The 72,089-nt window shown below is 37.1% G+C and overlaps 4 protein-coding genes across 4 annotated transcripts in view; 1 reads left to right on the top strand and 3 right to left on the bottom strand.

Annotated features, from left to right (window-relative positions):
* The window catches only part of LOC145785740 (ileal sodium/bile acid cotransporter-like), an 18,797-nt gene extending 5,501 nt beyond the window's left edge, over positions 1-13,296 (bottom strand). The window contains exons 1-6 of the mRNA XM_082597441.1: positions 13,160-13,296; positions 10,441-10,531; positions 8,655-8,779; positions 6,857-6,992; positions 6,230-6,351; positions 4,073-4,161 (exon numbers count right to left, since the gene is read on the bottom strand). Coding sequence (XP_082453567.1) covers positions 4,073-4,161; positions 6,230-6,351; positions 6,857-6,992; positions 8,655-8,779; positions 10,441-10,531; positions 13,160-13,202 — 606 coding nt within the window. The 5' untranslated portion in view covers positions 13,203-13,296. The remainder of the gene's footprint in view (positions 1-4,072; positions 4,162-6,229; positions 6,352-6,856; positions 6,993-8,654; positions 8,780-10,440; positions 10,532-13,159) is intronic.
* A 5,054-nt stretch (positions 13,297-18,350) lies between these two features.
* On the bottom strand, positions 18,351-32,827 carry LOC145785850 (ileal sodium/bile acid cotransporter-like). Its single transcript, XM_082597561.1, has 9 exons — positions 32,738-32,827; positions 31,951-32,041; positions 31,210-31,334; positions 29,853-29,988; positions 29,204-29,325; positions 27,952-28,040; positions 27,507-27,611; positions 19,939-20,096; positions 18,351-18,902 (listed from the first exon to the last, which is right to left on the bottom strand). Exons 1-9 carry the CDS (start codon positions 32,778-32,780, stop codon positions 18,707-18,709), a joined length of 1,065 nt encoding a protein of 354 aa, XP_082453687.1. The 5' UTR covers positions 32,781-32,827; the 3' UTR covers positions 18,351-18,706.
* A 22,040-nt stretch (positions 32,828-54,867) lies between these two features.
* On the bottom strand, positions 54,868-58,554 carry LOC145785895 (uncharacterized). The gene has a single exon (XM_082597593.1). It carries the CDS (start codon positions 58,552-58,554, stop codon positions 54,868-54,870), a length of 3,687 nt encoding a protein of 1,228 aa, XP_082453719.1.
* A 6,544-nt stretch (positions 58,555-65,098) lies between these two features.
* Positions 65,099-72,089, top strand: part of LOC145785894 (sodium-dependent organic anion transporter-like) — an 8,044-nt gene continuing 1,053 nt past the window's right edge. Inside the window, exons 1-6 of the mRNA XM_082597592.1 lie at positions 65,099-65,106; positions 65,902-66,026; positions 67,071-67,206; positions 69,850-69,971; positions 70,409-70,497; positions 70,994-71,098. Of these exons, the coding sequence (XP_082453718.1) occupies positions 65,099-65,106; positions 65,902-66,026; positions 67,071-67,206; positions 69,850-69,971; positions 70,409-70,497; positions 70,994-71,098 (585 nt within the window). The remainder of the gene's footprint in view (positions 65,107-65,901; positions 66,027-67,070; positions 67,207-69,849; positions 69,972-70,408; positions 70,498-70,993; positions 71,099-72,089) is intronic.

Raw genomic sequence — 72,089 nt, 5'->3', positions numbered from 1 at the left:
TCCACCTCCAGTATCTAATGGTTTTGCACCCTCCGATGATGAAGAAACAGACTCTTGAGCTTTACCACGGTAGTATGGAATGCGAGTATACTAAGGAAGCAGATGCAGACTCAGAAGGCTCTAGTTCTAAAAACCATTCAGAAATTTAACCAGTCAGAACTAAATGACTTGGTACGAACTTGGACTTATCCAAGCAAGTTGCTGAGCTTTTAGCATCAAGGCTTAGTGAAAAGTACGTATTGGACCGTTCCACAAAGGTTTCGTTTTTCAGGAAACGAGATGAAATGTTTATGTCATTTTTTTTCAGAGGAAAAGCAGTTAATTTACTGCAATGATATTCCAGGCCTTCTCGTCCAACTAGGAGTTTCTTCATACGATTCAAGTGAATGGCGCTTATTTATAGACAGTTCCAGGCGAAGCTGTGACAGCTTTTGAAGTGTGTTTTTTTGCACAATGGTAATGCATCTGGAGGAGTTCCAATTGGTCAATCAACTGTCTTAAAAGAATCATATGATGATATTAAGCTAGTCATTGACTTGCTGAAATAACATCAGCACAATTGGATATTATGTGTTAACCTGAAAATGGTTGGTTTCTTACAAAAGGGATACACAAAGTTTCCATGTTATCTTTGCATGTGGGACAGCAAAGCTAATGACAAGCATTGGACCCAAAAGGATTGGCCCATACGTGAAACACTTGAAGCCGGCATGCCAAACATGTTAACGACCCGATTGTAAGAAGAGACAAAATTGTTTTCCCCCTTCTTCACATCAAGTCAGGGTTGATGAAACAGTTTGTGAAAGCTTGAAGCTCTGATAGCGACTGCTTCCAATATATTGTTCACACATTTCCCTCCATTTCATACGAAAAGATTAAAGCTGGTGCCTTCAATGGACCACAAATTCGAAGCCTTGTGCGAGACCAACAGTTCACCGATAAGATGAAAACCAAAGAGAGAGCAGCATGGTTGTCCTTTGTGGATGTCACTAAAAACTTTCTTAGAAACAAAAAGGCTCACAATTACAAAGTTCTTGTGAGCAAAATGCTCTATGCTTTCCGCGACATGGAATCGATGGCCGATGGAATCGACACATGATGGCAGATTACTGCTGGAGCATTAAACAAGACTGCCCCCAAAAAGCTTACAAACGCAAGAGCCTCAAACGCCAATTTTTGCCCAGCATGTAGTGTGGATTTCGCTTTCTATTTTCAGCCAGTGAACTTTTCTCACAACATCAAACTTTTAAAAGAGCTTATTTATGCTTGTAATTGCAATAGGTCTGCATGCAGTGCTATGGTAACTACTGTAGTTGTGAAAATGATTCGTTTGTTATGTATATAGCCTTTATAGTTTTTAAAATTTTGTTTACGACGCTTTTCGAATAATTTTGTAATGTTTTTTCCAATATTTCGGTGCATTTCTATCAGTAAGTATAAATCTAAGCTCCAGTGGTTCCCAACTTGGGGGTAAATTACCCCCGGGGAGTAATTTGCCTGTTTTCAGGGGGTAACGAGACCCGATTTAAAAACAGCGAAGCAAGTAAAGGTTGTGATCTTTATAAAAGCGAAAGAATTAAACAACCGTTTTTTCAAGAAACTGTGCAAGAAGATGGGAGAAAGATACGAAGCATTACTGTACCACACAGAAGTACGATGGCTGTCTCGTGGCAAAGTGATAACCCGCCTGGTCGAACTTCGTGAGGCTGTCCATGTTTTTCGGATAGAAAAGAAGTCCGACTTGGCTGAATACTTCTCTAACTAACAGTGGATTTCCCAGCTGTGCTACCTGGCTGATATCTTTGGTGAATTGAACAAAGGAAATCTTTTAATTCAAGGCAAGAATATAAGTGTGATCGACACCAAAGTTGTTGTAGCAGCATTTATCGTAAAGGTTAAATTGTGGAACAAGCGAGTTGGAAGAGGCACAGTGGCGCAGTTTCAAACGCTTGACATGTACTTCGAAGGCAGTGGACATGAGTTGACAGCGGCGTTGAAGGAGGACATAGCTGACCACTTAGGCCAGCTAGCTAAAAGATGGACAACTACTTTCAGAATTTGAAAACGGCTAGTCTCCAATGGAGCACTAAGCCCTTCACATGTGATGACAGTCAGGTGGATGATGACGACTTTCGACCAAAAAAGAATTTATCACTCTCCGAATGAACGAAGTGTTGAAACTTGATTTCAAGGGGAAAGGTAGGAACCCTTCTGGTTTTGCAGACACCAGGACGCACCAACATTAATTAGCAACACGTGCATTAAATATCCTGACATCTTTTTTAACCACGCATTGCTGTGAACAAGGATTTTCAACTGTCTTAGGAATAAGACAAAGAAGCACAATCACCTGGATGTTAAAAGCGACGCAAGAATCGCCCTCAGTACCACAAAGCTCAGGATCACAAAGCTGGCGGCTGAAATCCAGGCCCAACCTTCGCATTGAATGTTTACCGTGCATTGTTATCTTGTATCCAATATTGTATTACATTTTGATAGTCATAGTTAGCCCTTTGAAATACATAGCAATAAACACTTTTGTTTTTGAAAATTGATCGTGGGGGTAATTCGCTCACTTCAGGGTGGAGATTAGGGTAACAGCCAAAAAAAGGTTAGGAACCACTGCTATAGACAAAACAGTTAAGCAGTTATTTCAGTCGTAAAAGATGTTTTTTTCCTATTCATCAAAATATAATTTTTTTGAAAAATATTCAGTTTTTACTAAAAAAAAGGAAAAAAAATCAAAATTTGCAAAAATCTAGAGCTTCTAGACCAGTGGTTCCTAACCTTTTTTTGGTTGTTACCCTAATCTCCACCCTGAAGTGAGGCAATTACCCCACGATCAATTTTCAAAAACAAAAGTGTTTATTGTTATGTATTTCACTGAATACAACATAACAATGCGCGGTAAACATTCAATGCGAAGATTGGGCCTGGACTTCAGCCGCCAGCTTTGTGATCCTGGGCTTTGTGGTAGGCTACTGAGGGCGATTCTTGCGTCGATTTTAACATCCAGGCGATTGCGCTTCTTTGTCTTCATTTCCAAGACAGTTGAAAATCCTTGTTCACAGCGATACGTTGTTGAAAAAGATGGCAGGATATTTAATACCCGTGTCGCTAATGTTAGTGCATCCTGGAGTCTGCCAATCCAGAAGAGTTCTAAGCATTTCCCCTTGAAATCAAGTTTCAACGCTTCGTTCTTTCGGAGAGTGATAAATTCTTCTTTGGGCGGAAAGTCGTCATCATCCACCTGGCTGTCATCACATGTGAAGGGCTCTATGCACCAAATGGAGACTAGCCGTGTGCATGTCCAAATTCAGAAATTATAGTTGTCCATCTTCTTGGCTAGCTGGCCTAGCTAAGTGGTGAGCTATGTCCTCCTTCGACGCCCCTGTCAACTCAAGTCCATTGCCTTCGAGGTACATGTCGATTGTCGAGCGTCTGAAACTGCGCCACTGTGCCTCTTCCGACTCGCTTGCAACTTAACCTTTGCGATAATTGCTGCTACGGCTACTTTGGTGTCGATCACAGTTACATTCTTGCCTTGAATTGCCTATTGTCGATTCACCAAACCAAAGATATCAGCCAGATAGCACAGCTGGGAAATCCACTGTTGGTTAATGAAGTATTCAGCCAAGTCGGGCTTTTCTATCAGAAAAACATGGACAGCCTCACGAAGTTCTACCAGGTGGATTATCACTTTGCCACGAAACAGCCATTATACTTCTGTGTGGTACAGTAATGCTTCAGATCTTTCTCCCATCTCCTTGCACAGTTCCTTGAAAAGACGACTGGTCAATTCTTTCGCTTTTATAAAATTCACAACCTTCACTTGCTTCCAAATCTGGTCTCGTTACCCCCCGAAAATAGGCAAATTACCCCCCGGGGGTAATTTATCCCCAGGTTGGGAACCACTGTTCTAGACCAAAAATAACGTCATATTCGGATTCAGCACCCCAAAATTACCCAAAACCAAGTGAATTTGAAAATGCAACAAATTTTTTGTTGACCAGTGTTACTCACTGATTATACGTCATGACAATTATAATCCTGTACCTTGTTATAATCTTACCTTTGTGAGAATGTCTCCCACTTTGGGAAACTTGTATTTGACCAGCAGGCCAACAAACGTTGGAGCGATGATGGCAAGAAGAGAGTATCCTTCAATAGAATATTTTATGGAACATTTATCATAACAACGCAATCAAAACTTGTGTGTGGTTTCAAGCATCTGTTTGGTGTTTGCCGTTTTATTTTTCTGCCGATGATAATTACAAATGAAGACAAAAGAAACAGCTAAACTCGGTAAAATAACAACACCACTAAGAACAAATTCTAAAACTCCAACAAATAGATATTTCAAATATCCAAGAAAAACAGCAAAAGTAAAGGTGTATTAGTTAATAGTTTTAGCGTGTCTATGCTGCACGTGTCGTAGCCTACATAATTGTTTCAAGTCTTTGAAAGAGAAAATTACCCTTTCTATAGGTTTGCTTTAGCGGCCAGTCTCGTGTATTGTCTTTATTTAAAAAAAAAATCATATACCTAGATTCCTAGAAGATGCTATCATTAGTTCATATTTTATTATTAATTATTATTTACTGTATTTGTTACGATATTTTTAATATAGCTTGTTGAAATCGTTTTACCACTCAGCCATCAAGACCAACGCGATGATACAGGTTGCATAGGTAGATCCATCATAACTATAAGCCTAGCAATATACTGTACATGAGTTGGTTTGAATAAAGAGCTTCCTCTTCAACTGGTCGTTTAAACTGCAATCGCTGCGTTTTGTTTATGTACGCAATTGCTTTTCATTAATTAAAACAGAACATAATTGTTATGTTAGTTGCTGTTTTAGTTCTATCAACTTGCATTTAAGTAATCTGAAGATGCTATTCTTATAGCGAATTCGACTCTTTCGTCGTCGTCGTCTGAGCTTCTGGGGCCGAGGGCCCATCCTTTTACCACCCCAGATTCACGATGTTCCCGGACTACACTGGAAGGCTGCTAGAGAGCAGCCAGTCTTTAGTTTCATCATCCATGACGCGCAGACCTTCCACTCCGTTAGGTGGCTTGAAGATGGTACAGTCATTGATGATGTGGTCTGCGGTCTGTTAATCGGCACCACATTCACAGGAGGAGGAAGAAGCCATTCCCCATTGGTGCGTGGTTGAGCGAAAAAGCCCGACGCCCGTACGGAGACGGTTGAGGCGCACCCATGCCTGTCTCTGTAGTGTCAGGCCGATGGGGCGTGTGTCGGCGTCGGGGATGAATGAATGGAGTCTGGTGGTGCTTGACCTCCATTCAGAATTCCATTTATTTCGACTCTTTAATACAGTGGTTCCCAACCTTTTTTGTTGCGTTCCTCCCTTTGCCTATTTTGGAACTATTCATTCCTCCCCATATTACTAAAAACAAAAAAGGGAGTCTTAAATTTTAGAAACCCTAGAATTTTAACTAAAATGGTTTCTCTAGAATTCCCCCAGATTGTAATAGACACCATTATGTTAGGGTTCTAAGACTCTTTCCTCATTCCGATCGGAAGTAAAAACGGGATCAGGGACCGCACAGCCGGCGGTCTATAAAAATTACCAGATATGCCAGTTTTTGGTTTGGCTTATCAAAACCATCGTGTCGATCATCCTCATTCTGCGCAAGCGGAACCCAAGGTATGTGAAGGTTTTTTAGTGGCGTGTTGGCCAGTGGCGTAGCCAGAAATGTTTTTTTGGGGGGGCCAAATATTTGATGGATCGAAGAGAACAACAAAGTGTTTGATTAAAGACATCGCTACCTCATGTGCAGTGGCGTACCCTGGTCGGTTGAGCAAGGGAAGCAATAAAACTGGTGAGAGGTTAGAGCGTGCCGAAGGCACGCGTATTCTAGGGGCGCCCGGGGGCATGCTCCCCCGGAAAATATTTGCAAAATTACACTAAAATAATGGATTATAGCGCTTTCTGGAAACACTTTTAGGGTAATATTTGTATGAAATTTATTAGCAAATAAACAGCTATTAACTTATTAAATGTAGCTCTTGCACACGAACGGCAAAAACTGAAATTCCTCCCCTGAACTCATGAAATTCCTCCCTAGGGAGGAATTCCTCCCCGGTTGGGAACCACTGCTTTAATAGATTATAATAAGAGAGTAGATTGTTGTGCAATGCCAACAGTCAATGAATGCAAATTAGCAGAAGCCTACAATCTTCATTCAGCTGTTTGCTCACCTAACTCTTCGTACGGAAGTTTGAGGCATTCGTCGGTCACATCGATGATCCGGGGAAGAACGTATAGCCACAATGGCATTGTTCCTAGCGCCAGTAGTGTTGACAAACAAGTCAACACAAGGCTAGAAAATAATTAATCTAAATTAATAACCATTCTATGTCATTGCATTCTATTGGTTTTTGTGTTATTTTCCAAGCAGAGCGACATAAATAACCAGGCCAGAGGTAAAACACCAGAATTGCTGTTTCCAGTTGCTTTTCCTCACATCTGCAGCACAAGAAAAGCAAATGTGACTTGATTATTGAATGCTGATCTGAAGGTAGACAGACTTAAAAAATATCAATGCTTCATGGCCACAGCCCGCCTGAGGCCTGGGTGGTCAGCCCCTTTCTCAAGTGGTCCTCCTCTTCAGTAGATAATTCTAACCCATGTAAGCAAGCTGTGGGATTACTAAGACTTCATCTTTGCATTCATTAATTGATATCCTCAGTTTATTGTAAAGAATGAATATAAAGTTGAATATGGGTTGTTGAAGGTACCAAACAATCTGTCGTAACTAAGATTCACATTTGCAAGGTTCACATTCAATTCACTAAGATTCATATTCAATTTTGCAAGGTTCTTACCTGAGATTCATATCACCATCTAGCCAATAGCATGCGACATTGCTGTAAGCACCCCCAGGGCACACAGCAGCTATGATGGTTCCCATGGCCTGTGCGTTCGTGAATTGAAACATTTGGGTGAGCGCTAGTCCACAAACTGAAACAAGACAATGGTTGTGTCAACAGCACAGATTTCAATTGTTAAAAATGTATTACCAGTGCAAAGTTTTTATGAATGCATCACATGCTTATTTGTCGAAGAAATAAAGCCGCTTGTGGTAGTAACAATATTGTATTTTATGACACAGGAGTGCAGTTTCTGGAAGTAGATGAGAACGCATTAGATGAAAACGTTTTCTTTACTTTGCAGAGAGCAAACGACGCGTAGAGACAACAAATACAGCAATGCAATAGATGGACTTTCGCTTTTAGCAGCATGATCGTAGCCGACTTCACAATGCAGATATTAACGACATATTTTAACCTGATGCTGCGAGTTCGCTGTGGTAATGGAGGATTGCACCAGCTTTCGGAACACAGTTCTCTGGTCATGTATTATGACGAATGGTGTTGAAGTCAGTGGATCGTTGTTTTATGAGGGTCTTTTGTTTGGCTTGAGGCTACTGTCTGTTGAGTTTATGTGTTATTGCTGTAAAATTTTATTGAATTACTAGATCAGGTGACGTATTGTCCCCTTTCCGCAAGGTTGTTAATTTTTGGATTAGGTCTACTTATGAAAAATGGTCTCTTTGAAGCGTAATAGCACTGCGTCCTTCTTTTTGGCAATGATTGTAAATTTAAAGTCGACGAGGCACTGTTGTTCATGATTAAGTTGACATAGCCCAAAGATCAATAACCGTGCCGAAGAGAAGAACTACTTCACCTAATCTATTAATCAACTGATTCAACAAAATTTTACAGCAATTACAGCAACAACGTCCGCCCTGATAGCTCAATTGGTTAGCGCCTGGCTTCGTGAACGAAGAAACTGCAAAATCAAGCGGCGGTGGTTCGACTCTTGGGGTGTGCTCTTGAGCAACCCATTGAAGGACTGCTCTCCATTCAGCGGCGCCTAATGGATGGAATAATTCGCCGACAACAACAACAATCAGAAACTTCACTCTGTAAATCTCAGTTATCGGCCCTGCGTTAAAAGCTTCTACAAGTATGCAAAACTACCAGGAATAACCTATCAAAGCTTTGTCAGTCCGAGGATAAAGATTCAAAAACTAAACCTAAACCAACCAACACATAAACTCAACAGACATCATTCAAGACAGCAGTCAGCAGCCAGCAGCCTCAAGCCAAACAAAAGAACCGCATAAAACAGCGACACACTGACTTCAACACCATTCGTCATAGCACGTGACTATTGACTAGGGAACTGTGTTCCCAAAGCCAGCGCAAATGGCTATTAGCCCACCACAGCGAACTCGCAGCATGAAGCTAAAACACGTCGTAAATATCTACATTGTGATATAAAGCAATGACAGACCCTTAACCTGGGTGCCAACAGCGGCATAATGTTTTCACACAATGGACATACCTAATACGTCAAGTAAAAATAAATGAACGATTGAAATTATAAAGATATTGCAATGCAACTGAAGTTTTGCCGACCAGGCTTATTGTTTAAAGTAGCATCTTATTGAATATCACAAGCATAGATTCTCGTTCAAGTGCAGCTCAATGATCCAACCACGACAGCTCACACTGCTTGAATACTAAAAAGGTTTGGACGTTAGCGAAGTAATGTTTCACATCAAGTATTTTGTTTCTATTTGTATCCATCAACTTGTCAAATGCATATGTGACCTACAGGGATTGAAGAGTAGCTGAAGAAGAAGAGCGGTGACTACTTGTTTAGGTTGTTTCATGTATTTCCACATGGCAACCGCATCAGTCGTGCATCCCAGTCCAAACATCAAGATAGCGATGATAATTCTGAAAACAAAACATTTTTTTCACTCTTTTCAAAAAAATAAAATTGTCTTGGAGTGAAGTATGCATGAAAAGTATTTGCTTCAAGCCTCAATATCAAATAAAAACGTATCCACTCGGAGAAAGAGCTGTCTGTCTACAACAATAACGGCATCGCTTGGAAAGACATTTAAAACAGTGTTTTTTGGTTTGACATAAAATTGTTTTAAAAAAAAAAACTTTTTAAACAGCTCACACCAAAACAAACACTCGCCGTTTCCTTTGGGGCCGAGGGTTGCCCTATATCTTGTCACTATTTCATAAATAGATGATGTTTCCCAATAGTGCACCCAGCGGTGAAGGCCATTTAAAAGATAATTATAAATTAACATCCAACAAAATATTTTAAAAGTTTTAAGTATTTTAAAAAGAAGTGATACACGAATATTTAATAGCAACTCAGTCGATTGAGCTCGAACGTGTTAAAATATTATTTGCCACACAAATATTTTTAAAGATTGCTTCGACAATGAGATTGTCAGACGTCGGAATAAAGGTTGCAAGACGTGAACAATGTTACTGTCAGCCGACTACAAATGTTCGCTTTGTGAAGAAATTTTCTGACAAAGGCGATAAAATATGTGATGGCTTTTCCATCATTAATCTTTTAGTCTGATTAGATTGAACACTTAAAGGAGCATAGTCTAACTACCACGGCAGAGTGCAGATGTAGCATGCACAGTTCTCCGTTTGGTTGCTTTTGTGAATCAAAATTTTGGTGAGTCGAATTATTACAAAGACCAAGAGAACAGGATGGGAACAAATTCTCTCATTTTATGATGATTATTTAAATTTTTGACAAACGCGGTTTCTGGAGTTTTTGCATTATGACATTTTTGAGATTTTCGTTTTGAAATCATAAAGAAACAAAATTGGCAAAATTTTGAAATTATATTTGTTTAAGCAAGAAACTTACTTCAAAACCAATAGAAACGACATAAAGTTGTCTCGAAAGTAAACTTTTTCAAATATTTGTTCCCATCATCCGTATTACCGTATAACTATTCAGCCTAAATACTTCGCACTAAGCTAACAAAACCCTAAACTTGCACATTTTCCCTCCAAATGTTATTTTCATGACATGCCACTGATATAACCCAACTTACAAGCATCTTCGTATTGATGCGCTGGACTTCTGTCTTCTGTTTCAGACTCATTTTGTACAACTTTAAAAGCTTTTGTAAAGTAGGAAGCGTTCTTTCTGGCTATCAGCACAAGGCTTAGTACTTTTGATTGTTTTTTGTTTTTTTTTGCTTGATATGTTTTGATTATGAGATGAAAACGACATTTTAATGAAACTATTTCTTTCATAAAGCGTTAAATTTGAAACTAACAGATTCTGCATCAAAAAAAATGTCTTGAGATGTTTGGTTGATAGCCTGACCTACTGTTGTGTTGCACACTTGTGGTATAATTCCACATGATTGAAAGATTTACATTAAGACATTTACGTTAACGAAAAAGAAAATATTTCCAAAGTTTGCGACATCTTTGGTTTGAACAACCTTGTATCAATAGAAAATCTAAAAATTATTCAAATAAGTTTATTGTACATAATTATAAACTAAGCAAGTAACTTAATGTATTACGAACTATTGAACTTATTAGCAAAAGTTCTCACTTACTGTGTAAAAATCTGTGTTAGTTGTGTCGCATTGGCTGAGGCTCCGTCTATGCATCCAGACCTATCGACGCCTGGGGGCATTGTTGTGATGTCTGCGATTCAATAGTTGGAAGGTTTTAAACTCCACAATGGTCTGGTGGCATCTTTACTAAAGTTAAAACTTCAAGTCATTGTTGCCACTGTAAAGTCTATGTTGTTGATAAATTGTGTTGAAACAACACAATTATTATTTTACCAGATAGTTGCATTTAAAACAAAAACGATTATTGATATGCAGTTTGTCCGCCCCGTTATCTCAGTGTTTACGCGCTTGGCTCATGATCACACGGCGCAAGTTCGACTCTCGGCGTGAGCGCTTGAGCAACGCATTTCAAGGACTGCTCTCCATTCAGCGGCACCTAGTGAATGGAATAATTCCCCGGCAACAACACTTCAACAATCGGAAAACTTCACTCTGTCAATCTCAGTAACCGGCCCTGCGTCAAGAGCCTCTACAAGTATACGAAACTACCAGGAATAACCTATCAAGGCTTTGTCAGTCCGGGGATAAAGATTCAAAACCAACCAACCAGTCCTACGCACTGGTGTTTGCTTGACAAAAAGAGATTTTTTGCATTTCTGTGATTTCCAAAGTAGACTATTGCGATTACAATTACAATAATTTCATAATCAATATTACATTATATGTATCCTATCATCATTTAATACTGAAAAGTTTAGGTGTTCATCAGGACAATTATCGTTTCTAGCACTAGTTATTATTCGCTCTGAGGATGCGCATTGTCATGGTGCGCGAAACGTCAGTGAAGCAATAAACCAACCTGTTTATTGTTGCTTTTACTTTCATCAGATGAACGTTGCAACTAGTGCTAGAAATGGTATCATCATTTATTGATGATGATAATATGATAACCATTACATTATCTGTGCTATAACAATTACCGTATTATCATTGTTATCAGAATAATAATGATCATAATTCTAATAATCATCACAACAATTTTTTTTTGCATCAGAAGAGAGGCTGCCAGCAGAGCACAAAGCTTGAAGCAACAACATGGTGAGAAACATCCATTTCATAAATGAATTTTGAATCAACAAAAGAATAATCAAGGCTGAAACAATAAAAAAAGAACTCTTGAATGACTCCTAATGACCCAAATTTCTGAAAGACCACAAACCTACAACAACGGAGTCGTTTCTTCAGGATCAAACACCCCATAAGACATGTCATATCATATGGTTAGCGTGACTTTGTAAACGAAAAAGCTGCGAGATTAAGCGGCGGTGGTTCGACTCTCGGGGTGTGCGCTTGAGCAACGCATTTCAATGGACTGCTTTCCATTCAGCGGCACCTAGTAGATCGAATAATTTCTCGGCAACAAAACTTCAACAATCGGAAATTTCACTCTTTCAATTTCGGTAACCGGCGCCCTGCGTCAAACGCCTCTATACGTATGCGAAATTATCAGAAATACCTTATCAAGGCTTTGTCAGTCCGAGAATACAAATTCATAACCCAAACCAAATCATATCCGTGGAAAATATTAAACCGATTCTGAATCGATGTCGGCTGACTCTAGTCTGGATCTCTTATCCAGGCTTATGCTCGTAGGTTGAAAATTTAGACGAACGGGAAGATCAACATTAAAACTTCTGATGCGTAAAACCGCTGACGCAGGGTCGTCACTAAAGTTGATAGTGTGAAGTGTTTTGCTTGTAAACTGATTTGCAAGTGCCTTTAAATGTAAAGTTTTGGTTGGTTTAGTTATTATGGATGAAAGCTGTGCTCAAACATCACATCAGCAAAGTTATTAGTGTTGTAATTGTTATGGTCTAATAAATTGTAATTAAAATTTCCCATTATGTAACATTGGGCATTGGTTTGTGAGATTATTTTCAGCGTAGAAAGGACCGTCTGTAGAAACAAAAAGTCGGCAATGGAATGTAAGTGAGAAAATCTACTGTGTATATATTGCCACAAGTTATCTTTTTATTGTTTACAAATATGTCAATAAAAAGAGATGCCGGTTGTTGAACCGTCATTACTCGATGTACAGTAACTAATTCGTCCTCGCAGAGCCGCTTTTATTCACTGAGCTGTCGAGCCGAAATTCAAGGACTAAAATTACTGAAAGTATGAAACGGGTCATGCTTAAAAAACTTTATCTCCCCACCCCCCTAGTGTGATATGTAAAGGAAAATAACGAAACATACAATGAAATTCCGTTCGTGATTCAGTTCGCAAATTGCAGTTGATTACTGGGAACAAATCATTGTACAACATACATTCGAATTGCCACGCAACAAAAGAGTAAACGTGTTTCACGGACGTCATCTTTCATCAATAATTGCATATCTCTATCGTTACGCCGAAAAAAAAGTTATCATAGAGCTGATTATTATGGCCTACCAATTATAGGAGCATTTTAAAAGAGTGAGGAAATATAGAATGATTCTATTTGTTACAATGAACATGGTTGTGGCTTCCAAAAATTAAAGTCCTGGAATAAAACTCCTTGAGTTAGATTAAACAGGGAGTGTCCAAACGTGTAGTCCACTCCTTTGATCGCTTGATAGGCCACTCATTTAAACAGTGATTGCAGTGAAATCAAAAAGAAACCGACAAAGCAGCGTTGTGAAAACAAACCCAAAAATCGTGAAGGATTTCATGGGATTCAAGCGTTAGTGTGTTGAGATCAATGAACTAATCCACTCACCACTATCACTGGTATTCATCCATATTGATGTCGTTTGATTCATTGTCTTGCACGGTTTATGCACAGAGAGAAATAACCAAAGTTGAAAGTCCAAAAGTACATAAAATATGCAACTTCAAATAGCAAAGCTATATCCTACAGAGGTATACTACATAGAAGAATTTGTAACATTTTGTAGCAGCGGTTTCTCAACAAAAGCCTTTTTTAGTTATCATAACAAAAAATTTGTAGCAACTTATCATTGTAAGAAATGTGTGGATTATTGTATTCAACTTGACTCTTCTCTTGCGGCTACTTTGGCCAGCTGACTTTAGAAGGGGGGTGTTTGTTTAACTTAAGTACTTTGAACACATCCAAATTAAATACGACAAGTAAAACAAATTAAGCTTTCCTAGATTGCAATGAAAACTTATCTGTCTAACATCACTTATTGCTACTTAAATGGGGGCTACATTTTGACTTAAGAGATGTCGTTGACGTATTGACATGCTAGAATTGGCAATAGTCTAGCCTTGATGTTACATGCGGTAATACCCTGGGATACTAGCCTACTCTAGGCCTACTTACAGTACTTTAGTTTATATGACCTGCAAAACTGACTTCACCGCGGTGAAGGTATGGTTAGGCTATTTGGTAAAGCTACGATCAGCTAAAAACTTATGTTGCTAACCTGCTATTCATTCAATTTTTAACGATATTGCATGTAATGTCTGTCGAGTTTAACTACTTTTTCATGACCTGACAAATGTATTTACTCTTTTGCGTCATACGAGTCGTCGGCTTGGATGCTTGATGGCTTTTGATTGGAGTTTAGCTGTCATCAATTCCACTATGTGGTGCGCGTTCTTTTATCTCAAGCTGCGTTAGAAGCCGTAATTGACGTTCTTGCGTGATTCGTTCCATTAATTTAATTGATTTAATTGCAACAATTTTTGTTGATTCTCTGTTGAAGAATTACATTTAATTACAAAATGCAGGCGTTACAACTTAAAGGTTCTGAAAACAGCTTTGCAAACTCGCGACCATTCAGCCAACTGAGTCTGAGTGTCGAGCGACACTGACAAGGGTAATGTGAGAACTAATATGCGTTTGCAATTATTCTCTTTCATGTAGTCTACATGCTTTCCGTCAAACAGTTTTGCAAAAACTGAAAATTCAAAACTTATCTCTTGAATGCATTTTGTCGCCAGGTGTTCAATTGTTACAAACGTGCAATGCTTCAAAGCAACAATGCAGGTGAGAGGAATCTTTGTGCTGCAGGTCAGTCATGTAACTTTAGTTTCAGGTTCGCTGCACATTCCAACATGTGACTCACTTTAAATTTAAAAGGTTTACTGAAGCGGTTCAGTAGGTGAATAAGCCTAAAAAATACTCACTTGATGAATACTCAATCTTAAACGTTAACGGTTAACGCAAACGTTAAACACATTGAAACAATTAAAAGGTTTTATTTTGCTTCAAAAGGGAAGGAAAATTATCCAAAGTATTTTTTATATTTAACAGCTATCTTGATACAATTCCAATTAGACAGAATAATTTAACTTACAATTAATTCAAAAAGTAGCAAATCACACCTGATTTAAAGCAAACAATGCTTGCAGGATCGCACAGCGTTGCAAACTGCGCATGGACATTGGACAGCCTTTTGAGTGGCTTACTCATCTATCTTCACCAAGCGGATAGAATTGTTTCATACAGCAAACATACAAATTGAACTTGTATTGAGGAAGAATGAATTTACAAAAACCCAATAATACTTAAAATAATTGTGTTTCAAGCGCAGTATAGACATTATCCATCCAATTGTATTATATGTGAGTTACTATTTTGACAAAAAACGGATAGACATCATTCCCTTTTGTTGTGGACAACTACAAATCTCTCCTCTGCAGTTCATTTACAAGGTGGCATAGCTAAGAATTACAGGAGGCAAGTTTGCGACGTTTGCTCCATGCCAACACCTCCCTCCATTGATCCCACTTACGTCACCGATCCATAGTGGACTGGTGCAGCGATAAAAACTTATCAAAAGCTTCTGACGTCTATCACAGAAATTATGCAAATTTTCAACCAATGAGACTATTGCCAAGTACCATCACCTGACACGAACAATGCACACGAGGCACACCGGGACGTCTGCAGTGCCATGACATCAGTGATTCATAGTTGTTGGGACAAAAAGATACAATACAATAATTCTGGTCACTTAGGCGTCAAAAAGTATCTTCTCTCTTATTGTTGCTCTCCAAAACAGGCCTATCAATAGTAGAGTAGATGTTAATTTTGTTCAGAAAGATCTTTCAATATTCATTATGGCTAAAATAAATAAGCGTACCCATTTCAAAAATGAGTTTAAGTAAGTTTTCAATATTTTAAAAACAAGAAAATTCAACGATCTTTCAGATAAATATGAAGTAGCTTAGTAGAAATTATATCCAATGTGCATAATGCCATGTAGGCTATGGCATGAAAACTATGAAATTGCAAACTTTGGCAAAAGCGGCTTTCTGGGTTACCTTGCTCTTGGTTTTGCTTGCTGTGCATCACAATATCATTTGGGGTTAGGCTACTGTGCAAATCTAATTTTTACGAGAAAATTGAAGAGAGGCGATGACCAATCAAGTTGCATTTTGATAACCAAATGTAAAACAGATGAAAAATATTAAAAAACACCTAAATTTTGTTTTGAAGCCAGTCAAAGCGTTTGATTTGTTTAATTAAAACCGCCATAAACTTTTGATGTGATGTCACATTAACAACAACTTTAAAAAAGACGAAAGAAGTTTACAGCAGAAAAACTATAAGTTAGTTTTCAAAAACCGATGTCATGCCAATGTACGTTGTATATTATCTTACGTAGGAAAGACGAAATTAACTTTCTCAAAATTTGCGTTGACTGTTTTTGTTTCGTTTCAAATCGCAGTTTTGTCATTATAATAGTAACAATAGTTATAAACTTTTGCAAATCACTCTTGCTTCGATGCTTTTGGCATTTGTTTAACTTTGCGATGTTTATCGTCCACCCTCCTCAAAATAGTCGGTCTTAGGGAGCGTTCAAATATTACGTAACGCTGTTTTTCCGAATTTTTGACCCCCCCTCCCCCATGTGACGCCAACGTAACGTTTTTGTCAACCCCCCCTCCCACAAGCGACGCTTTTTCATTATAAAGCCAGTTTTGCCAGTTTATATCAAAATTATGACGTGGAAACAGGTGCTGATAAAATATCTTGGTTTGTATGCACCTAAAGCTTACGTTTGAGACATGAAATTTTAGCTATATTTTTTTTTTTGGATTAAAACGTTATGTACCTACTGAAAACGTTTAGTAGCCCACCGTCCAAAATGTTTCGATCCAAACCTTTCATTGTTTGGTCATGTATTGAAAGAAACATCACAAAAGCGCAAAAGAAACCGCAAGGAAAGCTAAGCATCTTCGAATGGGGTCATCAATGCTTCAAAATGTTTCTATATATTGGAGCAGTAGCCTACTCTCGCTTGTGTGGTTCGAACTTGATGCATAGTTGTCTTCTTCAGACTCACACGTATGAATGTCTTCTACCAGTTGAGAAGTTTGTGTCAAAGTCGTTTGGTTCTTAATGAACATATGTAGGCCTAGGCTATGTAACAGTCATAGGTACACCTACATACCTGTTCACTTCCTGAGAGTGGGGGCGGGGTAATTTAGGCAGAAGCGGGAATGATGTTTTGACATCGACAGGGGGCTTAATGGATTATCACATATACTTCTGAGAGGTCGCCCCCAGACCCCATTTGCATTACTGAAAGCTTTAGTTTCTTATAAGCTTACGTACCGCGTCTTAGGCGACATGTTTCGCGCCGAAGGTGCAAAATTTTTGCTTTCCAGCACGATTTAAAATCAAAAAAATATTTCAACGAATCTGAAATCGTGAGCAAACGCGCTTTAACATTTGCCAAATTTATTGAAGTTTTGAGACAATTTTGACTGGAAGAGGGGATGTACGCAAAAATCTCTCTCAGTATTCTTCCTTGACTAAAAGTCCTCCAAATTTTGCACATAAAAGGTTAGATTGAAAAGGTCAAAAGCGTTAAGGTCAAAGCTAGGTCTACATTCAACTGAGAAAAATAAAATTAAAGCTAAAATGCATTAACTTTTACAACAACTGAAAATAGAGAAACATCTTGATTGATACTACAGGAAAGCCTACCATCTGCGCCGTGTAACAAACAAAAAAATGGAATTTCACAAATAATAATATTATTTAAAAACAAATAGGAATTTTACTTGACTCAGCAAATAGCTGTCCCTTGCCTCAGCTATTCCTTGCAATCAATTTTAAAAGACACCCATCGTCTCTCCATTAGCATTGTCTCTCAATCGCATGGCATGGCAAAACCATCAAGCCCCGCTGGTTCAAACAAGAGAAGCTTTCTCCGCAAAAAAAGCCGCCGAGTTACAACGATTCAACGCTGAAAGACGTTGAAACAGTGCAATTGTAGTAGATTTCGTTTGTGAGTGGTAAAAAAGCGAAATTGAACGGTTTTTAGCAGTGAGAATTTATGATGTTACACATAGCGCATTGTGATGCGTATATTTTTGACAGGATGCATAGTTTGGCGTTGTCTTGCGAGTCGGAGTTTCCAAACAAAAGACTCAAACGTTGTGCAACAAAATGAAAATAAAACACAGAAGTAAAAAAATATTAAAAATTAAATTTTTATCTCTACATTAGTGGGGGGGAGGGTAATTTTGCATTAGTTACCCCCCCCCCTACTCCAATTGGTGGGTAATCACCCCCGCGGCCCCCCTCTAACAGAGCCCATGCCTGTTCATGCATCACCATGTGTCTCTTTTTTGCTGCTTGACTCGGAAAGTATCCACAAATAAACTACCGTACTCGTAAGCGTTACGTAACGTTTTGCTTGAACCCCCTCCCCCCGATGTGACGCTAACGTAACGCTTTTCATAAACCCCCCTTCCCCCTCGATAGCGCTACGTAATATTTGAACGGTCCCATAGGTTATATTTAGAAAGCGGTATCATCTTGATATAGCCCACAATGCATACACTCATGTTCACTGCGTAAATGAGCTCATAAAAGCCCAGACTGACATGATTACATCATTGATCAGACACATTCAAACGAAATTTATTTCACAATTGAAAAAAATTAAACTGACAGCATAAAAGAAATCAGCTTTGTGGTTTATAAGTGTTGTTTATTATTTGACTAAAAACACTTATTTTATCATTGCGCATTTTGCAGTTCATTACTGCACAAAATGGTTATCACTGCGCCTTAGAATTATGTATGGTGTCCACTACCAAGACCGCCACTGCCCAACCAGTCGATCGTGATCTACTGGTAGATCGCGAACTGATTTCAAGTCGATAGCGAGATGTGTACGAAATACCCAGTCCGAGGGTAAAGATTTATTCAACCAAATGCCATTGGAAGGTTTTTAATTTTCTCTAAGTGGTAATACTGAAAGTAGTTTCACCATTTCATTGTTATATCTATGAGGATTGAGGAACCAATATGACGCATGATTTCAAGATGAGTGTTTTAGCTAAGCTCCAGCAAAGCATCAGTTGTTTCCTTTTCCTTCTTTTCTTCATCCTCTATTATAAGTAGACAAGTACACCATCTTTTCCACTTGATGATTAAGTAACTAAATCCTCCGCCAAACAAACACGCTGCCTGAATCATGGAGTAAATGATGATGTACTGTAGAATTTTTGGGAGTAGTGGGTTCCTGAAGCTAAACAGTAAAAAATAAAGTGATCACCAAGCATGAATGGAAAAGTTTTGAAAACAACGGAGACCGAAGAAACAGTAATTCAACCGATCTTAATACTTGGAAAATATTTGTCGGTATTTTCAAGTTACATAATTAAGTTTAATGGAAAGCTGAAGGATAACCATTTACCATCAAATACAAAAAAAAAGATAACATTAACATTTTTGCTTTGTCGATGACATAAAAACGTCGATTGCTTCAATTCTTTCGTGGATGGAGAAGAGTTGATTATAGCCTCAAGGTGAGTTGAGCCATTGCCTACCTAAACTATACAAAAGCAAAAGATCTAACACAAAATAATCGGTCCAATGTGAGCCATCAAACTATGCTGCACTGTCCCTTGTTAGAATTATTTATTCACCTTCTACCCTCAAGATGGCAGTGAAAACATTTTCTGTCATCAACGTTGAGAGAATAATTCAAACCTGGTTTCAATATAACCATCGGGCCTCAAATCAAGATAATTTTAACAAAAATGCACTATATTTAAGGAATACATATATCCAAAGGGCTCAACAGTTTTCGGCCTAAACAACGGTTTTAACGCTAATTTGGCTACTGTAAATTGTAACCAAAGCGCTTCTTTAGCTGTTTTTCTGTTCTTCTAACTCTAAGCGGTAGTGCGGAAGAGAAGGTGACCATTTCGAGACTTGTATGACGTCATAATAATTGAACCATAGGTATAAAAAATATTGTTTTTATGAGGACAACAATCCAATTATCGTGACGTTACATATGTTTAAAGTTTTTAAAGTTCACAATCTATCTCTGGCTTCTTTGCTGTTTGCAAGTCTTTATTCTGGACATTCATGTTATTTGGAACAATGCAATGCACTTGCACACCCTGATTGTTGACACTCCACGTTTGAAACACTGTGATAGCAATTGGCTATTTTTATTATCTACCGATTCCAAAGTAACTCGTGGTAGTAAGGTAAGTGGTTAATGCAAGGATTTAAAAAAATAATAAATTGTTACTGTGGGCCTACTTTCTTACTCATATGAAGTGGCTATGATGGCAAGTGCTAAGCCTGAGTTTTGTAACATGATTTCTACAGCAACAGTCCTTCTAGCGGCTATTGTGAACTTGAACGAAGGGATTCTGGTGACAAAGTATCCCAATGTGAAACCAACCAACTGGAATAAACAAGCGAGCTGCAAAACAACAATTGAATGCAATTGATCAACTGCATTTCCGATTCATTATGAAGCTAAGCTAAACTATAATTTCTGTGTGTAATTTTCATAAAAAAAATTGTAATTTTACAAAAAGTGCTTTTTGTTTGTAAAAAAAAAAAACAAGAACAATTGGAAGTAAGTGTCCCAAGCAATCAACAATTAATTTTGAAGACAAAGAATTATTGTCAACAGTGATTGTTTAACCCTTTGAGGACCATAAACTTTTGAGACATGTTTTATTGAAATATTGATGATTTTTACTACAAGTTTATCACTTTAAACAGGTATTTGAAAAAAATTTAATTTTTTTTTATTTCAAATAGAAGTTACGCTGTGGTACATATGTGTACCATTGGTCCTTAAGGGTAATGTGTTTAGCATCATTGCTGGTATGGTTTTACACAGTGGCGCTGGTGCTGTTTGTAAGCAGTGGGGCTGCAATGAATAGTGGAGGGGGGGCGAAGCCCGCCACAGAGTTCGCCGAAGGCTAACGACTTCGCGGGGGATCTGGGGGGTCTCCTCCCAGAAAAATTGCATTAAATTTGGTGCGTTCTGAGCATGTTTTTATCCCAAATTTTGAAAAAATGCTTTCAAACTTTGTTGAAAAGTTGATTCCTAAGCTGTATTTTAAAAAAAACAACAGTATTGCTTTGGAGACAAACTTTACTAGTATTGAGCTTAGTCTTGACTAGCCTAGCCGTTGCATACTAGGTTCAAGTGATTTTGAGATGCCCTAGGCTGGACTAGCACTTTCTATAACCTGTTGAATACCCTAACTCTACAGCTAACACTTCTACATTCATGGCTCATCGCTACTCTGCGAAATACAAACTAACTTCAAAAAATAAAGTAAACAATATCACACCAAATCAGAAGAATCGGTTTATTTAAATACAGAGCTTTCGCCACACAAGTGTGGCTTCATCAGTATAAACTGCAACAATAATAAAGAATGATATACTATTAAGATGGTTATAAAATTTAATGAAAGTGTTAAAAAAGTAGATAATATAGTAAAGAAATAGAAAAGATCAAATATTATACATAACTATAAGACTTTAGGTCAATACACTAGATAATAAGATGATAAATAACATGTAAAAATTCAAATCTATTAAAATTGTAATTGGAGAGAACTTTTAACTATAAAACTAGTTTCTACGTATTGTAGCTCCTATCATTTGTCTGACTTGTCTGACTTCTAACGATGACATAGCCTACACTATTTATTATCGTGATAGCAAGGGATGAAAACAAACTGAACTGCTAATTCAAAGAATGTTGAGATGCAAACAAACTGAACCGCTAATTTAAACAGAACTAAATTCTAAGAATGTTGAGATGCAATGACATTGGCATAGCAACGATAGATTAAAAGTAAAAATGCATTTCAATAATGATGTCATAATGAAAATTTTATATAAGAAATGAATTAAAAATGAACAAGGGAGTAGTAAAGAAAAAAACGTATTGAAATGTTTAAATCAATTAGTGAAAGAAAAGAACATCTAAATCTAAAACGAGAGAATTAGGAAAATAGACAAAACAAGAAGGTCTAAAAAGTAGTTAGTAAAAAGATCGTCAGTAAAAGAGTGATAAGATTGTTTATTCTCTAATGTTTATCCCAGTAGGTTCTTGTGAGTGAAGTGTTTTAATCCAAAATTGTTCTTTAGTTTTTCTATATTCACACGTTTTGTTAAGTTTATCAATGGCAATGGCGTGAAAATCAACAGTGGTATGATTTTGTTTGTTGAAATGTGAAGCAACAGCTGTGTTTTTATTGTTTTTGATGTCTCGTAAGTGTTCACTAATTCTGATTTTAAATTTGCGTCCAGTTTCTCCAACGTATTGTTGGAAACATTTTTGGCAAGTAATTAAATAAATGATGTTAGAAGAATCACAATTAACTGACTGGAAAATATTAAACTGTTTATTTGTAACACTGCTGGAAAAGTTTTCGCAAGGATTAGAATGAGCACAAGTGGAACAATTTTTTCTGTTACAATGGGTGAAACCAGGTGGGGTCAAGGTGGAATGTAAAGGTTTAAGGTTAGTTTTGACTAGAAGATCACGAAGAGTAGGGCATCTTTTGTAAGCAGGAAGTGGAGGATCCGGAAATAAAGTTTTCAAATTTTCATCAATTTTTAAAATGTAATCAAATTTATTAAATACTTTTTTGATGTTAGGAAGTGAAGGATGATATGTGGATCCTCCACTTCCTGCTTACAAAAGATGCCCTACTCTTCGTGATCTTCTAGTCAAAACTAACCTTAAACCTTTACATTCCACCTTGACCCCACCTGGTTTCACCCATTGTAACAGAAAAAATTGTTCCACTTGTGCTCATTCTAATCCTTGCGAAAACTTTTCCAGCAGTGTTACAAATAAACAGTTTAATATTTTCCAGTCAGTTAATTGTGATTCTTCTAACATCATTTATTTAATTACTTGCCAAAAATGTTTCCAACAATACGTTGGAGAAACTGGACGCAAATTTAAAATCAGAATTAGTGAACACTTACGAGACATCAAAAACAATAAAAACACAGCTGTTGCTTCACATTTCAACAAACAAAATCATACCACTGTTGATTTTCACGCCATTGCCATTGATAAACTTAACAAAACGTGTGAATATAGAAAAACTAAAGAACAATTTTGGATTAAAACACTTCACTCACAAGAACCTACTGGGATAAACATTAGAGAATAAACAATCTTATCACTCTTTTACTGACGATCTTTTTACTAACTACTTTTTAGACCTTCTTGTTTTGTCTATTTTCCTAATTCTCTCGTTTTAGATTTAGATGTTCTTTTCTTTCACTAATTGATTTAAACATTTCAATACGTTTTTTTCTTTACTACTCCCTTGTTCATTTTTAATTCATTTCTTATATAAAATTTTCATTATGACATCATTATTGAAATGCATTTTTACTTTTAATCTATCGTTGCTATGCCAATGTCATTGCATCTCAACATTCTTAGAATTTAGTTCTGTTTAAATTAGCGGTTCAGTTTGTTTGCATCTCAACATTCTTTGAATTAGCAGTTCAGTTTGTTTTCATCCCTTGCTATCACGATAATAAATAGTGTAGGCTATGTCATCGTTAGAAGTCAGACAAGTCAGACAAATGATAGGAGCTACAATACGTAGAAACTAGTTTTATAGTTAAAAGTTCTCTCCAATTACAATTTTAATAGATTTGAATTTTTACATGTTATTTATCATCTTATTATCTAGTGTATTGACCTAAAGTCTTATAGTTATGTATAATATTTGATCTTTTCTATTTCTTTACTATATTATCTACTTTTTTAACACTTTCATTAAATTTTATAACCATCTTAATAGTATATCATTCTTTATTATTGTTGCAGTTTATACTGATGAAGCCACACTTGTGTGGCGAAAGCTCTGTATTTAAATAAACCGATTCTTCTGATTTGGTGTGATATTGTTTACTTTATTTAAAATGTTTTGTCACACCGTGCATCCCAGTGGATCATCAGTTGAATTATAGGAAAATTTGATGAAAAGTTTAAAAACGAAGCTTTGTTTTGTAACTTCAAAAAGTCTGTAAAGTTATTTGGTTAGGTGGGACTGTTTTCCAAGGCTCACACGGCGACGACGACGAAAATCATAATTGCTTGTATATACAGTATTGACATAATTCGCGCCAAATTATCGAAAATTTTTCAACCGGAAGTAATGCTATCAGTTAAATTTACCTTTGCATGTAGGTCTAAAATACATTCCTACAATATGACGTGTTATTTACATTAAAATTTCACAACAACAGTCTTAATTTTTATGTTTTTCCCACATCACTATATCCCTCCATTAGACTAATAGAATTTACCCTTCAGGACCTTTGGTACATATGTGTACCACGAAAGTTTAGCATTGTCTAGCAACATTTTTTTCAATTTTTTTTATGGTTTTACTGATGGGATCAGTCAGATTAATCACTAAACATTGATGTAGAATAAAAATTATATTTTTTTTACATTTTTTTTCTTGTCTTGTTGATCTTTCAAAGTTTACCGCTTCAAACCCTGACGAATTCACCAAACAAAACCAGTAGAAACAAAGCTTAAACAAAATACAATTTTCAAATTTTTTTTATTTATAAATAGATTATCTATTTAAGAAACGTTTAGAGACAAATACTTTTTGCTAACTACAAGAAAATGATTAGACATCGTGGAAAAAGTTCATGGTACACATATGTACCAACGGTCCTCAAAGGGTTAAATCTCCTGCTAGTGTATGTTTGGACAACACTCAAAGTAGCTTTCCCCTTCCCATCATTTAAAGGCCTCTCGTTGACTTGGACAAATATTGCATGTGTAACAAAATCGCTTTGCTTCGATAACTTTTCTTTTTTCATTTAAACTGTGACAACTAGCTGTGTTGTTTCTTCTTAATTTGCTTTCAAATCCATTTTTAACTTTTTTCTCATTGATACCTTTTAGTAAAATCACAAATATATTAAATTGCCAAAAAAGTTGTTTCATTTTTGATTTTTGTAAATGTTTTGGCAACTTAAATTGAAATTGAATAATCAATGTTTATTTTAAGAAAAACAGTAATATAATATGTATGTATTTTTTATACTCAATTGTATCTTTGTTTTTAACATTTTTTTTTAAAATTCGTGTGGTCACACTGAGCCGGTTTCCTGTAATTTTTACCTTGCTGAGTCTTTTATGATATCACATTTTATTTTTTAAAATGCCTTTGAAGACTCTAAAAGTAAAAAGTTTAGGAAACTTGTTGTCACTTTTTAAATTTCCCTTGTGTGTAGCAGAGGTGTGCGAATCCAAAATCTTTATGATCCTGATCCAGTCCGGTTTTTGTTTTTTGAAATCCGGATCCGATCCGGATCCGACAATTTCTAGATATCTCAGATCCGGATCCGAAACAAATCCGAAGCAATTTTATGTATATAACTTTGTTATAAAACTATTTCAACACATGACAGATTTACACTCTTCTCCAATATTCGTTTGCAACATGGATTCAGGAAATTCGGAAGCCTACTATCGTAATAGGTAACCTACTTAATAGATGTATGGTGCTCAAGCATCCTAACTTGCCATATGTTATTTTTGTTTATTCAAGTGCATAATTGCATATTATATGCCACAACCACTATGGTTGATGAAATAACCATTTAGTGAATAACAAAGCAGTAACCGAAACATATAGAGTGGGCCATAAGCTTAAAGTGCCCCTGACAGGTTGGATCCAAGTATAGTAACTTTTTAAAGCATTTCCTAGCGCAGAATTACATTTAGCGAACTTTTTAATCTTAACCTCGTAGCTCGACTGGTTAGGGCGTAATTTAATCAAACGACTGCTCCGCAGCGCCACCACAGGCGAAACTCCATATTTCACTGCTCTGGGACGACTTTGGTGATATTACGTCATCCTAAGTGGACGTCGTTAGCAACGGATGAAACAAACGCTTCCTAGATGTACAGTGATTGGTGGGTCACAGTTTGGTCGGAGTTGGTACAAGCGCTTGCTTTTTTCGAAGATTTATTGTTTTTTGCAGTTTAATAAAACTGTACTGGATACGTTCCTACAAAACCTAAAATATTACTTTAAGTGAAAAATGAAGAAATCGTACGAATCATCATTCATATTTAATTCATCATCACTATTCAAAAATAAATAAAAGTTCTCTCTCTCTCATAATGTGCCTTCAGTTGGCCATTGAAATCCTGTGTAACGGCCATCTGGATCTGGAAAATTGTTTCGGATTCGCCAAACAATGCATGACGGCATCACAATCCGATTGTTGCTTCCGAGAGCACCACCTTGTAGTATGCACTCCAACACATGCCTGTAGGCATTTTTACTTTAGTGGTAATAACAAAATCATCTTCAGTGAAGTGAACATATACGACTAGTTTTGTATGGCCCATACCACTTTCGAACACTTGAAGAAAACTTTGATCATTTTCTTCTCAGTAGCCTACCTTGTTTTGTGGGAAAGTGGGAAAAGAAAGCAAACGGTCTTTGTCACTGACAATGTCACATGAACAGCAATTTGTAGGCATTGCCTCAACCATAAATTAAAGGTACTGTTTGTGAAATACTGTTGTTACACTGCAAATGGCTATAACCAGATTAGGACAAATAAAAAAGTATGAAAATTGTAGCCCTATGAAACTGCAATTTCAATTGAATTGAGATGCTGTTTGATAAACGTAAACTCAACCTATTTGATCGAAACCTGATAGTAATAATAAGTTCACTTTTTCATTTCAGTAATTCTTAATTTGCACATGTTTTAGACGAACAGATCCCCACACATTCACGTTTTGCAGTAGCCGTACCATACTTTACCAAGTCATCACAGAGAAAGAATGTATCCTTCCCGCTTACTGTGACGTCACAGCGTTGTTGCCGTTTTTATTTTCGCAATTGAATGATTGCCAGATTCGCCGATGTCAACCAAAGTTTGCAAGCGTGTAGCTTAGTAGCTTGTTGATATTTTTTACGATTTGCTGGTCAGGGAAGTTTGTTAGTGTCATCTTTTTGGTATCTTAGGTAAATTTAGCGAATTTATTTACCTGTCAGAGGCACTTTAATAATGAAATAAAGTCTTTGTCAACTTAATATAAGCCTAGTAGCCTACCTTGTAACCATGCATGTTTATCTCTCTAACATTAAACATTTTCAAAACATATCCCAGTGAACACGCAGCAAGCAAAAATTACGATTAAAATTTAGAAAAACAACATCAACTTTGACCTGACCGCTGACCGCAAACAAAATGGTTTCAAATATTCTCCGGGTTTAGCCGAGTTTGAAAATGTTGTCAGGAACTTATTTAAAGTTTATATTTTTGTGTTCAAAATTGAAAAAAACTCATGCAAGTTTAGGATCCGGATCTTGTTCCTATAAAAAAAAAAGAGATCCGAAAAACAGTAAGATCTGGGTCCAAAACCTGTTCCTACACAGCTCTGGTGCGTAGTAAAGTCTAAATCGCTCTTGTTGTACTTGCAAGTGTTTTTATCGTTATTCTAGGATTATTTTCAAAAGCTTTATTTTTTTCTATCTCTCTTCTTGACTTGGTGGCTATGCATTTTGAGATAGTGACAACAATGTTTTATCGATTCTTTCCCTTTTTTTGGTGTCAAATTCTTGTGTTTATTTTGCCGTTTTCTACATATTTGCGACAGCAGCAAAAACAAAATTGAATTGAACTATACAAATTCTGTCAGGGCTGAATTTCTACAAAAGTCAACGTGAATAAAATAAAAGCTTAAATCTCGATTAGGCTTGAATCGTTGTAGCTCTCATTGATCTAAATTTAATGTTGTATACTTCAGTTTGTAAAAGAGCTAAACGTTTGTGAAACTAACCACCACGATCGTCCAGTGTACGTCATCCAAGACTCCAGAAGTGAGTTTGGTCAAGAAGATGATGCTGAAAGCCACAATTGCAAGGGTGGCAAGCACTGTGCAAACCTGAACAAACATTCTGACTTTGAAGTTAGAAAAGTGTTAGAATAGCAAAACAAGGCAGAGATTTACAACATTCATCATACTCCAACAGTTTGAAAACACAAGAGACAAGTGCAACAGTCAAAATAGGGATTTTCATCCAATGTCAAATGGAAAACAGGCTTCGAATACCATGATCGTCAACGTCTGATATAATATTCATTTCCTCCCTCCCAAAATTTTGTTCTGACTGCGCTTCTGATCGCTAAGTTTGTTCAACTTCATTGCTTTTGGGAGTTTGTAGCTCATTTGAAACTACTACGTCGTTGAAACACAATGAAGAACACTACACAATTACACATACCTTGGTAAGAACTCGGCTTGCTTTGGGAAACTTATATTTAACTGCTAGGCCAGCGATTACTGGAACCATGATAGCAACGAGAGTTAAACCTGGAAATAATAAGAATGAAATGTATCAACTTTTGGAGAACACAACTTGCGAAATTTATGTGAAAAAAATATTGAAAAAAGAAAATAGCCCTTCTGATAACGTAATAGCTGCTGATGACATAGTAATGCTGCTGATGACGTAGTAATGCTGCTGATGACGTAGTAATGCTTGGTTAGCTCTTGATTGATTGATTGTTGGAATCTTCATCATCTCATTGGAAAAGCTCCATTGAGAGCTTAATCCTGCCGGTTTCGCACACTTGTAGTGGGGGGGTGGGGAGGTAATCGTATTTTTTAATCTAAATTTAGCCCTGGCTTTAGAATGCAACAGTTAATTTAGCCTGCTCAATATCCTACAAAATTTGAAAAGAAAACTTTGTTAATGAATTTTTCGATTTTTTTTTAATTTACTGATGATCCAAATGGATGCGCAGTGCGATCAATACTAATCTAAGAAGTAGAGGCTACCGTACTAAATTGATAAATTCAAGTGTATTGCGAAGCTTTCGCTATACAATTGTGGCTTCGTTGGTGACTACATATCAATCTTATCAAAGAAGGTTTAAAGTTCTACTTTTGTAAGAATGACAGGTGTAAAGAAGTCATACTTGTGAAGCAAAAGCTGTACAATATCCTTGGATCAATATGAGGTGGTAGCTTATTCTATATTTCTTATTCTCTAGCCTATTCTCTATAACAAAAAGTGACGTCAATGCAATTCAAAACAATTAAATGCGAAAAGTAATATTCGGGGTAAGAGAGGGGGATTTGGCCGGAAGTTAAAAAAAAAATTTCAGAGGTCGTAGAATGTCCTATTGTATTCTAAAACTTGGACTAAAGTTGAAATTATAGGCTTTGAACCACTGAAGCAGTCCAATCACACAGTTTGACAGAGTTGACTTTTTGATTGTTGAAGTAGGCTATTGTTGTCTTTGAATTATTCCACCAACTATAGGTGCCACTGAATGAAGAACTGTTCTTGAGTGCGCTGCTCAAGCGCACAAAATCAAAATTTTGTTGATTGATACAAAATAGCGTTGAATTGATGGTGTTAGCTCTGTGAGTTGAAGAAAAGTTAATTTTATTTTGACGTTGTATTTTGTTAGAAAAACGTTTTTCTAAAGGAATCGCAGCTCGATCTTTGACAGGCATAAATGTATTACCTAACTCTTTAAACGGGATCTTTAGACATTCATCCGTGATGCCGATAACAGTTGGAAATACGTGCAACCATAATGGCATGGTTCCAATGGACAGGAGAGTGGACAAACAAGTCAATACAATACTGAAAACACAAAGTTAAGTTTCGATATGCAGCTCTAATTATAGTTTTATACATAATTGCGTCTGGATGACGTCACAATTCCGTACCACAGCCAAGAAGCGCTTCTCAATATCGTAAAGATCCGACTTCATTGTTTACTATCAAAGGAAATCGAAGTTTACCTTCTACAACACCCTAGCAACGCAAACTGAAAATGAATCATTGCTAGAATATTTAAATGAAATAGCCACATCAACAAAATAATAAGGAATATAATATTAGACGATATAAGAAAGCAGTTAAGATAAAATAAACAGAGGATCAGAGCAGATTTGGGAATGATAGCATTCAGGAATGTTCACAATTTATGACAATCTGCTTAATAGGCCGCCTGTAGTCAGACGTAGGCATCCGCGACTTTGAAAGTAGCGCGCTGTCGCTACAATATGCCAAAAGAAGAACGCTACCGCTACTCGCGGTACTACAAACGTAGCGCGCTACCACCCACCTCTGCCTAAAGTAATTACAAAATTTTGCAAGGTTCTTACCTAAGATTCACATCACCATCTAGCCAATAGCAGGCGACATTGCTGTACGCACCTCCTGGGCATATGGCAATTATAATCACTCCCATAGCATGTGGTTTCGTGATTTGAAATAATTGGGTGAGCGCTAACCCAAACCCTGAACAAATAATATCGAAAAATTTTAAAAGCACATTTCAATTTTAATATTCAGCCTACTGAAGTTACCACCGTCAATTTTGATGTCGTCATAATAACAAACATCAATCAAACAAGTTAAACAATGAAAACTATTAATACTACAAAAAGTTCTCAATGCTAAGCAAAAAGCAAAGCAGAGCGAATTAAATCAAATATAGTTATTACTATCTGAATCCTTAACAGCCTGTTTCATCTAAAGGAGGATCATCAGAAGGTCTTATTCAAATACAATCTCACAATTCTATTTGAATCAAATAAGTTATGTTTGTCCTAATATCTCAACCTTACACACACAATTATGAAATTTCCTTCCTTTTCAAACATAAAATAATACAAGCAAGCTATTTGCTTTCTATGAATACCATACTGATAGCTACTGTTAGGCCTATAAATTTCCATCCATGAACTGGATAGCCTAAATCGAAAGACTGAAGATGCTATAAGAATAAAAACATCAATCCACAAACTCAAATCCTGCTTTTTGTTCGTAATTTCCATGTTAAAATGCAACAATAGTCAAGTTGAAGTAAGTCTGGTGTATTCAACCTCAACCCGGGTTTACCTAAACCTAAAGCCGTTTCGCTTTGATTTTTGTTCTACAATAGCTAAAACCGCTTCGTATAGTATGAATGCAAAAAATACTGCGTTTGTTTACTAAAAAAAACATTTCTTTTGCATGTTTACCAATCATCAAAAACGTATTTCGAAAAAAGACAATAATCGGCCATAAAATTACCAAACGTCAACTGAAAATTCCTGCTTTTATAACCTTTTTGTAACGTATGTAATTGCTGCAGAATACACGAACTACGCACGTGCTTTCAAAATGAAAGATTACATAACATGAGGGACCGTGTGCAACTGTACATGTCAATTTTGGCAAATGCGCGGCATTCAATGGCTAACTAAGCCATTAGCCATTGAACAGGGCGAGCTTGCAAAATCTCGTTCTGTGCTTTTTGAGCATCTCGGAAACGAATGCTAAGTCGGGTTAGTTGAGTATAAAAAACCCTCGGTGGAGATATAGGTCGCTTTTTTATGCTTATCTAGACCTATACTGCAATCAATAAACAAAGACATAGCTATTGGTTTACAAGTACACAATTTGTTACGCTTTCGTTTATGAAACAATAAAAAAAGCTGTTTTTTTATTTAAAAATATTAATTTAGAAAAACTTACAAGGATTGAAGAGTTGCTGAAGAGCAAGAAAGGCAAACATTTGCTTCGGTTGTTTCATGCAATTCCACATTGCCATGACGTCAGTGGTACAACCCAGAGCAAACATCACAATGATGATGATGCATCTAGAATTGGATGCTGTTTAATATCTAGAGCGATTTTGTATTATTCACAAAAATACAGAAATTTATTCAACAATAAATTTGTTAAATAAAATTTATCAACACATTGTATTTACTTTAATTAACCTTAAACGATGCATTATTAACATTAACAATACATTATACGTCTCCAAAAAAAACAAAACCCTTTGACATAATATGCAAAAGTTATGTTTGCAAATAATCTACACTAAGCAACGAAACGAAGCAACAACGTGAAATTCAACGTGATCTCGTTAATTGCAGATTTTGTTGCTTAGAAAGTTTGAAAAGTGACTTCTCTAACCAAATTGTAACATGACGTTGTAACTTCATTATTTGGAGAAGCAGTTACCAACTTCTGATCAATTTTAAGTTTCACGTAATTGTTTAAAATTCAGTTGCGTGCATTCAATCATTGTAACAAAAGCATAAACTTTACAGTGCTTCAATATTATTCTAAACTAAGAAATCACAAAGATCAACCCTTGATGGGGTTAACTATTGATATTACACAATAAGCTCATGCTTTTGTTGAAACCTTTCTCTGTTTATCTTTGCTCTAGCTTTTACTAAAGTTAAAATATCGATTTTTACTTACTGGGTGGCCACCTCTGTGGCAATTTGTTCGCTGCTTGAAGCACCCCTGGCACAAACTGAACCATTGACTGGAGGCCATGTCATCACAGCGTCTACAAAATAGTTATGTGGAAACCTTAAATTGCAAGGACTGTCTACCCCGTTGGCTTAGTGAATTGCCCGACTCAAGATCACACGGCGCTGGTTCGACTCTCGGAGTGTGCACTTGAGCAACGCATTTCAAGGGCTGCTCTCCATTCAGCGGCAGCTAGTGGATGGAATAATTCCTCGGCAACAACACTTCAACAATCGGAAACTTCACTCTGCTAATCTCGGTAACCGGTAACCTTCACTCTGTGACTCTGGCTTTGCGTCGCCGAACTTGCGCCTAAAGCCTCTACAATTTATGCAAAACTAGCAAAAATAACCTGTCAAGGTTTTGTCAGTCCGATGATAAAAATTCAAAACCAGCCAACTTAACCATAACTGAAGGAACGTGTAAGACATGCCCAGTTGCCCACCATCGACTTTTCTGATGAGATAGGTAATTGGCCAGAGTTATGCAACGTACTGGCATCAGATTTGGAAATCATCTGTCAAAAATTTTGATTTAAAGCAAGTTGGTAGCCTAAGTCACTGTGTCATGGTTTTGGTATTCGGATTGTTTCAAAACAAAATTCCTTCATAGTTCTGAACAAGACACGAACCGTTGGAATGGCTGAAGTGCGACAACGAGCAACACTCCAATGTCTCAGTAACTGTACTGCTGTACATGAAGTTGTGTATATCATCTACTCTACTTTGCTCACCAGTTTGAAATGAAGTTGTTGATATGGGTTTGATTGCATCCATTGCATTCCTATACAAAATATAACACCAGATTTTTCATAAAAATGAAACACCTGAATAACAGCAAGTAAGCTTCATTTATAACTTACAATAATGATACCCTACATCAGCGCGGGGTCCGCAAAGCATTTTTAAGGTGTCTTTAAAAGTTTCCAAATTTGAAGCACAATTAATAAATTACAACATTTAAAAATTGTTTATAATTTATTTGTGAACTACAGTGATTCTCTAACTGTGCATCGTGACGCCCTGGTGCGTTGTTTGAAATTTCAATGAGCGTCGCACAAAGGTTCGGTTTCCTAACTAAAACAACTTCATAAAAAAGAGTTAAATCTTTTTATCAAGCTACGTATGTTCAGCTTAATTCTTCCGAGGCAGCAGATTGTGGATCAACGCTTAATTAAAAATGCAAACAATTAACACTCATGGTTTACCATGACTGTCATTACAACGAACTATTGATTACAAATGGAAAAAGGGAGAAATTCTTTGTGATGTGATAAATTTTATCACAAATTATAATAATTTTTGATAAAATTTATAGAAAAACATCAAATGAGCACATAGATTGCTGATGTTTGATCCTTTGTGCCAGCATATAGCTCATAACATAACTTAGTGCGTCGAGAGCAGGGATATCTTTCTAGAGTTTAGCTAATTCTTCTAAGACTACGTTTACATTAGAGGCGAAATGAAAGCACAAAACGGCGTGAAAAGCCTTTCTACATACACTACAACTACAGTACATATTACACCAGTTGACAAACAATAATCAAACTACTAGGGCTCATCTTATTGCTAAGATCTCATTGCGGCGTGTTTACATCAACGCAACCGCTTGATATCGGCTTCAATTTGGTCAAAACCACCCACATGAAATGCAGACCGCCACGAATCTCGCTTCGGTCGTCGCATGCAAACATATCACGCGTTCGGCAAACGAATAGAAAAAAATGGAAATTTTTCATTTAGGCACAATGAAACGTCATGTAAACGTAGCCTAAGTGTGTTGCTTCGAAACCTATAAAACGTTTGTTTCAGCTAAGAGATGCCATATACTGAAAGTTCATATAAATTTTTAGGAGTTCACAACCGCTTCTAAAGCACCAAAAAGAAATCCACCAAGTCAGAAAGGTTGAGAACCACTGGTCGACACTTTTAAAAACCTTGTCTATCCAGCTTGCTTAAAAGTCAAATAAGCTTTCCTGATAGAAACTTTTTAATAAAACATATTCGCACGACAGTAGGGCTACGAGCAAAATGAAACTACCAAACACTTTCAGAACTTGCAGTACAATTTCTGAATTATGTTTTAAAAAACAGGCTGACGGTTGGTCATGTGCGGCGTTGTAGCCAGAATAGTTATTGTGCTATTGGTTGTCGACCCTAAAAATACCTGATGTGTAGGCTAATCGACTGCAAAGCGCTTCTGAGAAATGTAGGCTGAAGCTTTGCCGGTGCTCATATGTTGTGATACCTGGTACTGACGTGACAATGTTCGACTTGCGTGCGATGGCAAAAACTAGGCACTTTCTTGAAATAATCTCTTTTTACTTTTTCACTGTTTTTATTCATTTATTTTACAAAAAGTCCAAAATCGCTGCAGATTACCTGCGCTGAACCGTGGAAGTGGAACCAGTCATGCGCGGGTCGAAAATAACCAGCTTCTCTCATTTGTGAATTGAATTGAAGTTAGTTTCAGAATGTGTCAACTCAATAAAAACAGAAGTGGCAAAACGTTTGCACGATGACAACAGTTATCTCTTGGTGCCATCGCCCATCAGTAGCTTTAACTTTTATAAATATTACAAACATACAGCAGCTAACTTTGTTATAAATGTTTATTCTTCATTTCAAAAAGCACACAATACATTGATCACTTTCCACCCAACAAAATGTTAATAAGGCACATAATGCTGAGTATTTGTGGCCACTGGCCAGTTGTTCTCAACAGAGTAGCAGGTTATGAAGGTCACCCGATGACGCTTTGTGAAAACACTGACAAGCAAAGGATGCAAAACTCAGTTAAGTAATCTTTGAGATGGGCTGAGAGCCGAATGATAGTTTGTGTGTTGTTTATCAAATTTGATTCCAACAACTAGCATCCCGTTTTATAACCGTATTCATCAGCGATTGGAATTGTGTAGAGAGCAACTTTGGTCACTGCCGCTCTTGTAAAGCTACTTGTAGATAAATGACGATTGCAGCTCTGACGAAGTATAGCGACGATATTTCGATTCACATTGTTTTGATTTTTTTTCGGCTATTTGTTTCATCCCGTCAAAGGTCGTCAAGCACCACTGAGGATTGTTAACGTGTTGTTTTCCACCTACCAATCCCAGTCGACGCCCTTGTCCATATGGAAGCAGTGGTATAGCAGCACCATCTACCGTTCTTGAATATTGATAGAAATTGCCGCTTCCTTACCCCAACAACATTTCAAAAGTACATTTGTCCGCAACATCCACTGAGTAGCTACACCACTGACAGAAAAAACTCTCAACTGGGGGAAATGTGAAGAGACCTTTACAACTGAGACGTTCTTACATGTTTGAAGACGCACATAATCACAGTCCTCGCAATTCTCTTTGTCTCTGCGGTCAAAGTCAAAAGTTTAAATTCTGAGAAAAAAAGTCTTGTCATCCTATGCAAGTATGATGTAATTCCAAACTTGATTTGTGACTTTTTGATGTTTGCAAAATAATCAGTTTTTAATTTTCCGCCATCCTGTAAATCCAGCAAAAAGTGTTTGATGAGAATGACGTCATTGTAAAACAATGTCGCGCAGGATTATAGTCTATGTTGTAAGCGTGTTATATTTACTATTTTGCATTATTTACTATTTTAATTTAATTATGATTTATTTGTATTATTTTAATAATTAATGTATTTACTCTTTTGCGTCATACGAGTCGTCGGCTTGGATGCTTGATAGCTTTTGATTGGAGTTTAGCTGTCATCAATTCCATTATGTGGGGCTCGTATCTCACGCTGCGTTAGAAGCCGTAATTGACGTTCTTGCGTGATTCGTTCTGTTATCTTGAATCTTGATTGATTTAATTGCAACAGTTTTCGTTGATTCTCTATTGAAGAATTAGAGTTATTTACAAAATGGAGGAGTTACAACTTAAAGGTTCTGAAAACAGCTTTGCAAAGTCGCGACATTCAGCCAACTAAGTATCGAGCCACAAAGACCAGGGTAATGTGAGAACAAATGTGTGTTTACAATTCTTCACTCAAGTAGGCTACATGCTTTCCTCAAACACTTTAGCAAAAATTCAAAATTTAAACCTTATCTCTTGAATTCATTTTGTCGCCAGGTTTTCAATTGTTACAAACGTGCAATGCTTCAGAGCAGCAATGCAGGTGAAAAGAACCTTTTTGCTGCAGCCTGCAGGCCAGTCATGCAACTTTAGTTTAAAGGTTCGCTGCACAACCAACATGTGACTCACTCTAAATTTAAAAGATGTACTGAAGCGGTTCAGTAGGTGAAGGGTTCAGTAGGTGTAGGGTTCAGTAGGTGAAAGATTCAGTAGGTGACTAAACCTCACATTAGGGTCTTACAGGCGCCCCATGAAATTTAAATCTTGGTTTCACCATGCTTACCTTTTTTGTGGTACTGTGTTTAGATCAGTAGACCATAAATATGAAGTTTCATAAATTTTCATCGACGTTTACCTCCACCGCCGAGGCCATTTTGAGGCCAACTTGAAATTTTTCATGTTTTTGCCACTAGAGGGCAGTGTATAAGTTTTGAAATATTGGGGGTATATTTAAAAGATGCCCTATGATGTTCTGAATTGTTTTTTAAAAAAAAAAATTGGAGAAATGGGATAAGTATATCCAAAATATTCAAGTTTTGTCACTATTTTTTTGCACAATACTGCCCCTAGTGGTGAAAAGAAAAATTAAAATATCTTAAAAACTACTCATTTTATTGTTATGGAACTTGCATGCACCCCCCATTTTCATGGGTAAGAAATTTGATTTTAGCAATACTTTTGCAAAATATTACCACTAGAGGGCGGTAATTCTAATTTTAAACTATTTTCCCATAAAAAGGCAATATTGTTGTATTTCTTGAGCTGTGTAATCTGAAGAATACAATTTCATGACTTATGCACAGCAAAATTTATTCAGTTGTAAAGAAACTGCATGTATGCACTTTGTCAATAAATCCAAACAGGCAATGTGAGTTAGTTAACACTATTTCCGCAAAGGCAGTTTTGCATCTTCATTGTGTTGATAAACGACGTTTTCTAAGATTTGGTATCTTCCTTCGATCTTCCTCCACCACTTGAATATAGTTTTGCAGATTTTTTTTCCTGTTTTGCTAGATGAAGAAAGTCGAATACCAGTTTTACCCCTCTCTCTGCTGAATCATTGCAGACTCTGAGTGCTCTTATGGTACCATTAGCAGAAGCATAGCCATCATCGATTTCCCACTCTTTCGGGTGTTTGACAAAAAAAAAAAACTGTGCAAAAGTTCAAAAAACATTTTGCTGCTGGCATTTGCATAGAAGCACAGTGACAATGAGTTATCTTTAACAATGTGTGGCAGCTCTGGCTTTTCATATCCATTACCAAACCTGTTTGTAACTTGGCCATCGAAAGTTGCATTTAAACGCAGCAGAGTTCCAGCCAAACCTTCCTTTTCATCCATAGTGACTTGTAGCTGTAGTGCACACCAAAGATTATCAAGAATTGGGATAATTTGTAACAACTCAAAGCAGAAAAAAGGGAAGCACTTATAAATTTTGAGAGAGATATGCAAAATTATCAGAGGGGTGATTATAAAGAACTTTTAGACCTGATGGCAGTGTACATTGGAATCAACAGTGGACAGTACAACTTCATGAAATGTGGTGCAGTCCATCGAGCAAGGTGGATTGGAAAGCAGCTCTATTGCTATAAGATAGTAATACTGCAAGACTTTCTACCACAAGGAATCATTTCCAAGTCACAAATACAAAACAGAAAGCGATTTGTTGACTTTTGCACTTTTGTATTTAATAGATGATGGTTCAACTGTCCAATTGCTGCATCAGCACCCCGAGAAGATTTGCAACCAGTAAGTAACATCAAAAGCTATGCCGCAGTAGACAAAACTGTCAGTGTTTTTGCTTTAAAAGCTTTAGGTAGGCACACATGGTATGTAACTGGGGAGCTGATTTCTTTAGCTCTATGGGACGAACAAGTCACTATGGATGAAAAGGAAGCTTTGGCTGGAACTCTGCTGCGTTTAAATGCAAGTTTCGATGGCCAGGTTACAAACAGGTTTGGTAATAGACACAAAAAGCCAGAGCTACCAGACATTGTTAATGATAACTCATTGTCATTGTGCTCCTATGCAAATGCCAGCAGCAAAATGTTTTTTGAACTTTTGCACAGTTTTTTTTTTGTCAAACACCCGAAAGAGTGGGAAATCGATGATGGCTATGCTTCTGCTAATGGTACCATAAGAGCACTCAGAGTCTGCAATGATTCAGCAGAGAGAGGGGTAAAACCGGTGCCCGACTTTCTTCATCTAGCAAAACAGGAAAAAAATCTGCAAAACTATATTCAAGTGGTGGAGGGAGATCGAAGGAAGATACCAAATCTTAAAAAACGTCGTTTATCAACACAATGAAGATGCACAACTGCCTTTGCGGAAATTGTGTTAACTAACTCACATTGCCTGTTTGGATTTATTGACATAGTGCATGCATGCAGTTTCTTTACAATTGAATAAATTTTGTTGTGCATAAGCCATGAAATTGTATTCTTCAGATAGCACAGCTCAAGAAATACAACAATATTGCCTTTTTATGGGAAAATAGTTTAAAATTAGAATTACCGCCCTCTAGTGGTAATATTTTGCAAAAGTATTGCTAAAATCAAATTTCTTACCCATGAAAATGTGGGGTGCATGCAAGTTCCATAACAATAAAATGAGTAGTTTTTAAGATATTTTAATTTTTCTTTTCACCACTAGGGGCAGTATTGTGCAAAAAAAATAGTGACAAAACTTGAATATTTTTGGATATACTTATCCCATTTCTCCAATTTTTTTTTTTAAAACAATTCAGAACATCATAGGGCATCTTTCAAATAAACCCCTAATATTTCAAAACTTATACACTGCCCTCTAGTGGCAAAAAACATGACCAATTTAAAAAAGTGGGCCTCAAAATGGCCTCGGCGGTGGAGGTAAACGTCGATGAAAACTTAAGAAACTTCATATTTATGGTCTACTTATCTAAACACAGTACCACAAAAAAGGTAAACAAAATCCGAGAGGGTCGGGGCGCCTGCAACAACCTACCTCACATAACGTTAATTTAATGTAACATTAATTAAGTTTTGTATTACGTAGACTTTTGCTCAATTCAGTGTATCATGGTAAAGACTACAGCGACCCTCGACAGAACATAATCGTTAAAAACGAATTCAATAATGCTACCTCACAAAAGTTCAGTTTGTGATTTTATTGATATACAAAAATTTAATATTGTAAGAACACTATTTTATTTAGGATCAAAATTTATAGTAATATTTAGGAATATTTAGGAACACATTTGTAACACTGAAGGTGAAGACAGTATAGTTTTCGAAACGTTTGTTTGCTGAACATGAGTTTGGTATCTACATTTTGGACTCTTTATTTTTTGACTGTTTTATGTATTTTAAATGTTAATCAAAATAAAAATGAAGCATCGCAAAAATTACATGCAAGGTTTGTTCAGAATAAATGACCAACAGAGAACTTTGACAACGCATCAATTAAGAGACTGACGACACAGTAGCAGGAAGTTCCAAGTTTTGCGTTGAAATTTGTGTTTGTATTGAAAAGAAAAATTTGGTTGCGTTTTTGTTAGTTCAAGTTGTGGGATGTACAAGCAAAATAATAATATTATTAATTGCATCCCATAAACGTAATGTTTTGAAATAGTTCATCATGAAGACGGAATTCACGCATTCAAAACACTTCCAACAGTGACATTACTTAAAAATACTCACTTGATGAACTTTCAATCACCTCAACAGTCTGTTGTTCTCAACATACTGTAGCAGGTTTTGAAGGTCACCCGATGGCGCCCTGACGCTTTGTGAAAACACTGACAAGCAAAGAATGCAAAATTCAGTTAAGTAATCTTTGAGATGGGCTGAGAGCCGAGTGATAGTTTGTGTGTTGTTTGTCAAATTTGATTCCAACAACTAGCATCCCGTTTTATAACTATTTCCATTAGCGATTAAAATTGTGTAGAGATCAGCTTTGGTCACTGCCGCTCACCACCAATCCCAGACGACGCCCGTGTCCATATGGAAGCAGTGGCATAGCAGCATCATCTACCGCTCTTGAAAATTGATAGAAATTGCCGCTCCCTTACCACAACAACATTTCAAAAGTACAGTAGACTGATGGAAGTTTTCCAGAACATAAAAAACTACTAGTTTTCCAGAATACAAAAACTACAAGTTTTTCAAATAAATTCGGAGACAAAAATACAATGGAAAGAAATCTACTACTGTAATGTAGGTCTGAAATAAGCGAACTCATTGCATACAAGTTAGCATTGCATGCAATTGAAATTCATCATCTAAAGCTATAAGCTAATTAGTTACCTTGAAGATAGGCGTCAAGACAAATACGGATTTGATTCACGCAGGAGTGGATTTACGTAAACAACATTTTGTTGATCTTTAAAGCACATCCAGCGCTGTAGCGTTTGTTTGAAACATGTAGCCTGGATCGACTAGTCGGTTGAGCAAAAGAATTTTTACTACGAGCTATAGCGCAAAAAAATCCGTATTTTTGTTTTAAAATTTGCTCATAATTGTCCCATTGCTCCACTTTGCAGCAGAGTACAAGAATTTATTTTAAATACTGACTATTTTATTCAGTAGACTTATTCAGTATTTATGTTTTCTGTTTTTTGCTGCCCCTATAAACCTGCAGACCTTAGATTTGTCCACAACATCCACTGAGTTGCTACACCACTGACAGAAAATACTCTCAACTGGGGAAATGTGAAGAGACCTTTACAACTGAGACGTTCTTACATGTTTGAAGACGCACATAATCACAATCCTCGCAATTCTCTGTCTTTGGGGTCAAAATCAAAAGTTTAAATTCTGAGAAAAAAAGTCTTGTCATCCTATGCAAGTATGATGTAATTCCAAACTTGATTTGTGACTTTTTGATGTTTGCAAAATAATCAGTTTTTAATTTTCCGCCATCCTGTAAATCCAGCAAAAAGTGTTTGATGAGAATGACGCCATTGCAAAACAATGTCGCGCAGGATTATAGTCTATGTTGTAAGCGCGTTCGTATTGGTCTCAGATCAAATTAAATTGCTTTGTTTGTGAAAGAAGATTAAGCTACCATCCGATGTTTAATTATATGTTCTTCTTCAAAAGAGTTGGCAAAGATAGCTAGAGGCACGGAACAACCAGAGCCTGGTGTGCTATTTTTCATTGTGTTTCATTGTTTGATCAACGAACTATAGCTACGTAATGTCACGTTTTGTTGAATTCTTTGAAAGCAAAATAATCTTAGTGAATAGGTGTTCTTTAATTTTTTTTGTCTAAATTTTAAATTTAGATTTGGCTTATCCATAAGAAGCACATCATAGTTATTTAGCGGTATTCGATAGCGACAAAGTCAGAATTTATACGTTTGCAATTCTGAATTTTTGAAAGACAGGTGTAGCACATAAAATAGTGTAGGATCGATATTTATTACTACGGCCAGTGGCGTACGCAGGATTTTCTCAAAGGAGGCATTCGAATCGATTTTCGAATCGAAATGAAATGAAAACAAAGTAAACTAAAAAATACGCCCATTTGCTAATAATAATCAGTAAGTCATATTGTGTAAGATTGCCATGCTCAGCTTCATTGACGATATTGTTTCAGTTTGCAGCAGCTATAGGTTACTGATATACAATACAATACTCATTTGGATAAATTTTGTATTGAAAACAAACAGTATGATATAACATTCTCGACGCCGCATATAATGCTTTACGTAGACGACATAGTTGACTTACTCAACTCAATGAACCAATTTCAGTGGCATAAGAAGGATTTTTTTATTGGGGGAAGGGGGCATTCGATATAATATGACATTTTTTGATAAATATATATTATATCATTTAATTTTTCTCCATCAAGAGAAGTCCAATGCTACTTTATAGCCTGACCAAGGTTTAAGGTAGTCATAGGCTATCTGCTGGTGAGATATAAACTCTCACGTTTTTTGTGTATGTCACGGTATTTGAAGATTAAGTTATTAAATATGAGAAGCATGATAGTAAGCCTGAACTATCTCGACCGCCCCCAAAAAAATCCACTAGTGAGCCCCTATTTTATAGTAACAATGCCAAAAATATTTGCTGTGAATTCAGATCAAAACGTCAGACTGACTCCACAATCTGTTACTAGGACTCCACCTTTTTCTTCATAACGATGCAAACAGCTATGAAGTTTTACTAAAAAAACTAACAGACCTTACAGGGCCGTTTTCAAAAAATTATTTGGCCCTTGTGCCAACGAAAGAAAAAAGTCTCATAAACTTGCAATTGCATCAATCTTGAAACGCAAAATCTAAAAACAGGAAAAGAAGTGTGACGCAGTGTTTGTCTTAAAAAAAAATCAATAGAAAGAATAAGACGCTGGGTTGAAGACAAAATATTTCAACATAACAAGGTGCTTGAGGTCGGTCAAACAAATTTCACGTTGTGGAGATTCCTACCGACAGTAAATCCCCTAAAAAGATTTGAATTAATAAAATGATCTCGAATGCAAAAGTAGAGTATACCATAGATATCCTTGTCAACACTTCTGGCTTCCAATATCGAACATCTTCGCTGTTTCACTACCATTTAATGTGAGACAAGTCTTCTGCTATCATCCGTTGAAGGACATTTTTCAACAAAGTGAGAGAGTAGTATCATTTCTTCTATAAACTCCAACAAATGAGCGTAGATTTACTGGTTTTTAAAACAATTATTCCAAATGATGATTAACAATACAAAACCCAATGGATGCGGCTCTAAAAGCTGTTTTGTACGAAGCTGTAAGCAATAAAATGTCGAGTTTATAGCAGTATTGTCACGTTTTCTTATTTCAAATAGCCAAAAACTCTGTATCATTTAATTTTATTTGGGTGGGCCCCTAAATAGAGATGTAGAGAAGGCTAAGAAGTGCAAATACAGCCTTACGGGATTTAAGCTAATAAATATTGAACTTTTGTAGCAGTATTTTTATGATTTTTTCATTCTAAATAGCGAAAAAACAATAAGCAAACTGAAATAAATGGGCTCCTAAATAGCTTCCGTTGCTACCCCCTGATCGGGGGATACAGGGGCAGTACGGCCCTGCTACACCAAACCACTTTCAAACAATAACATGTTTGCATTATACAACCACAACAACGCTAAAAAAACAACAGTTTTTGAAAGGGGGAGAAGGCATGGCCGAATGCCATTCTCTTTGCGTGCGCCGCTATCCACTACGCCATGATTTTGGCATTAAAAAAGCAAAACAAATGCACTTCGTTTTCGTGAATATGTATTAATGTAGTTTCAGAGAAGTAAATTGTCTTAAATTTCGGCTATTTACAAATTTTGGTTCAATTCATAGATTTTAAATATTGAAACATTATTTTAGATGAAGTCTCCGGTCGGCTTTACTTCCTTGCGGCAAATATGCTGCTAACCGATACATTGGTCGGTCAAGTTTGCTTGCTTGTTGAATTTCAGAAGTAATATTCAAAATGTTCACCAACTGTCGTGATATTTTGATATTGTTTATTCTTCTTTTGAAGATTGCAATTGGTTTAACTCTTGTTTTTAGTTATTATAATAGAACATGACGCTTATTAGAATTTTTTTGTTGTTGTTTAATTGCATATGGTTGTGATAAAACCTAGGCTACTTTAACATAATGTAAATAAAAGCGTTACTGGCACTTTTACGACGCACAATCTTTTCTTATATTTTTGGTGCTAAGATTTTATTTTGAGTTGTAACAGCAGTCAAATCAAAAGTTTTCAGAAATATTTCAATTCACATTTCATTTAAATTGCTCAAACAATAAATACAGCTTAAACTTCATATCAAAAAGAATATTTCAGTAAGGCATATGCAGCTAATAAGGCCCGGCCAGTAATAAGGCCCACCCCCTGGATCTCCGTTGTTACAAATCTTTTAAACAAAATTGGAAGCTCTGATTGCTGCTATGGTGAATTGAGACTAACTGGTAAAGTTTCACAGCCTAAAGTTGAGAACTTTTTGAGTTACGGAAAGTTGAAGTTTGGAGGGACTGAAAATGAGTGGTTTTATTAATTTTCACATATTTTAGACTGCTCTGCAGTTAACAAGCCGCTTTGACTTCCGTTTTTTTGCATTTTATGTGAAAGATAGGTGCATGCTGATGCAGTAAAACCAATAAATTTGAACTTTTTTCTAATTAAAGCAAGACTGATAACACTGGGGAACAATTTTGAAAAAAATTTTTGTTGACTTTGATTTTGCACTTGATTTAGGCTAATTCTGGTGTGCTGATTTCAAAAATGCCGCCAGTTTTCTTCTATCACGTCAAGTTTTTGCTCTACAGCATACATCCAAAATATGCAACTTTTCACGAGTTTAGCCGTGTTGCTTTTCCATGCGTAATAGTAATGCACAAGCTAATCATATAGGCTAGTAAGTTATATACAAGGAGGGTCAACTGTATTATTAAGCAAAAAAGGCACATGCATCGATTTAGGTCGATGCTATTTCCCCCATTTTTGGTTGGAGGATGCAATCATCCAACGAAACTAGATTAGAATGGTAAAATTGAAATTAGTTGCTTTCCACTGTCAACCATGTAGATAGGCTACTACATGTTTGTTTGTTAGAATACTATATCTTGTATCTTATCTGCGTCTGCTGTTTTTCGTCGTCAGTATCTAAATAACCCGGATTCCATTTGCTATATTTGCGGCAGTTTTACTATTCCTAGCCAAAGAAAAGACGTCAGTGCATTTGTCAAACAAGCCTACTTTGCATATTTTAAAATAAAACTTGGTGATCAACATAAGTCTTGGGCACCACACAAGGTATGCAAGCAGTGTATCGAGAGTTTGCGGATGTAGTTCAACACGTGACAAATTGGCATTCGATATACACATGGTTTGGCGAGAGCCTAAAGATCATTACACAGACTAAACTGTTACTTTTGCTTGGTGCAAACTTCAAGGTATAAAAAGAAAAACAAACGTAAAATTGAGTATCCAAGTCTTCCACCAGCTATACGTCCAGTGCCTCATTCAGCTGAAATCCCAGTCCCAGTTATCGTTCAACCACTTATGCTAGAAGATTTGAATGATGATGAATGTTTTAGTGATGGCAAGCCTAATGATGAAAATTTTGAAATTGAAGATGATTCAGAACGTGGAGTACTCCATCAACATGAGTTGAATGATTTGGCACGAGATTTGGGACTAGGAAAAAAAGCTTCGGAACTCTTAGCATCCAGACTAAATGATAAAAATTTGCTTGGAAAAAGAACGAAGGTATCATACTTTCGATCGAAAGAAAGTGCGTTTTTACCGTACTTTCGAAGGGACGGTAGCTTTGTGACCGAGATCTGACCTTAAACCTGGTGATCCCAATATTCTACATGAGCCACTTGTTGACAGAGAAAAAAGTATTTTCTCACCTCTGCATATAAAGCTCGGCCTAATGAAGCAATTCGTTAAAGCATTGGCAACTGAAAGCAATTGTTTCAAATAGCCTACCTCGTTTTGGCTTTTCCTGGCCTGTCAATACAAAAAAATAAGACTGGTGTATTTGATTGTCCACAAATTCGGCAACTGATCAAAGATGAACGTTTCGGTGGTTCAATGTCAGAATTGGAAGAAAATGCGTGGTTAGCCTATCATTTAAAAACCTTGTCAAGGGACTTCTTGGGAATACACGGGAAGAATCGAAATTGTTCAGAAGCTATCGGAAAGCTACAAAGAACTCGGCTGCAACATGAGCATCAAGATGCATTTTTTGCATAGCCATCTTGATAATTTCCCGGAAAACCTTGGTGCGGTCAGCGATGAGCAAGGAGAAAGATTCCACCAAGATCTGAAGCTGATGGAGGAAAGATATCAGGGAAGATAGCACGACTTGCATATGCTGGCTGACTATTGCTGGAATATTAAGCGAGACTGTCTATAGCTCATGCCAGGAAAAGCTACAAGCGTAAATTTTTGCCCTAAAACTCCCTCTTTATTTGTCCTGCAGAAGCAATGTCCGTTTTAAGGAACAGAATATTGTTGTACAAATGTTTATTTGAAAACCATGGAGTTACTTTCGGTTGCTTGTAGTTCTTAAAACGTTTTACACAATAAACGCAGATGTCTTAAATGTGGTACTTTTTGTGGGTTATGAGACAAAATGGTGGCTGCCTAGCTCAAAAACTTGACGTGATAGAGAAAAACTGATGTCATTTTTGGATTCAGCGCCCGAAAGTTAGTCAAAAACAATTGTTAGATCGAAGTCAACAAAAATTGTGTTCCCTTGTGTAATGATGATCAGACTAGGCTAATTTTGGTAATAAGGCCCATGGGCCCCTGGGGTAACGTTGTGCACTAGGGTGGAGTGAAAAAAACTTTTTATAAAATTTTTATTAACTTGGGGTTGGAAAACTTGCCAATTACTACTAAAACTAATTGTGCAAAATTAGAATGTAATCTGACGAGAGCTTGATCTGCCACCAGCCACTTGAAAATTTACTATTGGGCCATTCCGTGTCAATTCACACAGTCAAGAAATTCAACCTCTTCAATTTTTCTTAAATTTTACACACCTTTTCACTATCTTATATGATGAACACCTGTAAAATTTGAGTGAAATTTATTGAGAAACACGAGAGTTATAAAGCATTTAGTTTGGGGGGTCTGCCGAGGGGGCACAATTTTTTTATTTTTGGCCATGTTGAGGTCCTATTACTGCTTAAGTAAATTAGGCAAGAACCTAACTTTTTTACAGGTGATAATAATTCTGCCAAATATTGAAAAAACAACACCGTTCACATTCCCACTTTAAAAGGTCAAAGGTCATAGACATCCAAATGTGGCCGTTTCCAGCTCTCGGTTAAAATTTTCCCAAATTTTAAAACCTTGCTAAGACCCTATTTTTGATTGGTTTTGGCTGAAATTTAGTAGAAATGTTGTTTACAGGATTTTCTATGAACTTTCAGGGTAAATTTTTACTGGGGTCATGGGTAATCGGGATATTAAAAGGACCTCTTTTTTGCTTTTTGTAATTTTGACCCATGTTTCACATTAAATACCTCCCAACCCCTTTAATATTTTGTACTGAAATTTTCTCAGTTCATAGAGAATCCTGTAAACAACATTTCTACTAAATGTCAGCCAAAACCAATCAAAAATAGGGTCTTGGCACGGTTTTAACATTTTAGAAAATTTTAGCCGAGAGCTGGAAACGGCCACATTTGGATGTCTTTGACGTCTGACCTTTTAGAGTGACAATGTGAACGGTGTTGTGTTTTCAATACTTGTCAGCAGTACTATCACCTGTAAAAAAATTAGGTTCTTACCTAATTTACTTAAGCAGCAATAGGACCTCAAACAAGGCCAAAAATTAAAAAAAATGTGCCCCCTCGGCAGACCCCCCCCCAAACTAAATGCTTTATAACTCTCGTGTTTCTCAATAAATTTCACTCAAATTTTGCAGGTGTTCATCATATAAGATAATGAAAAGGTGTGTAAAATTTAAGAAAAATGGAAGAGGTTGAATTTCTTGACTGTGTGAATTCACACGGAATGGCCCAATGGTAAATTTTCAAGTGGCTGGTGGCAAATCAAGCTCTCGTCAGATTACATTCTAATTTTGCACAACTAGTTTTAGTAGTAATTGGCAAGTTTTCCAACCCCAAGTTAATAAAAATTTTATAAAAATTTTTTTCACTCCACCCTATTGTGCACCCCTGGTTAAGAAAGTGAGGGTTAAAGACTTGAGTGACCTAAACAATTCTTGTTACACCATTAATCCAATTTGTTATTGCAATGGAAATATCATAATTTTAGAATCAAAATACTTTATCATCCCTACCATATCTAAAAACACCATGTCGCCTTTTAAAAAATGGAGCATTGGGCGGGGGAGGGAATAGTTGTCTCTGTGTATTTAATTATTAGTTATGTGCCTGTGTTGTCGATTAGAATTTGTTTTGTGGTGTGGTTATAGTGAAAATACACCTTTTTCATCACTTTTGGTGCTAATTCAAACCGGGCCTTATTCACAACACGTGCATCTAATAAGGCCCGCTTGAGATTTTTTTAATATTTTACAACCCCTTTTACTTAGAAACTTGTTTCATAGATATGTTGCTTAGATAGACCCAAAGTATCCTCATTCCAAGTTTCGTTGAAAATTATGCAGTATTTAGAAAAATATTGAGGTTTGAAAATTAGCGGGCTTTATTAGCTGCAGGTGCCTTATTTGTAAAGTGTGCGTTACTTAAAATGAAAAAAAATATCGATTTGGTTTACAAATCCCTTTATAGTTTTAATATCTTATTTCAAATAGTAATGGAACACACATTTAAAAAAATTATAGATCTCAACTTGATACAGGCTGCGGTAGTGCTTTGTGGATGCTAAAAATTTTTGTAACCCTCTTCGGTCTATAATAATAAATTTAAAATTTCAACCTTCTAAGTCAGTGGTTCCCAACCGGGGTGGCGCGGCACCCTGGGGTGCCAATTGCATTGCTCAAGGGTGCCGCGAGATATTGCAATACTGTGGCCCATTCTTTATTTTCGTCCGCCCCGTTAGCTCAGTGATTACGCGCCAGGCTCAAGAACACGTGGCGCAAGTTTGACTCTCGGGGTGTGCGCTTGAGCAATGTAGGCTACGTTAAGGACAGCTCTCCATTCGGCCGCACCTAGTGAATGGAATAATTCCCCGGCAACAACAATCGAAAACTTCACTCTGTCAATCTCGGTAACCGGCCTTCGTCAAGAGCCTCTACAAGTATGCGAAACTTGCGCTTTTTCTACAGTTTTCCACGTCATACCTATGTGAGAGTGGATTTTCCGTATTAACGAACATACAAATTAAAAGAACGAGATCGACTGCTTAATGCTTATAGTCGAGGAAGAAATGCTGGTGGCTTTATCGAATGTGTCCCCAGATATTAAGGGACTTTGTGCAAGAAGTCAAGCCCAAATTTCACACTGACTTTTGAATAAATACATTTATTTACGTGCGCTATACTGTACAACTAATTCTGTGTTATTTCATACAGCTATTTGAAATACAGAAACCTCATAAAATTGATCCAGTTTTGCCAGGGTGCCGCAAACTATTTATCTCTTTGATTAGGGTGCCACAAGGTTAAAAAGGTTGGGAACCACTGTTCTAAGTCAATCACACTGTGCAGGTCATTGCGCAAGGGGGAAAGTCATTTTTATCGGCAAATATATTTCAATAAACATAATTCGTTGCATTGTTTTCAATCGTAATTGTCAGAAGTATGTATTCATGCAGACGACATTTGTGCCAAGAACTTACCCATTGACTCCAACCTTTGCTTTTTGACCGCTAATCATGTTTATGTACGTGCGGTATAAAATATAACCACACTAATTAATTTCGATCACGCAGCGCTTCGGTGGTATTCAACCAAACATAAACTGTCAACTTAATAGTCTTATGATGACAATAAGAAAGGAAAAACCACGCCAATAAAGATGAAGGTTTTACCAAGATGTTTACATGTTTTGATCAGCCCCACCAATCTATAACAATCGCTTTTTATTTCGCTCCGTCAAGAATACCTTTATTTGCATTGAAAATAGTTTTTACGAAAGCAAAGCCATATTAAAGTGAACCAATAACAAAACTACAGGATATCACTGTCCAAAGGAATGAAGACATGATTGTGAAGGTTGTTTGTGGTAGCTGAAACCAACCAAAGCAGCACTATTGACATATGCTAAAATCGCTTGGTTGAGTAATCCGGCCAATGCAAAATGTAATCTTTGTTGTCAAAGAAATATGTAAACAAGAATATGAGATTGTGGTTACTTTCCGTTTATCTATCATGCAAAAATGGTGTAACACACAAACATTTGACAGATTTTTCAAATTTCCACCTAGTCCACAGGTACCACATGGCACAGAATGAAAACGAAAATGTGATTTCTTGCTTGATGAGAAGAATATCTATCGGCATCGTCATAAACGTGCAAAAACCGATGACAGGCGATATTTCAATTCATGCAGGTCTCTAGATCTAACAGATGCCGCTGATTGATGTATATGTAGTGTGCTAGCAGACCGGGTGAAGTTCGAGTTTCAGAGATCAGTGTTGAGTCTTCTTGTTGAAACTTGCATTTACGACTTCGACATGTAGCAAGAGCGCTCTTCCTGGCGTTCAGGACTGAAAGATATTTTTACGAATAGAATATCTGAATATTTAGCAACAATTTGAGCAACGTATTTCAGGACTGTTCTGCATTCAGCGGCACCTAATGAATGGAATAATTCCCCGGCAACAACATTTCAACAATCGGAAAAACTTCACTCTGCCAATCTCGCTAACCGGCCCTGCGTCAAAAGCCTCTACAAAGATGCGAAACTACCAGGAATAACCAATCAAGGCTTTGTCAGTCCTAGGATAGAGATTCAAAACCAAACCAACCAAACCAAACCAAAACTGTGGTGAGGTTCTCTGAAGCAAGCCAAGAAAAATTCAGTTTTATATTTAGATTGTGTTAATACAACATCACTTTTGGGGAAAGGTCAAATGACTAATTCTGACTACGTGGAAATAATTATACTTGCACATGCAACGTGAAACAGATTTGCTAATATTGTCTTTGATAAAGACGTGGACACTTACAGCACTCAAAGTTAACTTAATAACGACAGTATGGTTGTCATTCAATGTCAGCTGCGTGTGTGAAAGGTCAGTGGGCCTAGCAGTTCTACAAAAAAAGCTTTGAGGGCCAACACAGTTTCAATAAATCAAAAATTAAAAAAAGTGGGCAATGAAACAAATGATGTTTGACGATGAAAGTAGTTCAGTGGAAGGTCTGGGAACGCTGTTCTCAGAACATTTTGTTAAGTTTTACTTTTATTTGGTCTCTTTCTGTGCATTTTGAAGTCAAATAATGCAATAATGTTTATTTTGTTCAAGACGCACACTTTGTATTTGACCAAATTCAAACTTGCTTTTTTAAAAGTTTATGTTGCAAAGCTTGGTTTAAAATTGAAGTAAGTTTCAGATATTTTTTCATGACCTTGAAAAAAAAGTTAATTAAGAACTAAGGTTAAAATGTGACATCTCGTAAAGCTTTGAAGGCTAGAGCGACATAACGTTTATCACATCGCGTGGAAACCAGTCAGAGCATTTTATTGGGTTTATTTTTTCAAAGTATAAAGTTTGATGACAATAAAGTTGATTGATTTTGCTACCTGACCTGTTTCACCTCTAACTACCCTGCAAACGTAACGACATTCCACTGTACAATATTTTCATGAAATCATCCTTTTCCTATCTAACCATTTATACATCTTTTGAGGTTTCGAGGTTAGAAGAATGCTTTGCCACTGCAAAGTTGTCTTCGTCTATTTTGAAGATATTTTGTGAAGTTTTATAGATGATACGCCTTTCAAGAGTTTTGATTTACATATTGAAAGTATTTAAATTCATAAAAAGGCTAATACAGTACAGCAGATTTTATTGTTTGTTGTGACGTAAACATGATGACACCAGCCATGCCGCTATCATGATCAGTTTCGTTATCAATCACATTCCATGCTTAGCCTACTTTTAAACCGGATAATTCTACTTGTGTTTATTCAGTTGGAGAACCTTACAAATAGTAACATAGTGTTTAAAGCCGTAAAAAGAATGATAGCAACATCTACTCCATGGATAGAAGCCACCGAGCTTGGTATGGAAATGTGTTTGCAAATGAAGAATGTGCCTATAAAAGTGCCAAAGTTACATTTTTCTCAATTGGAGTTATCGTTGGAAAACTGCTTTTGGCTGTCACCTAAATGTTGTAGCAAAATTTCAGGACGACAAAAGTGCCGAAGTCCACTTTGGAATGTCACAGATGTCACAATATGCAAAACTGTTCTTTTTAAAAGTAACTTTATCCTCTCTCAAGTTTAAGAACTTTGGGAATTTTGGACTTCGGTTTTGTAGCAATAAATATGTGAACAACCACTGAAGATAAAAGTGCTATTATTCGGTTGTAAGAAAATTTAGTTAAATAACTAATAAAAATAACTAAAATAAATAACTAATCAAATGCCAGATCTTTGTAGCAAACGTTTGGACCAATTGTAGGCTATCTCTAGTTTCTTTAAGAATAAACTGAAAACTGCAATCACTGCACTTAGGACTTTTTGGTGACTAGCTTTGGTTGCCTAGAATTAATCTTAGACAACATAAGAGTGAAAAAAATATTTGAATCAATTTTAAGATATTAACGTCTACCCTTTAAAGTAGGGTAGTGCGGGCAAGACTAGTCACATTTTGGTATTATTGTGTATATCTTCACATAAAGTTAAAAATGTTTCAATTTTTAGTGTTAAACAGTTGTACTAAGGCTTCCTTACACAAGATATCATAAAAAAAGTGAAATTTATTTTTAAGTTATGTTAATACAACATCATTTTTACGACAGAGTCAAATGACTGGTTTTGCCCCTAAATAAGGGTAAAACAGGTCAGTGTTTTTTTTGATGAAAGAAAGAGTATATTTACACATACAAAGTGCAGTTACACATACAAAGTGCACTACTGCAGCACATTTGTTCAGAACAGACATCAGCAAATATGCTGGATTCTATTTTATGACATTATTTGTTCAATTACTGTGCCGAGTAACCATGGTTCTTCTGGACGACAAAACAAACTGAGCAAGGAAGATTATGACAAAATTTGCCATTTTGTTCACTAACAATGAGGTCCACATGGTACATTACAGTTGTCAAATGTTATAACAATTGCTTTGTGAACAATTGATAGAAACACAATCAAAAATACACTTCAAACGTTTTCTAGTAGCCTATAGTTCAATATTGTTACATTTTTTTTAAATCTTTCATTTGTGATTTTTTGCGTTTTTGTCCATACTTTGACGCACACTTTTTATAAAAAAACATTGAAAACCATTGATAAATTTTGCATGGTAGACTTACCATATCTTAGTGAATAAGTGGACAAAATTAATTTCAGTGCAAATTTTCACTGGGGTCATGGGCAACCAAGATATTAAAAGGACCCTACTTTTTGCATTTTTTTCATTTTGACCCACGTTTCACATTAAATAAACTCCCAAACCCTTTAATATTTTGTACTGATATTTTCTCAGTTCATCGAGAATCTTATAAACAACATTTCTACCAAATTTCAGCCAAAACCAATCAAAATTGGAGTCTTGGCAAGGTTTTAAAATTTTGGAAAATCTTAGCCGAGAGCTGGAAACGGCCAACTTTAGATGTCTATGACCTTTTAGAGTGACAATGTAAACGATGTTGTTTTTTCAATATTTGGCAGAAGTACTATCACCTGTAAAAAATTTGGGTTGTTACCTAATTTTGTTTAGCAGTGATAGGGGCTCAAACATGGCCAAAAATCAAAAAAAATCGTGCCCCCTTGGCAGACCCACCCCCCAAACTAAATGCTTCGCTCACACTAGGATAAGCTGATTTTTGATTTAATAGGCAAATAATACCCTATGAACCAAATGCTAAATTCTTTGGTTAAAGAATTTAGCATTTTCACCAATTGAGGCAAAAATTTGGCACAGCACTTCATGACTGACTTGTGTTGCCCCACCCAAAATAGACATGACTGAACAAAAATAAATACCCAATAAAACTAATTTCCAAGGAAGAACTACAAGATGAGTAGTTTTGAGACAAAGTACAATAATTGTAATTTCGTTTAAACTAGAAAGTCTTGGTTTAATTAACAATTTTCATAGTGTAATGCTCTGTTTAGTCGAAACCACAAAAAAAAAGTTAGTCCAAAATATGAAGGTAAAATTTTACACCAACTTACGTTTCGCAACCTAGACCGAGACAGCAAGCAAAAACTGCACAGCAGTTGCTGTTGTCGGATCACAAAAGAACCACTAAGTGCTCTAAAGCATTTTTTGAGTGTATTATTTCCAAAAAAAAAGTTATGCTTGATTAAAATCAAACTGACCGGTTTTACCCGACGACTTGTTTTGCCCCGAACTACCCCTACGTGTTAATTTGAAGAGAAAGAGACATTATTTATGGTCTCTGTTAAAGAAGGACCTTTAGTGCAGACTAGCACACGTTAAAATTATTTGGATTTGAACAGTCAATTCATAGAACTCACGACACGATACATCTTCTTGTCCACCATACTATACTTCCAAGTTTGATTAACTAATGAATTGATAGATTTGTAACGTCCGCTTTGTCTATTTGATTGCTACGTTACAGTGACGTATTTTGTTTGTCGTTGACCTTCGCTCTATTGAACTGCCTGGTCAGTTTCTTCTGTCTAGATTGCTTCCAACAACACGACACATGAATTTGAATTGGTTTTCACGTGTTCTTTTAATGTGCGTTTTTAGACAATCTTTTAAACACAGGTAACTTTGAGATTTCTTAATTTGCGACCGTCCAGAGAAAAGCAATTTTGTAGAATGAAACAAATCGATTTACAGTACAATTTACGAATTCCCTTTCTCAAGGATTGACAATTATTGAAAAACGAATAGGTCATAATGGTTGTATAATTCAATGAAAACTGACGTTGTATCGTCGACTAATAAGTTACTGATTTAACGAAAACAGACCACAGGTGCCAAACGCATATGCGAAAGAGGCCAAACAATATAAAAGAGAAACAAAAACAGGTGGCTTTTTTAGTACAGTGGTCGGCAAAAGAGAAAAAATCCAAATATTAACAAACGAGTCACAAATGAACGCAGAGGGCTTAACTTAAGAAAATTGGCAGTAACATTCCCTCCCCTTTAAGGCCTCGTACATTTGTTCAAATACACAGGTATAAACAACATGAGAAAACAAAATCAGCACAAATTTACATTGGTTTTGCAGGAACGATCAAGCATAACTTTTGAATTGGTCTGACAATCAAGGACTGTTTAGTTTGAACGCTAACGCTACGGACAATGCCATTTTTGTCGGGAAACGTTTGAATTACGCGACCCATGAGCCAATTGTTTCGGGGTGTGTTATCTGCGATTAAAACTATGTCCCCCACAGTCAGATTAGGAGATTTTTTGGTCCACCTTTGTTTTTGCTGGAGCAAAGGTAAGTACTCTTTTACCCACCGTGTCCAAAAGACGTCGGCCATGTATTGGACTTGTCTCCAGCGTTTTCGAGAGTAAAGCTCTTTTTTGTTTGTGAATGAGCCTGGAGGAAGGTTTATTTGCTGTTTTAGAAGAAGCAAATGGTTCGGTGTGAGAGCCTCCATGTCATTAGGATCGTCTGACGATTTTGTAAGTGGACGACTGTTAATAATGTTTTCTACTTCACACATGAAGGTAGTCAGCGTTTCATCTGTTAAAGTTTGGCCTTTACAGATAGCTGATAAGATTTTCCTAATGGATCTGATTTGTCTTTCCCACACACCTCCATGATGGGATGCACTTGGAGAGTTAAAGATCCACTTGATGCTTTTCTGTGTTAAAGCATCTTCGATTTGACTGTTGTTCCATGATTTGATGGCTTCTCTCATTTCTCGTTCACCACCAACAAAGTTTGAACCATTGTCAGATCTAATTTCTTCTACTTGCCCTCTTCTTGCGATGAATCGTCGTAGAGCGAGTATAAAAGATGAAGTGTCAAGAGAGTTTGCGATTTCAATGTGTACGGCTCTTATTACAAGGCAAGTAAAAATGACACCGTATCTTTTATGTTCTGTTCTACCCTTTTTAATAATAAATGGGCCAAAATAGTCTACACCAACATAGGTGAATGGAGGTTTGTCTGGTGTCAATCTGTTTTTAGGAAGATCAGCCATTTTTTGTGTGCTGAGTTTTCCGCTTCTTTTGCGGCAATCAACACATTTGGATAAAACCTTGCGGACTGCTGAATTGGCTTTTATAATCCATAGATTTTCGCGCAGGGCAGACAGGACGTGTTCCCTGCCACTGTGACCAAATGTGTCGTGCGTTTCTTGAATGATGAGAGGAACTATTTGGGAGCGATTTGGAAGGATAATTTGATGTTTTGCATCGTGTTTGAGAGGTGCAGCTTTGATGCGGCCACCAATTCTTAGTAAATTGTTTTCTAAGAAAGGGTCGAATTTTATTAAGCTACTGCAGTTGTTTAATGGCTTTTGTGCTTTCAGTTGGCTGATTTCGTTGGCAAAGTGTTTTGACTGAACAAAGGTAAAAATAAAGTCTTGTGCCTTTGTGAGCTCATCTGGAGACAAGCAAAGATTGTGTGCTGGGGCATTTTGTTTATTTGCAAGGTTAGTCAGTCTTAAAGTCAGAAATTTATGCTTACAACGGAAAAGCCAAGCAACGATTCTTTTCAGCTTGTACCAAGAAGAATACTTACCCAAAAGATCTTCCAGAAAGTGGGATTCGCTTTGGGTTGCAAAACACGTTTGCTTTGGTTGTTTAATTTCTGGGTCATTGTCCACGACTTCGAGAAATTTTGGTTGCTTAGGCCATTGAGATTGTGGTTTCCATAGAAATTCAGGGCCGTTTTTCCATTGATTGCATTGAAGAAAGTTTGGAATTGAGAGACCCCTTGAAGCATGATCAGCAGGATTACATTTAGTGGGAACGTATCTCCATTGGGAAATTGTTGAAGCATCTTTAATCTGTTGAACTCGATTTGAGACGAAGGTATGAAACGCTTTGTTTGAGTTGTTGAGATAGCGCAAGACAGTTGTGCTGTCGGTCCAAAAAATTGACTCTTTATTAAGATAAGATGCCTTTAACTCTCTTTGTAGTATTTTTTCAGAGCTAATTGAGATTGTAGCAGCTGATAACTCCAATCGAGGAATCGTCATTGCCTTCATTGGTGCAAGTCGAGTTTTTCCCAATAATAAGCAACAGTGAATACTGTTTGTTGTGTCGACTAGCCTGAGGTAAGAAGCAGCCCCATAGGCTTCTTCCGATGCATCTGAGAAATGGTGAACTTGGGCGTCTTCGACAGCACCAAATTTTAAAGGCTTATAACACCTTGGAACGTTAAATGATTCGAGCATTGGCTGAAGTTCTAGCCATTTTGTCCATGTGGTTAACTCTGGTTGTGGAATAGGCTCATCCCAATCTAATTTCAGTTTACAGAGCTTTTGAGAAAGCACCTTCAGTGGTTGTACAACAGCAGCACCAAGACCAAGGGGGTCGTATATAGAATTGATTACTGAAAGAATGCCTCGACGTGAAGCTGGTTTAACCTTTTTCTTTATTTTGAACCGTATGGTATCGTTTTCCACGTTCCAATAAAGTCCAAGAGCTCTTTCAGCAGGTAGGTCATCTCGAGAGAGATCCATATCCATAATTGACTTGCAGCGCTCTGACTTTGGAATTGATTGGATCACTTCTCGGTCATTGCTTATCCATTTTAAAATGCGAAAGCCTCCCTTGGCCAGTAGCTCACGAAGTTCCCTTACCAATTTAACTGCTTCTGAAACATTTGCTGTTGAAGCCAAGCAATCGTCTACGTAGAAAGACTCTTTTACTGTATCTACAGTAATTGCACTGAAAAGAGATGAGTTGTCCTCAGCTGTGCGTTTTAAAGCAAAGTTTGCACAACTTGGGGAGCAGACAGTGCCAAATATATACACGTTCATTCGGTATTCTTGTAGGGGCGCTTCTAGATTCCCATCTTTCCACCATAAGAATCGGAATTGATCACGGTCTTGTTGAGGAACCTTTACTTGGTGAAACATAGACTGTATGTCTCCTTGAATAGCAATTGTTTCACGGCGGAAACGAAGAAGAACGCCGACCAGGTTATTTGTGATGTCTGGGCCTTGTAATAGAGTATCATTGAGACAGATACCTTTGTATTTGGCAGAGCAATCAAATACTACTCTGAGTTTCTCAGGTTTTTCTGGATGATATACACCATGATGTGGAATATACCAAGTTTTTCCATGTATTCCAGGGACATCGCTAACGTTTTCGGCGTATTGATTCATGATCATGTCATCAACAGACCTTTTATAGTCCATGTAGAAATTAGCGTCCCTTTCAAACTTTCGTTTCAAGCAATTAATTCTTTGGAGAGCTTGAGATTTGTTAAAGGGTAATTTTAGGTCCGGATTTCGAACGGGCAAGTCGATTTGGTAGTGCGAGTCTTCCAAAAGTTTGATACTAGAGTTAACAGATTTCATGAATTGAGCTTGTTGAACAGATAATTCGGGTTTACAGTTAACAATTGAGTCAACAGCGTCAAAGCACATGTCGCACATTGGATGGGTAGAAGTTTTGGTAAAGAAATTTTTAGTTTTGCTTTGATCCTGTTTGTTGTTAGGACAATTCACTAGCCAACCAACGGCCGTTTTGATGGCATAATAGCCACCTTTTGCTTGTATTACTTCTTGCGGTTGGAGAACGTACGGATTGTCATTGCCGATAAGAAGTCCTACCTCTGCGTCAACATCGGGAATCGAGATGTTTGCAAATTCTGGAAAGTGTTTAGTGTCTTCTAGGGTAGGAATATCTGTATTTGAAACAGGAATTTGAAAAGTGGAGTAAAGAGAGCTTAGAGAAATGTATTTGTTTTCGTCAAAATCTGACATTTCGACATTTGTGACCACCTTTACCTTGTTACGTTTGCCAGTGTTGTTTAGCGTGATGGTACAAATATTAGTTTCTTGACAGTCGGCAATTTGCAACTTTTCTATCAATCATTTGTTATGAAAGATGTTGTACTTCCACTGTCCAAAAACGCTTGTGTAGTGATAGTTTGATTACTTCCTTGCAGGCGAACCTTTACTGGGATTATGGGAAGCAGACTGCGAGAATTTGTTCGTGTGTTGACAAACCCATTGCGTATTGCTTGTGTAGGTTGATTGATATTAATTTTTTGAGTTGTGTCTTTAGGTGTGATATTTGTGGTGATTTGTGTTGCATCTGGGGGATGCAAGAGAGTAGTGTGGCGTTCAGTGCATCCTAGTTTTATGCAAGGGTCCTTCCTTTTACATTGATATGCCCAGTGACCAGCATTTAAACAGCACTTGCAGAGTTTGTTGTCGATTACAAATTTAAGCCTTTGGTCAATATTCATCATTCGAAATTGTTTGCATTGATTGAGAAAATGTTTATCTCTGCACAGATGGCATGTCCTTTCATGGTTCGACGATTTTATTTGCGTTGCAAAGGTTACGCTGCTCCTACGTTTGGAGTTGGAATCATCGAATTGTTTTTTAGTAGATTTTAGAATATCGCATGCCAAATTGGTCGTTTCTCTCGTTTTGCGCGAGACGTACCGTGAGAGATCTGAAAGGCTTATTTCTTGATTTCTTTCATGCAAAATTACGTCAACTTCGCGTAACCAGCTAGAATACCAGCCACTTGGCAAGCGTCTTATTATTTTTGTTATGGTATCCATGTTGTCCATTTTCTGTAAGTAATTCATGCCAGACAAAGTACATATGCAGGAAGTTAGTTCCGAAGAGAACTTGATTAGAGAATCCTTGTTAGAATTTTGAAGAGATGGGCCGTTTATGACGGAATCAACACATGCGCGAGCTATTTGAAATTTTTGACCGAAGGTTTGTTGTAGCAAAGCTCTTGCTTTTGTGTAACCTTCGTGGGGAAGCATGTATTGACACCCTTTTACCAAAGTGTGCGCAGAGCCTTTGGTGTATTGCAACAGATAAAAAAGTTTACGTTTAGGCTCTGTGAAATTACAATCAATTAACGTATCAAATGCGTCTATAAAACCACAGTATTCAGCAGAATTTCCATCAAAGATTGGGGGTTCTACAGACAACAGTGGGGACGGGTTGATAGTAATATTTGGAATTTGTTTCGAGTTTACTGATTGATTATTGTTTATTTGATTTAGTACAGGGGTCTGGGCATACGACGTACTCGGCTCATGTCTCACAAACGATTTATTTGTTACTGTTTGTGAAGGATTAATTTTGTTTGAAACGACAATAGATTCGTGAATGTTAGACCTGGCTTCTACGCCACTCAACGTTAATTGGGATAACATAGGATACACAGAATTATTGTTTACATTAGTTGCTAAATTCGATTGAAATTGTCCGTTTATATCAACATTGTCTTTAGACATTTTATAGCGCTCACCAGCATCTTCTTCCGATTCTTCCGAAAGTTGGGCAATTGTCTCTTGGAGCTCTGCCTTTAGTTTAGCTTCCTGGACTTGTTGCAGGAATTTTCTTTCTTGTTCTTCACGTAGCTGACTTTGTTTTAGGACCATTGTTTCAAATTCTGCCCTTGCTTTCGCTTGCTCTTGTTCCAACTCGCAGATCCTTTTTTGTGATTCCAATCGAGCTAATATTACCGCCTTCTTAATTTTAGCGCTCATTGTAGAGGAGCGGCTTTTGCTGGAAACTTTGCTGGTGCTGTCGCTTGGGTGCAGACTGCCATTTTCTGCTTGGTAGAGCATTTTTGATTGTGATCTTGTTGTCACCTTTGATGTTTGGGGTTCTGGATTTGTTGATTCTTCGGCATTTGATTTATCTGCCACGTCTGTCTCCTTTACAGAATTTGTTGCCATTTTCTTGACATTCAACTTCGCTCACTGTCAACAACGACGACTTTCTTGATTGAAATGTCTAAAAACTGAATGTAACGTCCGCTTTGTCTATTTGATTGCTACGTTACAGTGACGTATTTTGTTTGTCGTTGACCTTCGCTCTATTGAACTGCCTGGTCAGTTTCTTCTGTCTAGATTGCTTCCAACAACACGACACATGAATTTGAATTGGTTTTCACGTGTTCTTTTAATGTGCGTTTTTAGACAATCTTTTAAACACAGGTAACTTTGAGATTTCTTAATTTGCGACCGTCCAGAGAAAAGCAATTTTGTAGAATGAAACAAATCGATTTACAGTACAATTTACGAATTCCCTTTCTCAAGGATTGACAATTATTGAAAAACGAATAGGTCATAATGGTTGTATAATTCAATGAAAACTGACGTTGTATCGTCGACTAATAAGTTACTGATTTAACGAAAACAGACCACAGGTGCCAAACGCATATGCGAAAGAGGCCAAACAATATAAAAGAGAAACAAAAACAGGTGGCTTTTTTAGTACAGTGGTCGGCAAAAGAGAAAAAATCCAAATATTAACAAACGAGTCACAAATGAACGCAGAGGGCTTAACTTAAGAAAATTGGCAGTAACAAGATTTACAAGTCTTTCTAGTATTATTTACTTGTTTCTGTTTCTTGCTTTAGCCATCATAAAGTAACACACTGTTCACTTCAAACTCTGTTATTTATAATGAATACAAAGGACACAGCTTGATTAAACGAGGGCGAAGCATGAATGCAAAAAAATTAATTGAATCGTCACAAACGAAATAATGAAGAATCATGTTGGCCACGTAATGGAATTTTACAGAGTAGCCTAGGTATAATCCACTGCACGACCAACATGATTTGCAAAACAGATTGCAGAACGCGTTTTCGGCTCTTAAAGCCTCATCAGTACAATTGTGGATTGCGAAAAGTAGTTTAAAAAGTATGAAATACATTAAAACTATTCAAAGGCGTGTTTAAATTCTAACAACAAGAAAGATCTTTCCACCATACTAAAAAACTTGGAAGTATAGTATGGTGGACAAGAAAATGTATTACGTCGTGAGTTCTATGAATTGACTGTTCAAATCCAAATAATTTTAACATGTGTTAGTTTGCACTAAAAGTCCTTCTTTAACAGAGACCATAAATAATGTCTCTTTCTCTTCAAATTAACACGTACTTTAAAGGGTAGACGTTAATATCTTAAAATTGTTTCAAATATTTTTTTCACTGTATTTAGATGCTTTAAGTCAGGGTTGTCCAAAGCCTGGCCCGCAGGCCGCATGCGGCCCGCGACCTCCTTCAATGCGGCCCGCCGCCTCTTCTAGAAAACTTTTAAAAATTACCGTATATCCTCGCATATAAGCCGACCCTAGAAAAACCAAGTTGTGACGTTATTTCTAAAGAAATAGAGGACAATAACTTCTGCTGCTTTGTTGAAACTCTTGATACCCTGATTGAAGACTTCAACAAGCGATTTCAAGATTTCCGGCACCTTGAGAAAAACTTCAATGTATTCAATGCTCCGCTGACTATAACTATATCAGAAGCCGATGACGATTTGCAGCTTGAATTGTGTGACTTGCAAAGTGACCAGTTTTTATTAAGCAAAGCTACACTGCCAATCACTCAATTTTGGCCTCTTCTTTCTGAAGAGCATTATCCTAATTTACGCCGTTTTGGATTGCACTTGCTGTCAATGTTTGGCAGTACCTACCTTTGTGAAGCAGCATTTTCCGCAATGAAGTCGATTAAATCCAAAGAGAGGAATCTACTTAAACAAACATCTCTCGAAGCCTGCCTTCGTTTAGCCTTAACCTCAGTTGACATTGACACAAAGGAGCTGGCTTCCAAAATGCAGGCACACCCATCTCACTGAATTTTAAGTAAACTGTACCGTTTTACGTACTTCCTTAAATATTTTTTACGAATAAATTTATGGTTTATTCTTATTCATACTTGTCAGTTATTTTTAAGGTTTCCTGGTCTACTGACGTTGCTTAAAATTTCCAAAACTCTCTTATTCATAGTATTCACATCTTAGCTTCTTTAATCTATTCCCCAATATGTTTTTATGATAAATGTAAAGATTCATTTACACATGTACGTGTTTTACTTTACATCTGGTACGGTGAGACAGTGTATAAGAGGAAAAATGTCAACTGCGGCCCGCGATCTAATTTCCTTGCCGAATGCGTCCCGCGTCCCATAAAGTTTGGACAACCCTGCTTTAAGTATTTGCTTTACGTGGATCTCTTGTGGACTTTACGCCCATTCAAGGTTAAAAAGTGTCGCAAACCCCCCCTTTTTTAATTTAACATAAAAGTCTTTTATATTTTCGAGAAACAAACATTGAAGCAGTGGCGCGGGAACTATTTTTCTCTAGGGGGGGCTGAAGCTGCCATTAGTGTTGTGAGCTTCTGGGGGGCTTCGCCCCCCAAACCCCCCTTGTGTAGGAGAACGTTTAAAACTGCTAGCAAATTTTTTATAGGTCCCTCCTGTGTGTAAAACGACGCCAAAACACACACATTGTAAGTTGTAAGAAACGAAGAACGGCAACAACAAAAGCAGCTGTTCAGGAAATTAAAAAGAAAACGAACAAATTAGAAAGTGATGTAAAAACGACATTTTGTGGAAATGAGTTCTCACACTCTTCCGAAGATTGCTTTTCGCTCAGGTTTTTCTCTATATGAACTGTGTCATGTGCTTTTTGACATTGACAGTGTTCAAAATGTTTTGGTGGACATACATCAACGCAAGATGAGTAAGTCTGTATTGTGTCATTGAGCTTCTCAACCACGTTTTCAGGCGTCTTAGAGCAGAAAAAGAACTTTCTAATGATGCAGCTGAAACCGGGAGGCAAAGGCAGAGCTCCACGAATTTTCACGTTTCTTTGAAAAGATCAGTGTTGAAGGGTTTAGTTGCGATAGTATCTCAGCAACCTTTTGAACGGAGTTTGCGGTTTTTCCACTTATACAGCATCGCTGAGCAAGGTAATTTCCGTTTTAGGCGATCTTTTCTGATCGCATCCGGTAAGCTGATCTCAGTATCAGATCCTTCCTCACCGTTTGCACAGCTCAGAAGGGCCTTTTCTCTGGTGGCTGCTGTAAGCAGATCCACCTGGTCGAATCTTCGATCAAGCTCAGCTTGAACAACTCAAGGGCTTTGATGTATTGTCGTTTCCACGCTCCTTCTCCCGCAGACGACAAAGCATCCGATTCCTCCGTGTTTCAAAATTTTGCTGGAGTTTTGCTCACTCAGAGATCCTTTGGCGTCTTTAAGTTATTGGCAGACGCTGGGACGTTCGCTGCTTCCACAAGCTTGGAAACGGATTCATCTTTTCTGAGATTTTTGATCCGTTCGCGGAAACTGGTGATGGATCCAAAGCTGAAGAAGCGGAGATCTTCTTGTTTTGGAGCTGTCTAGCGACGGCTTCTGCAGGCTGAAAAGCTTCACCTCTGCAGGTAATCGCAAAATAAAACCGCATCGTGTGTGCTTATTTTACCAAGCTGAATAGGCTATCTTTGCACGTGCGTCTCCTTCCATTGCACTATCTTCTGTCATGTCGGTCAGACATTGCAACAGGGTAGGGTAGCATATAGCACTTAACAACACGAACGAGGGCAGAAGCACGAACGCACCAACGAGTAGGACACAAACCCAGGAAATTGCAGGCAACTTCATCGGAACCAAATACGACATGAATAAAGATTTACGTTTAGACGATTCACGAATTACAACTGCCTTGAACGAAGTTTAAGGCATCGGCAATAAGCCTCACCTCCTTTACAACGTCTTGCAAAATCAAATCGAGAGCATGAATACTGCAGTGAATGGTAAACGATCCAAGGCATAGGCTAATGCTTTAAGTTTGGTTTGCACTTCGTTATAACAACCAGATCTCTTGCTGTTCTATGCTGTAAGTGTAAAGTGAATATTGCAGAATGATGTCCAATAAACGATGGAACGCCGTGTTAGTAGGGAGGGTGGCTGGAACCGCTACTGCGAGGTATAGTTCCCTGTGATTGACGACTCTTTATTTCGAATGATAAGCGCGATCACACGTAATAGGAACTCGATCGATTCATCGTAGCAATTATTGCTCAAATAATTTTCTGAAAATATGTTATGTATTTTAAATTATCAGAATTTTCTAGGGGGGGCTGAAGCAATTATCCAAAATTCCAGGGGGGGCTGAATTAGCTCTAGGGGGGGGCTGAAGCCCCTTGAGCACCCCTACTTCCCGCGCCCTTGCATTGAAGTAAATAAATCAACTGCCATGAACAATGTAGGTCTACTTTCTATTCTTTCTCAACAGTGTACTATTGTTGTTGTCAAATATTTTTGTTTTCCAAAACATTTTATTTGTTTGAAAGGATTTTTTTTCAATGCTTTTAATCCTGTTTCACAGTTTTTCCATTGTTTTGGCTTCATTGTTTCTTCTATATTTTAGGAAATGCAACAGAAGCAACTGTCAATGTCACGTGTGCAAGGGCAGTGAAAATGGATACAAAAAATTTGGCTGCAAAAATAATAACACAGTAAGCTAGTTTGAAAATAATGCCCTGGTGTGGAAAATATAGCTTGTTGGTATTATCTGTAAGTGGATTTAAAAAAAATTTAACAATGATCTATTTGTTATTTTTATTTATTTATTAATTTGGCATTAATAAATGACGTTTAACCTGTCGACCTGATACACGTTGTGTATCCTTTTGTTTCAATATGTTTTATTGTCAATCTACCGATACATTTCAAGACATTGATTGATTTGGGTATATTGTATTTATGCGAATAGTTAATTCCGGCAAGTTTGATGTGCAATGTAGGCTACGTGACTTTCTTGCAGAAACTTTTATCAATTGGTTTCAAGCAACTTGATTCAGATATTGAAACTATGTTTTGCTAGAGTTACGTTAATTCAAGCGTTTGCCTGGAAGGCAATATCTCTGGAGTTTGCCAAGAACTTTGTTTTTATGCTAGTGTTTGATAAATATCAATTTGTAGGTAGTTTAACGAATTCAAAATAAAGTTTGAAAAAAAGTGTTTGCTTTTTTGTTTTAGCATCTGAGAAAGAATAAATTCGTTTAAAGTCCCTGTAGCTAAAGCTGCATATAATCAAAATGATCATCGGAAACAATATCATGTTGAACTAGCATTATAGGCTACTATATTGTAGCCTACTATTTTCTACTCAGTCTACTGGCTATTAATTATACTAACTAACTTACAACAAGAAAGGATTATTATCAAATATACTAAGTAATTTTCAAGCGACTGATTTTAAAGTTTAAACAGAATATAAAGTTTCGCAAGCATGCGAATGCAAGATATCACTTTATTTTGTTTCATTATATCCGTAGGGTGGTGGTTGCTCTCATCATGTTTGGTCTGGGCTGTACAACTGACGCAGCGAAGATGTGGAGCTACATGAAGAAACCACAGAGGTTTGCTCTTGGGTTGGTTCTGCAGCTCATCTTCTTTCCTTGTAAGTGCGAGATTTGTGGCAGCTAGTGACTCATGTCAGTTATTACGTGTAAGCGACCTTGGTGGAATGTGAGACGGCCATCATCTAGTTAGTTGATTTTAAATCTTTATCCTCGGACTGACGAAGCCTTTCATAGGTTATTTCTGGTAGTTTCGCATACCTGTAGACTCTGTATAGAGACTCTTGACGCAGGGCCGGTTACCGAAATTGACAGAGTGAAGTTTCCGATTATTGTTGCCGGGGAATTATTCCATCCAGTAGGTGCCGCTGAATGGAGAGCAGTCCTGTGCTCAAACACACACTCCGAGAGCCGAACCAGCGCTGCGTGATCATCAGTCGAGCGCTTTACCACCAAACAAACAGAGCTCTTTCTTTCCACCTAATCCAGAAGTCAACAAACTAGGCGCGGGCCGCCGCATCGTGATGTAAAAATTGTGATGTAGTTGTAAAAATCAAATCGTTACGTAAAGTGTTTGACTTTTCATTTCCGTTGCCGTAGGTACTTAAATTCTATGATGATGATTATGTGCCTGATCTGATGCAAACGTTGGCGATCATGGTCTTCCAAACTTCTCTGTCATTTGCCATTCATTTAAATTCTATAAAAACTTAAAATAACTATTTCTGAAAAATCAAGCATAGACTATGTGACTTCGTAAAGTTGTGATAAAATAGTAAGGTTTCTTTCTCCACAACCCATTCGCTTGAAACAACCGAACGTGTCAATTGTTACATGCAGCTCAATCAATAATGCCCACTTTGTAATATCACCTCCACAGGTTGAAAACTGTGTTGAACAAAATGCCTCTCCGGCCCGCAAGTATTTCTTCTCGAGGTTACCTGGCCCTTTCTCAAAAAGGTTTGGTGACCTCTGATCAAAACTATTGATTAGGGATGCTATTGATGCTCAAACTGTGGGCCATGATCCAGTAGTGGGCCATGACTATGTTTTCCTTTGGCCACAAATGTACGGAAATTTAAACAGATTATTTGGTTTTGTGTTAATCAATGATTTGTTTTAAAATTTAAACAAAACATGTTTAGATTTTGGCCTTGGCTTGTCTCAGATCTTTGGCTTCAACGAAGCGCAGGCGATGGGAGCGATCATATTAAGCAGCTGCCCTGGTGCTGGTTTTAGCAACATTGCCTGCTATTGGCTGAATGGAGACATGGACTTGAGGTTGGGTATAGTTCTTGCCAGTACACAGGTTGCTCTGGTCCATATTAATATTTGGTTTGGACATGCACGTAGCCCTCGTAAAAACTATACCCAAATATTTGATTCTAAAACTGCGGCATAGGCTACATTTCTGGAAATAGAAATTAACACGTTGTACTTCCCACTTTAACTTGTGTTGAACATTTCAAGAGAGTTTCATTTTAGAGGTACATCAGAAGCTATTAACATAGCAAGACTGCATGAAGCTACGAAAAGTAATCTTTCGAAGAACATGAGAAACTCACTAGGCTATACTGAAGTGTAACCTGAAAAACACAGGATATAGAACTCGTCTTTTGTAGCCTACCGCACTGTATAAAATCAGAAAACATTCTTGTTTTATTGACATTACGTTTTGCAAAGCCTTAGGTTTATTTCTGTACTCTTCAATATCGCAATGTTATCGCATATTACACTAGTTTTTTTCAATGGATATCTAATATCCGAATGTAGCAATGATCGAGTATCCTGGTCAAACATGCTTCATGGTGACAATTGTTGTTAACTGCGGAAGTCTTCTACCCACTTGCAACTCCAAATCAGCCAAAGTGTGACCAAAGCTCTTTTAGACTTGCGATTATAATCCAGTACATCCTGGCATCAATGCAGAAGAACGACATGTAGCCTATGTTAAATCAGTTGGCGAGAAATGAACAAGGTGAAAATCATTGGCTAAATCTCCATCTTTGATTGAACTTCTTTCCTGACTAATCCAAGGATCGAGAGGCTGTCTTTTACCACCCATGAGCACTGAGCAGTCTCGGTGACTAGGCTTGGATTATACTTTAAAGCAAGTGTCGAAAAGCCATTTCATTAATTGATCTTCCAGTCCTCGCAGACCATGTACATTGTACACTGATTCATGCGCGATGTATGGCGCAGTGTGATCTACGGTTTCTTTCTCCTTGCCTCATTCATAGATTCAGGTGAATACTTTTCTCGATCTGTTCATGTTGGAGCGGATTAATCTGATGCCAGTGCACAAGCGGTTGAGCCTCACCTAACCCTTTCTTAACAAATGCATTGTGGTTGCATGTAAGCTAATGTAGGAGATAAAGCTTTGAAGTTTTGTGGAGTTTCCTCTTCAGTTCATGTTTATTTGTGGTCCGCCTAGATAACCGCACTGATGGATTGGTCTTCAGCAGTTTTCATCAGAACTTGTGCGGCCTGGGCAAATTAGTATCTCGGTTTCAAAACCTGGGCTTGCTTACTCACAGATTCATACAGCCTGGATTGAAGCAAGTAGTTGAAATTGGTTGCGCAACGAGAAAAGTGGCTTCTTCGCGATGAAGCTCAGCTGGTTGGATGCCTGCAAGGATAGGGAAGCTACCCGATGGTGTAGGTCGCAGGCATCCAGTGGGCATTGCAACTCCAGGCAGGAACACAGTATTTTTTGGAGGGTAAACTAGCGCAATTGTGGCAATGCGCAAAATGTCAGCTCAGATGGTAATGATGCCATTTCTAAGGGGTTGCAACCGACTTGGTTTAACACTTCCGGGGGTGATGGTAAAATGTCTGTTGCATCCCGATCTTGGACCAGTGCTGAAGCAGCAGGTGAGGCCTTGGTGCCATACGGTGTCGTAGGCAGATGTGAATTTGAGAAACATAGGAAACACTGGCCTTCGTATTGGTCTCAAAGCAGTCTTCACTGCATTGGGTCATAAGAGTGACTTGGTCATCTTTCACGTTGAAGGTCAGCTTGCTTCAAGGGAAAGAGTGGTTATGACTGGTTAGTAGTTTGACTCGAGTATAGATAAGACGTTCGAGAAGTTTGAAAGGGATGCAACGAAAAGAAATATGTCGGTAGCTCTTCGTGTCCTTTTACTGGTTATGAGACTTAGGAATTGCCATTATAAGTCCTGTATGCAGATTTTGGGATTTTGAGTTGGTATAAACATGAAGAGTGCAATTTTCACACCCCAGAATTTACAGCAGTGTCAGCATTGAGTAAGCTTAATATTTTTATGACAGTCAGAACCAGAGGCTTATGTTTTGTCATGTCAAGACCAGGGGATTTGCAAATCTTTTGTGATTGTGAAATAACCGGAGATGCTTTTGAAGCGTGGTGTAGGTATTTTTCAGAGGTCGGTCACTTCTCTCTTTACTAGTTTGAAGAACTTGTAGTCGCTAGAGTGTGTGAAGCCGATTGTGTTGATAGTGTGTTTTTATTGCATCACCACCATGCGTCCAGCCAAGCGAGCAGTGTTGCTGCTGCTATGTTAGAAGCAGCGCCTGGTGGAGCGCGACACAGGAGCGGTTGATGGTTTTACTCACTCTGAGTCCCAGCACCTCGGGTAGTTCTTTCCACGGTTTCGCGGTAGCTTGCTTCATTGAAATTTGGTACCATTCGGTCAGCCTCATCCAGATTGAGAGTAGGGCCTAGACGATGATAGTAGTTCAGCCACTTTTGAAGGTTGGACTTTAGTTAGAAGGTTGTAGTGATTCCAATTGGCCTTCTGGAGTTTCATCGCTTTAATAAATCATAAAAGTTAAATTTGGTTTTAAACTTAAAGCATTAAAGAGACCAACCCAAATAATTGCTTATGCTTTTGTTGTGAAAGTTTCAAGCGCTGTCACAGTTTTAAACGTTTTCCTTCTTTCCAGCATTGGACTGACAACACTATCAACCATGCTCTCTCTCGGTACATTGCCGTTGTGGTTGTATGTCCTTCCACTTACCATCAACATCAACGACCAATGCCTAACAATTCCTTTCCAAAACATAGGTGAATTTGCAGATTTTAAAAAAATATATATATTTATTGAATAATAGAAGTGATTCCAAACCGAACAAAATACAATACAATTTTGAAAGATAGTTTACTTCGTTAGGTCATTAGTAAATAACACCAAGCAACTCCAATGGTATTTATCATAATACGAAAGGAAACAAAAGTGCGAATCTTTTTAGCTGTACATCTAGTCTTTGTCAAATATTTTAAAATTTAGCGCATATTGCTCTAGAATACGAAATGCAAAAGAATAAATTGCTCAACAAATCTGCTTCAGGCTCAACGCGATAATATATTGCAAGTGTTTAACAGATAGGAAGCTCACTGTGCATTGTTAGTTGTTCTATTATCGAGAAATTCAATTTACTGCTCAGTAATTTACATTCTTCAAAATTATTTATTCTTATTAACAAACGATACGCATTGTTCAGGTCTCACTCTTCTTGGGATAATTGTTCCAGTTGCTCTCGGTGTTTTGATAAAGTACAAGTCTGCTAAAGTTGCTAAGTTTTTCTGTAAGGTAAGCGGTAATGCTTATTAAGATAATTGAAATTGGATTACAAACGTCTGCTTTCAACTTTTATACTGAACATGCCAAACAGTCCTTGATATTATTTGGATTCGAACACAAGCAGGATCCTACACAGTCTACAAATACAAATTGGACATACCGTAGAATCCGCTTAATGAAATTACTTTTGTCTAAAACTATTTTGGAATTAATAAGAAGTGGATTTAATGAGCAATAGATGCCATGTTTCAAAAAACAATTACAAAAAAAAATGCTTCCAAGCAAATTGAATTGATAATCTGTGAATTGCTTAACTGATTCTACTGCAATAACATTTGACAGATAGAAAATGTGTTCTTATATTTAAATTAAAAAAAATTAACGCAAGCTTACAACAGCTAATCTAAAAATACCAAGGCAACACTATTTTGTGATATTTTAGCAATTCACAGTTGTGCTGATGGAACAAATGAAAAGCTGACCCTCGTGTTATAAAATGTTTCAGATTTGCGCTGTTGTGGGCTCAATCTTTCTGCTCGTCTTCCTGGTTTATCTGTACGCGATTATTACTAAGGAAGTGTTTGATGATCCTCCCTGGAATGTTGTATCGGTGAGTTTTTGATTCAAGTGGATTTCTATAAAAATGAATAACATAAAAAACATTGGATTAAGTAGAAGTTATTCAGGCATGTCAATGGCCAAATTGATTTTTTAAACTTAAATTTGTATGCGGGCAGTATGCAAAATTTTATCAGCATGAAATCGATCGAAACCCACAGTTCTACCTTGCCATGGTTTGGTGTTAACTCTTCACTGTTCTCAGCTTAAACCTCTCCAGCAGATGTGCATACGCTACCATAAATGCTGTCGCTTTTAGAAAAACAAAATCAAGAATGTGAGCGAAAACACACTAGAGAGAGTTAAACTCGTGTTGCCGGATGTTCTTTAATTCTTCAAGCAACACGTTACTTTTACTAATTTAATTGTAATTTGCTCTGCTTGGCATTGGACACTTTTTGTAGTATTAATAATATACATTGTTACTTTCACTATATCTTAGTTCAAATATGAACCAAAGTTTTTGCCTATACAATTAAAATCCAAACAGCAACCAATGTTCAACAGTCATCAACACTCGAAAGGATGCCATGAAATTATGTTCAGTTTTTGAATGTCTGATGAACAATATTAAACAAGCAGAGTTATTTTGACTCTTAAGAAGACAAGAGGCTGAAACAATATTTTTAAATACAAAGCCTTTAAACAGTTTATAAAGTATTAACTGTCAAACAAACACATGAAGTGCAAAGTCAGATAAATATATTCGCTACTTCTTCATTGTTTAACATCGAATTTGTATCACCATCAATACACCGAAAAAAGAAATTGCATTTACTAATTGTGTTGGTGGAACGATATGTTTAATATATCAAAATTTAAAAGATATTTACGTCCAAAAGTAGGCACGGAGTTCAAAGAATTGATGAACTGATTTCAATGTATTCATGCGGTTCGCATAAATAAAAAAGTTTGCGAAAACGTAATTCTGTATATAAATACCTACCATTAACTTAAATGTGACGTATGTTTAGAAAATAATG

Source organism: Aplidium turbinatum, chromosome 16 (assembly GCF_918807975.1).
Source record: "Aplidium turbinatum chromosome 16, kaAplTurb1.1, whole genome shotgun sequence".
NCBI classification, from domain to species: domain Eukaryota; kingdom Metazoa; phylum Chordata; class Ascidiacea; order Aplousobranchia; family Polyclinidae; genus Aplidium; species Aplidium turbinatum.
The sequence above is the reverse complement of the archived record's forward strand: the minus strand, read 5'-3'. Positions and strand labels throughout refer to the sequence as shown.

Bases quoted from the DNA above. Each gene is read 5' to 3' on its own strand.
- LOC145785850 (XM_082597561.1), bottom strand. From the start codon at position 32,780: ATGGATGCAATCAAACCCATATCAACAACTTCATTTCAAACTG. The intron at 31,335-31,950 runs GTAAGTAAAAAT...ATCCAATTCTAG, and splicing joins GCCACAGAGGTGGCCACCCA to ATGCATCATCATCATTGTGA. The intron at 27,612-27,951 runs GTATGTGTAATT...ATGTTTGTTCAG, and splicing joins CAAGCCGAGTTCTTACCAAG to GTTTGCACAGTGCTTGCCAC.
- LOC145785895 (XM_082597593.1), bottom strand. From the start codon at position 58,554: ATGTCAGATTTTGACGAAAACAAATACATTTCTCTAAGCTCTCTTTAC.